The sequence below is a fragment of the Castor canadensis genome, chromosome 7, assembly GCF_047511655.1.
Source record: "Castor canadensis chromosome 7, mCasCan1.hap1v2, whole genome shotgun sequence".
In the NCBI taxonomy this organism is placed as follows: Eukaryota; Metazoa; Chordata; class Mammalia; order Rodentia; family Castoridae; genus Castor; species Castor canadensis.
In genome coordinates this window covers 89,140,715-89,212,803 of record NC_133392.1, presented here as the reverse complement: position 1 = coordinate 89,212,803, position 72,089 = coordinate 89,140,715, and the positions used below count along the sequence as shown (strand labels likewise).

The following is a 72,089-nucleotide window of genomic DNA, read 5'->3' as shown; positions in this document are numbered from 1 at the left end:
GATACCAGATACCAGAAAAGGCAGCCGCAGGCCTGGTTAGGTTGACACATGGCATCACTCAGTTGGGCAAAACTCCCTACAAGGACTGTTACAAAAATACCTGGTTATTCCCCAAGTGACAACTCTAACTCAGTTGGCAAGTGAGGCTTGACTGAGCTGTGCCCAACACAACCCAGGACAGGAGCCCAAGCCCCCACTACTTATCCAGAAAAAAAGAGTCTACCCATTCCAACACCTGGAAACAGACTTCACTGAAATACAACCAAGCAAAACTTTTGGCACCTTCTGGTGGTCTGCACTTTTACAAGCTGGATGGAAGCATATCCCACCCACACAGAAAAGGCTACAGAGGTATTAAGAGCACTAGCCAAAAAATCATTCACCAGTTCGGGGTACCTAGCAGCATCGGGTCAGACAATGGGCCTGCTTTTGTCAGTCAGGTGACCAAAGAGATATCTCATCACCTCCAGAGACTTTAAAATATGAAATCCTGAGACCTTGTCAATCTGCCTTGAACATTCCCTTACTGACAGTTCAGAAGCCAGACACCGATGATTACCACCCAGTGCAGGATCTCCTGGCAGTCAATCAAACAACAGTGGTTCTGCACCCTGTGGATCCTAACCCATACACCTTGCTGGCCCTGATACCAGTAGAGATAACCTGTTTCTCATGCTTAGACTCAAAAGATGCATTCTTCTGCGTCCAGTTGGCACCTGTGAGCCAACCCATCTTTGCTTTCCAATGGGAGGACCTCCCAGTCAGGGGGAACCGTCTCCCACAGGGTTTCAAGAACTCCCAACCATCTTTGGAACTGCTCTGACATCAGATTTATGAGCATACCCAGCAAAAAAAGCTGGCTACACACTCCTACCTCTTCCTTGCAGTGACTAAACTACCAAGACTATCTTAAAGGGACAGAGCTCCCACTCTGTCTCTTATAAAAAGTTGGATACAAAATATCTTTAAAAAGGCTTAGATCTGTCAAGACCAAGTCAAGTATTTGGGGTTTCACATCTCCCAAGGCCAGCAGAACCTTAACACAAAAAGAAGACAAGCTGTCTATTTAATCCCAACTCCAACTTCAAAAAGACAAATCCGTGAGTTCTTAAAAATGGCTGGGTTCTGCCAAATTTAGATACCTAATTTCTCACTGCTAACAAAGTCTTTATATAAAGCCACAAAGGGGGGGGGGACAAAAGGGAGCCCCTAATCTAAAAATCTAAACAATAGGCTTTTCATGCCATCACAAAGACATTAGTTAGTGCCCCTGCTCTGGGACTCCCAGATGTAAAAAGCCTTTCTTCCTCTATGTACATGAGGGAAACGACATGACAATTGGAGTCCTGACCCAATTCCTAGGCTTATGACATCAGCCAATGGCTTATCTGTCCAAACAGTTGGGTTCAATGACAAAGGGATGGCCTCCCTCCTTGTGAGCTCTTGCAGCCACAGCCTTTCTCATATCTGAGATAAAAAGTTAACACTGGGGGAGAAAATAACTGTTAGGGTCCCACATTCTGTAATGACTCTAATAAAATACAAGAGACAATATTGGCTAACAAATGCCAGGATAGTCAGATACCAAAATATGCTCTGTAAAAAATCCACAAGTAAAGCTAAAAGCTATCTGGACTTTAAACCCAGAGACTCTCCTCCTGTCGGCTATGGGGCCTCCAGACCATGATTATGTGGAGGTGATTAATAAGGTCTTCATAAGCCACCCCTGATCTTGGTAATCAGGTGCCTCACCAGACTAGCCAGCAATATTTGTAAACAATGTAAAACATGTGCCAAAAATAACCCCAAACATGGACTCCTCCCCAAACCAGGACTCCAGTGTCCACTCAAACTGACCCTGAGGAGGGGGCCTTCAGCCTTACCCTAGTCACAAACCGGAAGCTGACTAGTCTACCCATGGCAGAAGCTTGAGGAGTCAACTGGACAGTTAATGCACTGTCGTTTCTCCTGGGCAGTGTTCTGTGGTGATGTCTGAGTTCTGCCATCCTTTGCCTATCTCTCTTTTGGTATCAAAACCTTGTTTTGGTCAGTAACAGTAACTGCCCCAGCAGGACAGAGCCTAAATCAAGAGGCACTTTCTGACAATCTTTCTCTCCTACTAACAGGATGTGATATTGTTTTTGGATGTTTCTATCCTAAGTTCCCTTTTCAAATGGTAATGCCTCATGCCAGCTTTCCCAAAGTAACCTGGGTGACACGTATTTGCCAGAAGAGGAGGAAAAACTCCTCCACTCCTGTGAGGAGATTCTAGACAAAGTCTTTTACAGGATAAAACTGGGCCCCATGGGTAGTCCCTTGGCAGGCCCACTCACTGTGTTACTCTTACTACTGCTCCTAGGGCCTTATGAGATAAACCTCCTCCCCAGGTTCATTCACAACTGGATAAACACTGTTAAATTACTGTTAGTAAAACTGTACCAAAGACTGTCCCTAAATAACTTCCCAGAAATAGTCATAAGGGATTATGATGGAGAAGAGGAGGGAATGATAAGGAAACCCGGAGAAAGATCAAAGCTGGGAAAAGAACCAAAGATGAATAAAGCCTGTCCCCTTAGCTGGGGCCCTGCATCCAGCTATCTCGTTAGAAACTGCAGATGGCCTCCACAGCTGTGCTGACATGATATATTGTAACCTTGAGCAGCTAACTGCCAAGTCTGCTTCTGCACTCCCTGCTTGCTTGCTGCTGCTTTTCTCAGTATAAAAACCTCAATCACCCTGAGCTCAGGGACTGCCCATTTTGGAGATATCCAGGTGCTGGCCTGCTAGCATAATAAACTTCCTTTCCTCCAACCAGCTGGGTTTAAGTCTTATTCTCGCTGGTCAGTCATACTTTCTGTAACGTTTTCTGTAACAATTCTAAGTTTTTACTCTTTTAAAATAATGTTCTCTATAATTAAGATTCTTGAACCAAAATTTAATTATTATCTTACTAGTTAATAAGAATTTCTAAAAGTGAATTTTCAGGTAAAAAAATTTTTTCAAGTGTTAAAATTCACATTGTCAGTTTATTTGCAATTATTAGCAACTCATTTTATTATTCAATGTACATGATAGTATTTTCCTTTTCAAATTTTTACAAAATGTGGATATTACCATATTTTTAAATTTTTGTCTCTTGATTATTTAAAATACAGTTTTTTCATGTTATTTTTATTTTAAATTCTTAACTTGCTAATGAATTTATGGTTCTCCATATGCTTATTGGCTGTTTTTATTTATCTTATAAATGATCATTTATGTCTGATTGATTTTTCAAAAGGAGTGCTCATCTTCTTCTTGATTAGTTGAGCAAAAGTTAATCCTTGGTCTATTCAGGTTTTCTATGACTAGTTCTATTTTTGATAGTTTGCATTTGCCTAGAAAATTATCTGTTTCACAGAGATATTTTTAATGAATGCTTAGTGATATCTCAGAATTTTAATTTGCATTTTCCTGATGACTAATTCATTTACATTTTATAAAATGTATTAGCAACACTTTAAAATTCTATTCTCAATTTGACATTAGTTCTTGAGATTGGATTGTATCTTGCATATATAATTAGAAAGGTTCCAAGTGTTTGCATACACATGGAATAAATTTTGTGATCAAATTTACTTTTCATTTTATTTAATTTGGAAGATTAAATGTGAATTAGAGAGCAATCTGGCTGCAAATGAGTCACTCTGATTATCCTTTTTGATTCAACTCATCTGAAGGATCATGAAGTATTTTTGTGCTCACACCTTCCAAAACTGAGCTTCACTGCAAAGGAAGACTTTCTCCCTGAGTACTGTGAAAAGGAAGGCCTCTAATAAAGCCGCCAAAGGCCACTGAATGTCAGTAATGGGGCTGACTGGGAGAATAAATAAAAATGAGGAAAACTTTAAAGCTTGGGACCAGGAAGTGGAAGAGTGTAGAATTTCAAAGAGTTAAATTCTTAGAAATTTTACCTAAGACCATGAAATGGAAAAAATATGTTATAATTAGGACTGATGGTATTAAAATTAGACTTTAAAGGTTCAGTATTATTTATAAAATCACACTGTGTATAAAGGATGCACACTGTGTATTTTGTAAATATCTTACTGTTAATGTGCCAGTGTGAAATGTTGCAGGCCAGTGACCAGGGTCCTTGCCTTCACAGGCCAGAGAACTGGCTCCTGAGGCAGCTGACTGACTTGTGAGAAAAGGCAGGTACATAAAGTAGGACTTATTGGAGAGAAAGGAAAGGCTACACCTAGAGCAGTGCAGTGGAGCCCAGAAACCAGTGGCTCCCTGCTAAAGTGAAGGCTGGGGCTTTTTATGGATGCTTTAACTCAGGGTTAGGGTAAGGTTAGATAGGTTTTTTCTGTTGGCCATGGATTCGTGTGCATGGGCTCTCTTCGATGAGCTGGTCTGTTTGCCCCTTATTGGGGGAATACAATCTTGAGAGCATTTTGTTTATCAGCCTTGTGGCAGATTTATGAGACCCTGTATCTCCTCCTCAGGGTGAGGAGTGCAGATTTATGAACTCCTCACGGTGCAGGGCTCTAGTGCTCTCCAGGGGGATGGGATACTGACTCACTCAACTGTCCTTTAGGTCCCCAAACCCAACATTACAAAATAAAGACTTGTTAAATATGTTATCATTTCACTCTTTCTCCATTAAAAAAGGAGAGAAAATGGGTATCAGTGAGGATATATTTTCTAAAAATGATGCTTCTTAAATGCTGGATTGTGTTATTTATGGAATGTATCTTATGAAGAATTTTCTTAGATTATGATTAAAACCTTAGAGTTATGATAAAAAGTATTCTTGAATAGTGATTGAAAAATTATGTCTGAGATTATTTAAATGTCATATGTTATATGTAGAGGCTGAAAGTTTTAGAAGAAATTTTTCAAGTATAAACTTTGATTTTTTTAGGTTAAAATTTTAGTTATTTTGTTTAAGATAAGTGCTAATGGTAAAGTTGTTTTATTTAAGTTTTGTGGACAAATATCTGTGAATCAATAAATGAATTAATAAGAACTAATGATCCATAAATTCATTCATAGAAAATTTAATTATTTGCACTCAATTTGGAATCAAAAGATATGGATATAAATCTAGAGGTAAAATTTATCAACCATATGCAAGCTTTTTCTTTAAATTTGTAAAGTAAGGAGAAAATCATTCATTTCATAGTATTTTGAGGATTTACATATAGATGATATATATAAATTTCCTAGCATAAGATTCAACAAATAGTAAATACTCAGCAACATAAATTGTCCTTCACAGTTTTCTGAATTGTAAAATTACAATAATAATACATTTCTTCCAGAATTGTTACAGGGAGTAAAAGTGAGGTAGCTACTGTACTATAAGCATTTATCAAAACACCTGCATCTAGTAGGAGCTCAATAATTCTTCCATTCCTCCCTGACTTCCTAACATTTCATCTCCATATCAGCAGTATTTGCTGAGCATTTACAATGCTCATTAAGTCCTGACCAATGAGGGTAGAATTTATACTCACAGAATTTATAATCTCTGATTGAGGGAAAGAGATTAAATTAATTACAATTTAATTTTAAGATGAAATGAAGGAAAAGCCTTTATTATCAAGCAGCTGGCTTTTAGCTTTGCCAATACAAAAGCTAGGCACCAGAGATATAAAAGTTCTATATAGTTTCTTTAATTTGCTTTCAGAACTTAATTATTTCATTTTCAGCATGTTCACAGATATCTCAGGGAGGTCTTAACCATGCCTGAGTCCCACTTGCCATTTGTGCTCTATTGTTCCGATGTAGGTTTTATCTTCCTTGGTTTTCAAAAAGAGGTAAATATCTGTCAATGATTATTTACTGGAAAACATTCAAACTTCCAAACATTCATTCTGAATGATATGCAGTTCTTTACTATAGATCAAGTAGAGGTCAGCAACAGCATTCTTAGCAAACAGAGTATGAACCAGTGAAGGGAAATGTTAATACACCCTTCATCTGGTTACTGTCCTAGACTATATCTCACAGGTTCATCAAGGTTTAAAACAGCTGTTTATTTGCAGTAATTTTTTGAACACTGTTTTCACATGTAGCTGCCTGTTTTAAAGTTCCCTATGTCTTACCTTGGACTCCTTCTTCCACTCCTTCCTTATCTCCCTCCCATGAGTAAAGTCATTTTCAGGCAGACTAAGACAGGAAAAGTTCAAGACTCATAAAGCATATATTACTTAATGTTGCACTTCAGATTGCACATTCTTCTCTTTTTCTGAGCCTTCTTTTCAATTGCAAATATGTGCAGATTGTTCACACCTTGGCCTGGGGACAACTCAAACCACCACCACCTTAGCCCAAGGACCACCCATGCCCCTCCCCACTCATTGATTATTGGTGATCAAAAATCACCCAGGTTTTTCTCCTCCCATAGGTTAGTTGTAGATTCTTCCTGGAAACAGGAAGGCCCTCTCTCTGCTTCTGTCTCATATCTGGCCCATCAGGGATGTTTTTAACTTTTTCCCTAACCTTTAATAAACTCCATTACCTCCCTTACTACATTCACATGTCCTGCCTGGATGCTTCAGTGTGAGACACAAAGAATTTGAGAATCTTCTGATTAGAGACTACATGAGTATACAACAATTTCCTCAGGTTTAATTCAATATGACAAATATTTATTGAGTGCCTACTATATACATATCCTCAGAAATAAAATGTTTCAAATGTTCTTTGCATGGAAGCAAAGTTCTTAGCTTTCTCACATTAGTGTCTGAAAACAGATTGAATATATTTTGTCAGAGAATTCTCTGGATGAGCTGTCTCTGACTGGAAAGCTTTAATGATGTGATGTGTGGGGTCAGAAGCAAAGACAGGCAAAATGAAGGAAGGGGTTTCTCTGGGAAGAGCAAACTGTTAGGCCCCGGTTGAAAAATAACAGGGACTTCGTCATTTCAGGCTCAGGCTCTTTCTTTCTTAAAACTGACCTGAGCACGACCTCATCCCTGAAATGCACCATAACCTGAGTATGAACCCTCCTCTGGAATGCACCATCTCAGCCCTGATCCAATCATAATTGAGCAGAGCAGGCCTTTGCTCAAGGTGACCAAATAAGGGATAACTTTGGCCACATTCCTCATGGCCAGGACACAGTTGGAGTAAACCAATCCCGATATGCCAAGACCCCCTTGCCTGAATGACATCCAATCGGTTCCCCCCCCAGGATTGGAAGTCCTGCCTCTTGCCCTTCCCCAATAAAAACCCTGCCAGGGTGAGGCTCGGGGCTCTCTGTGCAGATCCGCTGTGTCGGTGAGGTCGGAGAGCCCGAGCTTAAGCCCAAATAAAGGCTCTTTGTTTTTACATGCGACTTCAGATTCCTGAGTGGTCTTTTGGGGTCTCACGATCTGGGTACAACATTTGGCAGCTCGTCCAGGATCCCCAAGACCCCCAGGAGCCTGACACCGGCTGGTAAGTGTTCTATTTCTGTGAAGTGTCGGTTTTGAGTGTTGGGCTCTATTAAAATAGCCTGCGGGTGGTCTAGACCCAGGCTGTGGGACTCGGGAGACATCCCGAGCCCACCGGACCAGGATTGGATCCCATTGGTTAAGCTGAAGGGATGAAATGGGTCGCGCCCGCAGAACGGCAAGAGGCCATTGTCTCATTTTCATCTTTGCCTTAAGGCGGCAGGGAATATTGTTGTTTCTGTGTATATAGTCTCAGTGTTCGTTGTTGTGTGTGTGACTTATATGACTTTAGAAATGGGACAGGTGCAAGTGTCACCTCTCAGTTTATTTTTAGACCACTTTTCAGATGTCAGAGCTCAAGCTAGGGAACAAGGGCTAGAAATTAAGAAAAGCAGACTTTCTATTCTTTGCAGGAATGAATGGCTGACACTCAGCTTCGGATGGCCACCAGAGGGCACTCTAGACCTTCCTACCATTTGCAGGGCCAAGGGTGTACTCTTTGGAAAGCCGGGACACCCAGACCAAGTCCCTTATATCGTGACCTGGCAAGTCTTAGTGAAGGACTCTCCTAACTGGCTCAAGTCCCTCTTGCCACCATGGTCACCAAAACTAACCGTCTTAACTTTGCAGGAAAATGAGCGATGGAAAAATGAAACTAAGCCCTCTGCCCCTGGGTCTGCTGCCCAGAACTCTACTGCCCCACTCTACCCTATCTTACAGAGTGGCACTGAGGAGCACCTCTTGTCTCTACCACCACCCTATCAGTCCCCACCACTGAGGGTGGAGACACCTGAGCCACAGGGCCCTGGGGAAGCTGAGGCAGGCCCAACTCCTGGAGCTGGAAGTCCCCCTCATACCAGGACAAGGACTCAACAGGACCAGCTAAAGCCATTGGCTAATTCCACAGTTCTCCTGTTACGGGCAATAGGGCCACACAATGAGACGGGAGACCAACAAATGCAATATTGGCCCTTTGCTACTAGTGATCTCTATAATTGGAAATTACAAACACCAAAGTTTTCTAAAAAACCTCAGGGTCTTATTGATCTTTTAGACTCTGTCCTATTCACCCACCAGCCTACCTGGGACGACTGTCAGCAGTTATTACAGATTCTGTTTACAACCAAGGAATGAGAGAAAATCCAGGCGGAAGCCCACAAGTTGGTTCCAGGGGATGATGGCAATCCAACCACCAATCAAGCCAGGATTGATGAGGGCTTCCCCTTGACCAGACCCAATTGGGACTATGACAGGGCAAAAGGTAAGGAGAGGCTCCAGGTCTACCGCCAGGCTCTAATGGGGGGTCTCTGAGCAGCCACTAGGTGGCCCTCTAATTTGGCCAAGGTAAGCGATGTACAACAAGACAAGGCCAAATCTCCAGCGGCCTTCTTGAAACAGGTGCTAGAGGCATACTGTACTTATACTCCCATGGACCTGGAAGCACCTGAGAATAAAAATGCAATTATTCTAACTTTTGTAAATCAGTCAGCCCCCAACATAAGGTGTAAATTGCAGGAGTTGGACAGGTTAGCTGACAGGTCCTTACAGGAGCTCCTGGCAGTGGCTGAAAAAGTTTATAACCATCGGGAAACTCCAGAGGAGAGACAAGCTTGAGCTACCATGGAAGTGGGGGCAAAGCAGACTCATCAACTTGCCAAGATTCTCTTGGCCTCCACTATAAAATTACCAGGAGACTGGGCACATCAACTATGCCGGTTGACAGCTGACCCAGGTAAGAGAGGGCCCACAGGGGGATGCCCTAGGCTACAGAAAAACCAGTGTGCTTACTGTAAGAAGCTAGGCCACTGGATCAAAGAGTGTCCTAAGAAGCTGCCTACAAAGCAAGATGATGGTAGGGGCCAAACCCAAGTCCTGGAATTAGAGGAACTAGACAACTAGTGGGGACAGGGTTCAGACCCCCTCCCTGAACCTAGGGTAACTCTTAAAGTGGAGGGGACACCTGTAAGTTTTCTCATGGATACGGGCACTCAACACTCGGTCTTGACGTGGCCACAAGGAAAGCTATCACAAAAAAAGTCTTGGGTGCAGGGGGCAACCAGTATGAACCAATACCCATGGACTACCCGAAGAATGGTGGAACTGGGCACAGGCCAGGTATCCCACTCATTTATGGTCATACCAGAATGCCCCTCTCCACTCTTAGGAAGGGACTTGCTTACTAAAATAGGAGCCTATATCTACTTTGACTCAGGAGAAACTCAAGTAACTAATAGGGAGGGACGACCCATCCATGTGTTGACCCTCCACTTAGAAGATGAATACAGGTTACATCCAAGATCTACTCCCCTGTCAGGAGTAGAAATGTCTGAATGGCTGCAGAAGCATCCAACTGTGTGGGCTGAAACTGGAGGCATGGGGTTTGCAGCCCATCACACTCCCATATGGGTAGAATTAAAGCCTGGGGCTTCACCGGCTAGGGTCAAACAGTACCCAATGTCCCTTGAAGCCCAGAAAGGGATCACCCCTCACATCCAATGCCTCCGAAAACAAGGTATTCTAATACCTTGCCATTCCGCATGGAACACTCCCTTAATTACCTGTAAAAAAGCCCAACTCCAATGACTACCGGCCAGTTCAAGACTTAAGAGAAGTCAACAAGTGGGTCATGGACATACACCCCACAGTGCCTAACCCTTATACGCTCCTGAGCTCTTTGTCCCCCTCCAGAACTTGGTATGCAGTCTTAGATTTAAAAAATGCCTTCTTCAGCCTCCCCTTAGCGGAACTGAGCCAGCCACTCTTTGCTTTTGAGTGGCAAGACCAGGAAAAAGGATTCAACGGACAACTCACCTGGACCAGATTGCCCCAAGTGTTCAAAAACTCACCAACCATCTTTGATAAAGCCTTTCATGAAGACTTGAGTGAGTATCGGGTAGAACACCCCCAACTCACCTTGTTACAATATGTTGATGATATCCTGATAGCTACAGACAGCCTCTCGGAATGCAGACAAGGGACAGAGAACTTATTGACCATCCTAGGAGACCTCGGCTACCAAGTCTCCAGAAGAAAAGCCCAGATATGTGAAAAGGAGGTAATCTACTTGGGCTACATTCTTAAAGATGGACAGAGATGGCTCACAGAGGCCAGGAAAGAGACAGTGCTTAAGATACCCACCCCTACTCCTAGAAGGGCAATCTGAGAGTTTCTAGGAATAGCTGGCTTCTGCCGCCTCTGGGTGCCCAATTTTGCAGAGCTGGCCCAACCTCTATATGAGGTTACCAGAGAAAGTGAGCTTTTCACATGGACCGAAGACCAAGAGAAGGCCTTCGCCAAAATAAAGCAGGCCCTGCTGTCGGCCCCCACCCTAGGACTTCTTAATATCACCAAACCGTTTCATCTCTTCGTGGATGAAAGAAAAGGCATAGAGGGTACTAACTCAGACTTTAGGGCCCTGGAGTAGACCAGTGGCATACTTCTCCAAGAAATTGGATCCGGTGGCTACTGGCTGGCCTCCTTGCCTGCGAATTATTGCGATGACTGCCCTATTAGTCAAGGATGCGGATAAATTAACATGGGGACAAATTATTTGTCACCACCCCTCATACTATAGAGGGGATCTTAAGACAGCCACCCGACAGATGGATAAGTAATGCCCGAATGACCCATTATGAAAGCTTGCTTCTCAATCCTCCATGTGTCCGCTTCCTCCTGAGTATGACTCTCAATCCGGCCACCTTGCTGCCCGACCCAGACCTGGAAGCTCCCTTACATGATTGTGCGGGGATCCTGAGTCAACCTCACGGGCTCAGAAAAGACCTGACTGACCAACCGCTCTCGGACGCTGAGATCACTTGGTTCACAGATGGCAGCAGCTTCATTCGGGATGGACAAAGGTATGCAGGGGCAGCAGTGGTGACAGAGTCTGAAATAATTTGGGCAGCCACTCTCACTGCGGGAACGTCAGCCCAAAGGGCAGAACTGCTAGCCCTAACCAAGGCCATAAAACTGGGTAAAGACAGAAAGCTCAATGTATACACTGATAGCCGATATGCTTTTGCCATGGCACATGCTCATGGGGCCATATACCAAGAGAGAGGGTTACTCACGGCAGAAGGAAAAACCATTAAAAATAAACAGGAGATCCTGGATCTGCTGGCCGCCTTACGACTGCCAAAAAAATTGGCCATTATTCATTGCCCTGGGCACCAAAAAGCAGAAATGCCCATAACCCGTGGCAACCAGAAGGCAGTCCAGGCAGCTAGAGAGGTGGCTTTACAAGCCATCACCGTCCTGACCATTCAGCTACCCGACCCAGGAACACCAACACTGCCAGATCGGCCCCACTATTCACAAGAGGATTTGAGGTCAATACAGGTGCTACCTGAGACCAAAAAAATTGACAATTGGTGGTATACAGGAGACCACAAGATAATTTTGTCTGGTGACCTAGCTGAAAACCTCCTCCACCACATCCATCAAACCACACATTTGGGGACTCGGAAGACAGAAGACCTCCTAGGGAACGCCCACCTAAAAGTGTTCAACCTTAGGCCACTCAATAATTCGATTGTTGCCAAATGCCTTAGTTGCAGGCTAACTAACGTGAAAAATGCACCTAAGGGACAGGGGACTCAGCTAAGAGGCTCCAAACCAGGAGCCCATTGGGAAATGGATTTCACGGAAATAAAACCTGACAAATATGGCTATAAATACCTCCTAGTTTTGGTAGATACTTTTTCAGGATGCATGGAGGCATTCCCCACCAAACATGAGATTGCACAAACAGTCATCAAAAAGCTGCTGGAGGACATCCTACCAAGATATGGTATGCCAGCACTCCTGAGCTCTGACAATGGACCAGCCTTTGCTTCTCAGGTAACTCAAGAGTTTGACAGGATATTGGGGGCAAAATGAAAATTACACTGTACATATAGACCCCAGAGTTCTGGGCAAGTAAAAAAAATAAATAAGACCCTAAAAGAGACCCTTACCAAATTAACCATGGAGACTGGCAGGGACTGGGTGGCTCTCCTCCCCTTTGCCTTATATCGGGTGTGGAATTCACCCTATCAGTTAGGATTAACCCCTTATGAAATCATGTTTGAGAGACCTCCTCCCATCTTACCTAATCTAAAGGCCGAGATGATTGCTGAATTTGATAACGGACAATTGCTTGATTCCCTAGAAGCCGTAGCACATGCTCACAAGGACGTTTGGCCTCGTTTAAAGGCCATCTACAAGGCTGCGCCTCCTCTTACCCTGCATAACTACCAACCGGGAGATTGGGTCTACGTGTGCAGACACCACCAAAAAAATCTTGAACCATGCTGGAAAGAACCATACATCATACTCCTGACCATGCCGACGGCTGTTAAAGTTGACGGGATCACCACCTGGATTCATCACACCCACATCCAGCTCGCAGATCCCCACAATTGACTGGAGGACTACGCTTCACAATGGAGAATCGACAAAGATACAAACAATCCCCTCAAACTGAAGCTGCGCCGTTCTTGATAGTCATCTTAACACTCATTACAACTGTATGTACTGCCCCCATCAATCCTCATCAACCCCTTAACCTTACCTGGCTGGTCACAGAAACTTCCATGGGAAAAATCCTGGTCCGAGCTTCAAAAACAACACCCCTCAATAACTGGTTCCCGGAATTGGGTTTTGACCTACATGCCTTACTCCCTGACCACAGTCATTGGGAGCTGCATCATAATTACTTTTATGTTTGACCCCAGAAGAGGGGATGACAAGGGTTGGAGGAAACAATGTGGGGAACCCAATGATTATTTTTGTTATTCCTGGGGTTGTGTGAGCACAGGAGACATTTACTGGACACCTCCAGTAAAGGGGGATCTCATTAGTGTTGTCCGGAATAACACACCCAAGGCCCTTTTTCGGGGCCAAAGAGTTAAAACATGTCCCACCAAAAATAGCTGTAACCCTATCAAGATAGTCTTTACCAGCCAGGGTATGCAGGATACAACCTGGGAAACAGGAAAGACTTGGGGGCTAAGACTCTATAACCATAACCATCCAGGGGGGTTTTTCACCATCGTCTTGCAAAAAAAAGTTCCCAACTCCCCAAAACCCAGCCATGTCTTAATTCCACTGGTGATACCTAAACCGTCTACAGCTCCCCCGATGGCACCTGAGTCTGCAACAACAGTTCAGGAACGACACTCCCCAGGCACATACTCCCCGACCGAGAACCTTCCCTTCTCCAGATAGCCTATCTGGGAATTAATGACCAAAACTTTTGAAGTACTTAATACCTCCCAACCTAACCTAACAAAAGAATGTTGGCTTTGTCTGAATGCCCAGCCCCCATTTTATATTGGAGTAGCCATAATAAGAAATCACACTCGAGTCAACCTGACTCAATGCTTCTGGGGACTAAGTGGTAAGCTTTCTCTCCAACAAGTGACAGGAACAGGGACTTGTGTTCGGTCTCCCAAAGCCCAGCTCCCTATAGGGATTTGTAATCAAACTATTAATATTTCAAATAACACTTACTATTCAGCTACCTCTGGATGGTGGGCCTGTCCACGGGACGGTCCTCAACAAAGGTAACGGCTACTGCATTATGGTACAGCTGTTCCCCAGGATAACTTACTATGAAAAAACCCAGATGGAGCTGGCCTTTTCCCCCATTCCCTCTTCCAGAACCAAGAGAGCCATAGGGACGTCAGCAATCTTACTGTCCTCGTTGGTTGGCCTAGAAATACCTGGGGCGACTGGGGTCGGTACTTCTGCCTTGATTTTACAGGACAAAAATTATAGGGCTCTCCAAGTAGCCATCGATTCTGATCTCAAAAATTTAGAACAGTCCATCACTAAGTTAGAGGAGTCCCTAAACTCTTTAACAGAAGTTACTTTACAAAACAGAAGAGGCCTAGACCTCCTCTTCAAGCAACAAGGAGGCCTATGTACAGCTCTAGGGAAAGAATGCTGTTTCTATGTTAACCACTCAGGTGTTATTAGAGATTCTATGGCGCTGCTTAGGAAAAGGATTAAGGACAGAGAGCCTAAGGACACAGGATGGTATAAACAATTGTTCAATTGGTCCCCATGGCTCACCACCTTACTCTCAGCCCTGGCCGGGCCTGTAATCCTCCTCCTATTAATGTTGACTATAGGGCCATACATAATTAACCGGCTGCTAACTTTTGTCAGAGAACAGGTAAATACAGTTCAACTTATGGTGTTAAGATCTCAATATCAACTGCTATATACTATAACCTCTACCCCCTTCTCAGACCCATGATTGGGCCTAAAGAATTTACTATAAGAAGGGGGGAGATGTTAGGCCCCAGTTGAAAAATAACAGGGACTTCGTCATTTCAGGCTCAGGCTCTTTGTTTCTTAAAACTGACCTGAGCACGACCTCATCCCTGAAATGCACCATAACCTGAGTATGAACCCTCCTCTGGAATGCACCATCTCAGCCCTGATCCAATCATAATTGAGCAGAGCAGGCCTTTGCTCAAGGTGACCAAATAAGGGATAACTTTGGCCACGTTCCTCATGGCCAGGACACAGTTGGAGTAAACCAATCCCAATATGCCAAGACCCCCTTGCCTGAATGACGTCCAATCGGTTCCCCCCCAGGATGGGAAGTCCTGCCTCTTGCCCTTCCCCAATAAAAACCCTGCCAGGGTGAGGCTCGGGGCTCTCTGTGCAGATCCGCTGTGTCGGTGAGGTCGGAGAGCCCAAGCTTAAGCCCGAATAAAGGCTCTTTGTTTTTACATGCGACTTCGGACTCCTGAGTGGTCTTTTGGGGTCTCACGATCTGGGTACAACAAAACCTATACAAGATTCTGAAAGAGGAAGCCTCAGCTGATGGTAAGCATGGTCTGTGCACTAGGCCAAGGAAGGTAGGTTAAGGAGATAAGAAAGGCCCAGCAAGAGTTAGCATGGCTGTGCCCCAAGGAATATGACAGTGCCCAGCAGGATAATGCCTCTCTTGACCTTTACTTTCATATTTCAGGAATGAGAAGTAGCAAAATATCATGCAAGAGCTGATGAATATGAGGTCACCAATCCTTGAACTAGGCTGGGAACCTATAACTTTTCATGTGAGTATAGAACTGTAGAAGACATAAACCAGCGAATACCTGAGTTTCCAGTGATTTACCCCAGAATCATGTAGATACCACCCAGTTTCCTTATGAGTCTCTACTTCTTCACTTCTCTCATTCCCTACTCTAATGTGTAACCTTAATAGGTGCTTCAGGACCTAGACTTCCTTGCTGTAGTGCATACCTAACGCTGGGCATTCCAGTCACAAAACTCTAACAACTTGGCCACAGAAACAGATACAAAGGGTGACCACATGACCTAAGTAAATGTAACCAAAGTCCCTGACTGTCTTTGTTTTCAGATGACACAATTATCTTTGTAAAAAATGTCCAACTGATTTTACAAAACAGCTACTAAAACTAATGTGTGAACTTAGGAAGGATGCAGTGTACAAGAGTGATCTGTAAAAAATATCAATTTTATTTCTATATACATGCAAACAATTAGAAATTAAATTTTTAAAATACTATTTATAATGGTATCAAAAAAGGGACTGCCGGCTGCTGGTGATTCATGCTTATAATCCCAGCTACTCAGGAGGCAGAGATCAGGAGGATTTCATCTGCAAAGTTCTTCTCTAAAATTGAAGGAGAAATAAAGACATTCTATGATAAGCATATATAAAAGAAATTTATGATCACTAAGCCAGCACTGCAGAAGATACTTAAAGGATTATTACATAAAAAAGAGGAAGAAGGATATACACAAGCATGTGAGTTCAGTAAAAAAAAATAAACCTCACTAGAAGAATTATGAAAGAAACAAATCCTATTAAGTCAGTAAACCACTGAACCTCCAAGATGAATAACTGAGAAATTAACACCTACCTATTGATAATAATCCTAAATATAAATGGTTTTACCTCTCTAATTAAAAGAGACAAACTGGCTAAATGGATTTTTAAAACATCCATCTGATAACTGTCTGCACAAAACTCACCATACTGCAAAGACCCACACAGTCTGAAAGTGAAAGGAAGGAAAATGATATGCCAAGTAAATGGAATCTGAAAGCAAACAGGAGTAGCTATATTCAGTTCTGAAAAAGCAGACATCAAGCCAAAATTAGACAGAAGGGATAAAGAATGTCACTAAATATTGATACACAGAATGCTCCATCAAGAAGATGTAATAATCATAAATACACATACATCAAGCATTGGCATACCCAATTTCATAAAAGAAACACTACTAGACATAAAAGGATAGGTCCACATACAATAATACTGGGTGACTTCAATATCCACTCTTATCTATACACAGATCATCCAGACCAAACAAAAGAAAAAAAATTCAGAGTTAAACTATAGTATAGATCAAATGGCCTTGACAAACATCTACAGAATATTACATCCAAAAAGCTACAAATACACATTCTTCTCAGCAGACAATGGAACTTTCTCTAACATACGTCACATTTTAGGCCATAAAGCAAGTCTTAACATATATAAAATTGAAATAATTTCTTGTATCTTATCAGATCATAATAGAATAAAATTAAAAATGAATATCCAGAGATATTGGATATTTTGGATGTGAGAGGCACTTTAGAAAGAGATATGCAAAAAGGGCATGAGAAACAGTAAGTTTCTCACAAAAATAACAAGCCTCTAAACCAAAATAAAATGCAGCCACAAGATGTGGGCCCCAAGGCCAGGGCGAGTTGACCAGACCTTGTTGGAATGCTCAGTTCAATAAAGAGAGACAGACAGGTGAATGAGTTCAGCGAGAAGTTGACTCAGTGACAACCAATCACAAATATAGTTTCAAGGTACAACAGTTAGACCTAAGTCAGTTAATGCCCTATTTCATCTCCTAGACTTCAGTCAGTGTTTGGCTTAGTTCTTTTACTAAGTCCCAGCCGTCAGGGTGTTTTGCTATCCTTTCAATAAATTTTAGCAAATTTTAGCTTGCTTTACTCGTAACTCCTGGTCTCAGTGTGAACTTGCTTTAACTCCTAACTACTTGTCCAGCACCTTCATTCATCAACTGCACCAGGACACGAACCCAGGGAACAACAATCCAGTCTGGTGGTATTCTTATCCAAACTAGGGTAGGTAAACAGCTACACAGTATCAGTAAAGATGGTAAACTAACTTTCATACAGACTTACACTTAACAGTCTAAGTATTACTACATGGTTTTCGGCATTTACCAAGTTGCCAAAGTCCAAACAAATCTATGACTAGGAAAGTTACATAAATCCTCCTGGACAACAATAATTAACAGTCAACTTCTGGATTTTATGGCGAGTTTTTTTATTATTCCAGTTATCATTGTATGTCGGATATGAACAATTAGAGATGGATATAATACTGGAAAGTTTTCTATTTTTTGGCAGTACTGTGTTTGAACTTAGAGTCTAACTGTTGCTACACAGGCGCTCTACCATTTGAGCCATACCCAAGTCCTTTTTTGCTTTATTTTTCACGCAAACTCTGCCATTTTTGCCATCTGGCCTCCTAACCTATAGCTTCTGACATATGTGAATATATATATGAAGCACAAACCACCACACTCAGCTTATTGGTTGAGAGGGGTCCCACTTTTTGCCAAGGCTAGCCTTAAACCCCAATCCTCCTGATCTCCACATATAGAAAACTAAACCCAGATCCCTGTCTTTCACCAAGTACTAATAACAATTCAAAGTGAATCAAAGATCTTAATGTACAACACGAAACTCTGAGCCTACTACAGGAAAGACTAGGGAAAACACTAGAACACACAGATAGGCAATAACTTCCTGAATAGAACTCCAATAGCTCAGCAAGTAAGAGAAAGGATTGACAAACAGGACTGCAACAAACTAAAAAGCTTCTTCGCAGCAAAGGAAACTGTCACTAGACTAAAGAGAACCAACAGAATGGGAGACAATCTGCCAGTTATACATCTGACAAGGGATTAATAATCAGAGCATACAAGGAGCTCAAAAAACTAAACTCCCAAAGAATCAGCAAGCCAATTAATAAATGGGCAAAGTAACTGAACAGACAAGTCTCAAAAGAACAAGTACAAACGGCCAATAAATACATAAAGAAATGTTCAGCATCCCTGGCCATAAAGGAAATGCAGATCAAAGCAACATTGGGACTTTACCTCACTCCAGTCAGAATGGCTATCATCAAGAACAAAAACACAAATACCAAATGTTTGCCAGGATGCCAGGGGAGGAGGACAGGAAAGAACTCATACACACTGTTGGCAGAAATGTAAATTAGTATACCACTATGGAAAGCAGTATGGAGGTTCCTCAAAGAACGAAAACTAGAACTACAATATGATACAGCAATACCACTCCTGGGCACACATCTGAAGGAACGTAAGTCAGGATACAATAGAGACAGCTGCGCACCCATGTTTATTGCAGCACTATTCACAATAGCCAAGCTATGAAAACAGCCCAGATGCCCTACAACTGAAGAAAAGATTTTTTGTCTCTTTTTTTTTATTTCCTTTATTCATATGTGCATACAATGATTGGGTCATTTCTTCCCCCTTCCCCCCACCCCCTCCCTTTCCCCCTACTCTCTTACTCTCCCCCTCAACCCCTGGCTTCCAAGCAGATACTGTTTTGCCCTTATCTCTAATTTTGTTGAAGAGGGAGTATAAACATTAATAAGGAGGACCAGGGGTTTTTGCTAGTTGAGGTAAGGATAGCTATACAGGGAGATTCCTAGTTTTGCTTCCATGTACATATGTGTTACTTTCTAAATTGATTCTTCTCCAACTAACCTAAGAAAAGATTTTTAAAATGTAGTATATCTACACAATGGAGTATTATTCAGCCATAAAGAAGAATGGAAATATGTCATTTGCATATAAATGGATGGAACTGGAGATCACATTAAGCAAAGTAAGTCAGGTTCAGAAAGACAAGGGTCCCATGTTTTCTTTCATATGTGGAAGCTAGATCTAAAAGATAAATGTATACATAAATACATTATCTCATTTATATATATATACATATTTTAAATATGTATTTTTAAATATGTATATATATAAAATGTTTGCAATAGTGAGACTGTTTGAGAGGATTAGAGGGAGATGGGAGAGGAAAAAAGAATGTTAAAGAGTGAATAAATGAAAAATACATTACATCTATGTATAAAGGTGGTATAGCTGTTGAAAAATAGGAGAGGAGGTAGGAAAGGGAAAAAATAGTTATAGAGAGGGTTAATATGATTAAAGTAAAATGTATTCATGTGTGAAATACCACTGTGAATCCTCTTTGAACATTTTTTTTAAAAATGGAGGACAGGAATATAAAACAGGTCTCGTTTGGCAGGTTGCTAGTGCAAGGAGAGGGGGAATGGAGACAGCAAAGGAGGGTGAATATGGTTGTTGTTCTTAATATACTTGTATGAAAATAAGACCTGGGCTGGTGGAGTGACTCAGGTGGTAGAGTGCCTGCCTAGCAAGTGTGAGGTCCTGAGTTCAAGCCCCAGTAACACCAACAAAAAAAAAAAGAAGAAGAAGGGAGGGGAGTGAGGGAGAATGATGGAGGGTGGTGAATCTAATTTAGGTACATTATAAGCATATATGGAAATGTCACAACAAAATCCCCCTGTACAACTAATACATGCTAATAAAATGTTTTTAAAATAAGTAAGGGCTGGTGGAATGGCTCAAGTGGTAGAACACCTACCTAGCAAGGTGAGATGGGTGAGTTCAAGCCTCAGTACCACCAATAAATAAATATACTACACTACTACACACATATGTACATATTAGAATAATGTGTATACCCATATATATAGGTATTATATACAGGTATTAGGTGTACATATATATGTATATATAGGTATTATATTATGTATATATACAAAAGTCTACAAATATTCAGAGCTGTAACTGCAAAGAAATATAAAGAAACTAAATGCCAGTGAAGGATGGACTACAGGAGGTCCCAAAAGATGATAATTGGCCAAGGAGTCACTTCTCCTTCCCAGGAATGTCTGTCTGCACCTGAGAGGCATCTCTGCCCTTGGGCAATACACAAAAAGGATATAAAAACCCAATTTCCAACCTGACCACCAGTTTCCAGGTCCCCCTGCATGCCCCCAACCTCTGCATGACTCCAACCTCTGCTGCTGGAGTCCACCTGTGCTTTCATTCTCAGAGTGAACCCAAGAACCCTGAACTCCTGAAAATTCCTGTGTGTCATCTGTGCATCTCCAAGAAAAGAAAAACTCCTCTTAGAAACACAGGCACACAAGACAGCCTGGTTTAGGCAGAGAGACTCTGTTGAGATAAGGATAGCCAGGAGAACTTTTGTCAACTCTGTGTGCTGCTGTGATAAACTTAACCTATGCTGTCATAAACTTAGCCTTAGAACTTAGGCTACTTAGAGCCTAAGTGCAGAAGTAATTCTCCCCACTCCTCAATTATCTTTGTGGGACTTTGGGTATGCAGCAGTACAAAAGGCCATGGCTAGGCTGGAAAGAAAAACAACCTCCTGGTATTTAGACCTCAAAATAATTTTAGAGGGAGAGGCTTATAATTTACATAGAGCAGATGTCACTCACAAGATATTTGAAACTAGAGGTGAATTGAAACTGCCTAAAGCTTTAACTCATCCCTGACTCCACTCCACCTATTGGCAAAGGAAAAGGTCATGCCTTTTATAGGCGAAAACAATACTTCTTTCAATCTCCACAGTTTTTTAAGCACATTTAAATTTAAGCATATAATTTCTGAATGTAAAATTTACAATTTCAGAATTATAAAAACAATTCTGAAACAATCAGGAACATATGAAGCATAATTTAGAGGAAAAAACAATATAAAAATGTTAAAGAATGAGCTAGGCTGAGGCAAGAGGATCACAGCTTGAGGCTAGTCTGGACTACATAGTGAGTTCCTGCCAGCCTGGGCTACATAGCAAGATGCTATCTTAAAAATAATAATAATAATAATTTTAAAGAATGGATGAAGAAATGGGGGATTTCAACATAGATGTGGAATATCTAAAAATCTCTTAAGGCACAACTGACTTTTCAAAAGGTGGATGAGAGTACAGGAAAGACAAAAGTACGACCTGAGGCTTCACCCACTCCTGTCACCTCAAGAGACAATCCCTTGACAAGGACAAAAACATTGTATAAGTGGCTCACCTCTAGGGACACTGAGGACAAAATAAATCAAGGAGAGGGAAGACTGAAATAATTCCATCTCTGAGATTCTCCTGCAAAACCACCCAGAATCTGCAAAAACACCCAGAATCTTTCAGGGAAATCTGGTGAGACTTTAAGAAAGTTTGGGTGAGTTGAGAAGAAAGCAATTTCAATTTGAGTCATTATCATTAATGCAATTTCACTTATATATGGGCCTAAAGAAACTTGTGATTATATATGTCTGTCTATCTATCTATATGCTACCCAGCTCTCTTTCCTTTTATAATTAGTAGGCTTTTGGTTGGGAAACATCATCTTATACTTCAGCATCATCTCAAATTTATGCATAAATCCCAGTAAAGAAGTCACCATTGAGAACCTCTTGAATATATATTCTGGTGGACATCAGACAAAATTGTGACAGCAAGTATCATAAGAAGCAGACCTGAAAAGAGGAAGAATAAGTTATCACCTCATGTCAGAGTAGAATACTTCTGGATATCTTCCTCTTGGTGATGAAATAGGTACATCACTTCCCACTGTCACAAGCCACCTGGCTGGGGTCTTTCTGCTCTACCTGGATAGATTTGGTGGGTAAGCAAGAAGCTTCTCTAGTTATTCTGAGACCTTGGTGGGTTTTTGTAATCCTAGCAACAGGATGGTAGGTAACAGTGGGTGGTGGCAGGTAGCGCCCTCTAGCACTGCAGCTCCCACACCTCAGGGGTCCCACTTAGGCACCTTGACAGGTGGAGTGGCAACATGGACTTTCACACTTCAGGGCTCAGGGCTCAGCGTAATCAACAGTTCAAACAGGCATAAGTGTTACAGCTCTTGGTGCCAGGTGTCAGGTCCTGGAGTGTTTAACAGCCTGTGATGGGTGTAAGTGTGATAATTCTGGTGGTAATTCCACTGATAAATTAGTTTCATTACCAGGGCAGCTGACCTGGGAGGCCCCATCACTGCCAATGTTCCCACCCACATGACCCCAATCTGGCCAGTGATATTCCCACCACCCAAGGCTGCAGATGGCACGTCTGCTTTTGCTGCCCACTCTCAGTATCACCACACAGATCATTTCACTTTTGTCATCTCATTCTTACCAGTTTCACTTTCTGCACTGCTGCTGTCTCCACCACCATGTCTCTTCTTTTCTTCATATTACCTGCACAGCCACTATACTAATCAAAAATAGGCTAGAAAAGCTGGGCACCAGGACTCATTCCTGCAATCCCAGCTTCTAGGAGACAAAGATTGGAAGGATCATGGTTCAAAGCCAGCCCCAGGCAAATAGCTCATGAGATTCTATCTCTAAAATACCCAACACAAAAAGGGCTGGTGGAGTGGTTCATGAGGTAGAACACCTGCCTAGCAAGTGTGAGACCCTGAGTTCAAACCCTAGTACCACCAAAAAAAAAAATTGGCTAGAAAGACCATTAGAGGTCTTTATTGGAACTACTGCTGTTATACTAGGGGGTTGGACAGGAGATTGTCTCCCAGTTGCTCACCCAATGAGGTAAACAGCCTACATATATAACCAGAAAGAGGATGTGACAAAGAAGTCTGCATCAAACATGGTCCCCTCATGTAAATAAAGGATTGTGTTGGCACATATCATGGCATAATCCCTATCACCAGTCATGGTAGTCCCTTATGCAAGTGAAAGACTGTGTTTGGACTAGTCACAGGTCTTCTGCTGGGCCACCAGGAACTTCTCCCTGTCTGGCCTGGGTGGAAATGGCTGCAGGGTCATCTAGAGTTCACCAAAGCTCATGGTGGCAAAAAGTCCAGTGCAAACCATTTGCTGGGGCAGTGCCTTCAGGAGCCAAAGTCAAGCTTTGGGTTCAAAGTGACTGGTGCTATCATGAAAGCAATCTGGCTGCCTCGATGGCAGTCCTTCACTCAAAGCAGTCTGGAAAACAGGGAAGGGTCTAATAGCTGTGAAGTAGGGAGTTATATCTTCCCAGCCTCCATCTCAGCACATTTATAGGAAAACTAAACTTTTAAAAGGGTTTTTACAACAAAGGATTATCAGTAACAGTGCTTTAACAGTTTAACAGTACTCTAACAATGCTTAATCCTGACCCACTGCCCCAAAGAGAGGTGGATCCCTATCATCTGTGTCACCACCATGAATTTCTCAAGCTACCTCCATAAATAAAATATGTTCTGCCTTCTCAGTAATTATAAATTTTACAAATTAGTTCCCATAATGGCCTTCATTTGCCGTAAATCATCAAATTTTCTCTTTCCACTGGTCTCTCACATAACTATGGTTGCTTTAATAGCTCCCATATTATACTACCTCTCTCAGCTACTGCCCATTTCTGGTCCCACTCCTTAAAAAGGGTCTCTGTGTACTATGCCACTTCCTCCCCATCCTTTCTCTCCTGGATCTCTTCCTATCGAACTTGTTCTTATCAAGTTTGTTAATTAGCTACATCTCGGCAATACATTAGTCATTATTTGATTTCTCGGCAGGACGAACTGCTCCCCAAGCATTCTCCTCCAAGCCTGCCTCAACTCAGCAACTGTTACCGTTATATATATGGTGAAAAAAATCTAGGAATTATCCTTTAGTTATACATTTTTCTCACACCTCACACCAAATCCAGTCCTATTAGCACTACCTCTAACATACATTCAATAATCTATTTCAGAGGGTAAATTCAACTATGATATATTGGAAGAACTTTTGTTAATGCCACAATATACCCCCAGTACAATAACAATGTAATGAAAAATAAAGAATCTGTTTCTCACCTCTTACACTGTATAACTGTAGTTCAAACCACTATTTCTTCTCATGTGGAAAGCATTTTCTAACTGATTTTCCTGCCTGGAAACAAATTATCTCAGTCTCCCTTCAAAGACTTCTCATCACACTTAAAGTAAAATCCAGCTCTTTCGATGACTTTCAAAGCCCTATGTGATCTAGCCTTTGCCTCTTTTGGTTCTCACCTCCCTCCATGCTATTCCTCTTACATTGTGTTCCATCCACACTGGCCATTACTCTTTCACTCAAATATCAAAGGTTTTTTTTTCTCAGAGACCTTGTACTTGCTGCTCTTCTGCTTGGAATATTCTTTCACACTGCTAAGTCCTTTTCATCATTCAAGCCTCAATTCAGACCTTCTGTGTTTATTACATCCACTAAAATATAAGTACTTTAAGGGTAGGGACTATATCCAATTTGCAATTTACTGTACTTCCAAAGCCTAGAAGATTCCAAGTGGTACTGTCTAAATACTTATTCATGCACTTCAACTACTTTTGGATGTTTAGAGCATTCCTTCAATTACTTATAATTATGAAGGCTATCAACATATATCTATTAAATTTTGAGGCCCAAATGCTGTGCTTTATAAAAAGGGTGAAAAGATCCCTAAGATTCTTTTTAGAGAGTGACATCAGCAAGATGGATCAGTAGCATAGTAGGTCCCAGCTCTCAAGTCCCCCGACAGAAACACCAATTTTAACAAACACTCATGGATGAGAATACTACATAGGAACTTAGGAGTCCAACTGAGAGGTTCTAGGATCACTGTGGAGCAAAACATCCAAGAATAGATGCTTTACAAAGGATAAGAACAGTTTGACTTTCTCATGTCACCCTTCTTCCAAAGCCTCACAGCTCAGTACCAATAAAGTATCCCTTGACTAGTGATTTCTCCCACAAGAGAAAGTGAGAGTGAGAAGTAAGCACTCACTTTTACAAAGAATGTGAGACAATGCCCAAGAGACCCAGAATTTATCTTGCCCAATCCAGAACACTGAAGGAGGAAGCAAAATGAATTATTTGAAGGAGGCTAGAAATAGGAAAATGGGGCCAGGGCTCACAGCAGCTTGCAAACATATCTTGACAACTGCCTATAGATTCTACTATCTGGCCTGTAGACTTTACCAGGAGCCCCACCCACAAACCCTGTGGGGTGTGTTCACCACAGATGACCCTCCAACTAGTTGACATACATCCCAGCACCACAGGCACCCCCACCATCACCAACAGTGCACACATACTCCTCCACAGGTGTAATCCCAGACTCTTTTAAGTGGACATTTCCACCAGATAGAAGGAATGAACATCCACAGACAGCATACAAGTCTCAGCAGGTGGTTCAACATGGCTAGCCTGGAAGAAGGTACACAACCTTGATCAGCTCAGGGCACTGCTCTCAGGAAATAAATTGAATGCTACAGGTACCTAGCCTGGTTTTGAAAGAATCAAGAAAATTCACAAGCCTAAACCTTATCTTCAATGGGGAAAAGATTAGAGTGGATGCATCAATAAAAAAGTTGTAATAGACTTCAAGATCTTTAACCAGGCTGACAAGTAAACTCTCTTTCATAGCCTCTCAGTAAAGACTAGAGGGAATGACTGCTTCTTCAAATGAGAAGACAGCAATGCAAGGCTTCAAGGAACATGAAAAATCAAAGAAATATAACACCACCAGAGAGACAAAATAAAACTCCAGTAGCTGACCCTAAAGAAAGAGATATACAAATTATCTAAAAAAAATTCACAATACTCTTAATTTCAATAAGCTACAAGAGAATACAAACAGACAAGTAGAAGAAACCAGAAAAACAATGTGTGAACAAAATGGGAAGATCAAAACAGATATAGAAACTAAAAAACAACCAAATAGAGTCCTGGAGCTGAAATAGTCAATGAAGTGAAAATTCCATAGCTCCTCCATAGCAGAACCAATCAAGTAGAATAAAGATTCAGGGAACTCAAAGTCAATTTCACTTGAAATTTCCCAGTCAGATGAACAAAAAAAAAATAATAATGTTTACAAGATTTATAAGATACCATCAAGTAAACCAACATAGGCATTATAAATGTTCCAGAATGTTGGGCACTGGTGGCTCATGCCTGTAATCCTCGCTACTCAGGAGGCAGAGATCAGGAGGATCATGGTTCAAAGCCAGCCTGGGCAAATAGTTCATGAGACCTGATCTCAAAAATACCTAACACCAAAAAGGGATGGTGGAAGAGCTCAAGTGGCAGAGTATCTACCTAGCAAGAGTGAGGCCTAAAAAAAAAAAAAAGTTACAGAATGATAAATGAAAGAAAAAGGGCAAAAAGTTTTTATTTTTAAAGAAATAATGGCAGCATGGTGGTACACACCTGTAATCCCAGCACTTGGGAGACAGAGGCAGGAGTATTGAGAGTTTGAAGGCAGCCTGGGCTTCATACAAGTTCAGGGCTAGCTAGGATTACATAGGAGACCCTGTCTGGAAGGAAGGAAAGAAGGAATAACAATGACAGAAAGCTTCCCCAACTGGGGAAGGAAATGAATACCCAAGCTCAGGAATCCCAAAGAATTCCTAATAGCCTGTATATAAAGAAGTCCTTATCAAAACACATTATTATAATCGAATTGTCAAAAGTCAATGATAAAGACAATTTTGAAAGCTGCAAGAGATAAGTAACTTCACATGTTAGGGAACTTTCATAATACTATCAGTGGATTTTTCAGAAAAAAAATCTTGCAGACCATGAGAGTGGGATGATATATTCAAAATACTAAAAGAAAAAACTGTCAACCAAGAATGCTTTACAATGAAACTGTTGCAGAAATGAAGTAGCAATGGAGACTTTTCCAAACAAATACATACTAAGGCCATTCATTACTACTAGAGTTGCCTTTACAACTCCATTTATTAAAAAAATAATAATAATAATAAAGTTAAAATGAAAGAACACTACTTAGCAGAAAAACATATGAAAATATATAAGACTCACTAGTAAACCCAGAGTAGTGGCTCACGCCTATACTCCTGGTTACTCAGGAGGCAGAGATCAGGAGGATTACAGTTCAAGGCCAGCCTGGGGAAAAAGTTAACAAGACCCCATCTCAACAAATGGTGCATACCTGTAATCCCAGTTATATGAGAGGATTAAGTAGGATGATTATGGTCTAAGGCTGGCCCTGAGCAAAAAATGTGAAACCCTATTCAAAAAAATAACTAAAAGCCAAAATTTTTTTCAAATAAAAATAAAACTTACTAGTAAAGGGAAGTATACAGTCAAGTTCAGAATATTCTAGTACTATGATAAATCACTTTTAACTCCAGTATAAAAGTTAAAACATGTATCAAAAATATAGTTACAATAATTCTTAATGTATATACAATATAAAAAGATGTAAGTTACAGCATTAATAACATGAAATTTGGGAGAGGGAAGAAGTAAAAGGGTTTAAGTTTTTGTATGTAGCTGAAGTCATTTTCAGCTTAAAACAGACTATTCTAACTCTCAAGATTTTTAACATATTCTCATGGTAATCACAAAAGGGAAAAAGCTATAGTATGTACACAAATTGTTTTAATACCACTACAAAAAATGATCATTAAATCATAAAGGAAGAAACAAGAGAGGGAAAAAGAAACAGAGGAACTAGAAAACAGTTAAAAAAATTAACAAAATGTCAGTAATAACTATCTATCAATAACTACTTTAAATCAAATGGGTTACATTATTTAATCAGAAGACATAGAGTGGCTGAATGGCTAAGAAACCATGCTGCCTACAAGAAACTCCCTTTACCTTTAAGCACATACATAGGCTTAAAGTTAAAGAGTGAAACAAGGTATTATAGGAAATAGTCTCAAAAGAGAGTTGAAGTGGTCATAATTGTATCCGGCAAATAGATTTCAAGTCAAAAACTTTAAAAAAAAAAAGGAAAGAAAACAACAAAAGAAGGTCATTATAGTTCAATTCATTAAGAAGATACAGTAATTGTAAAAATATATATGCACCCAACATCAGCATACCTAACAGGTAAAGCAAGTATTAACATAACTGGAGGAAGAAATCATCAAGAGCAACACAACAATAATAGAAGCCTTCAATATCCCAAATTCAACATTGGACAGACATCTAGACAGAAAATCAGCAAAGTAAAATTAGATTTGATCACCACTTAAAACCAAATGAACCAACAGATTTATATAGACCATTCCATCCAATGACAGGGTGATATATGGAGTATTTTTGTATTCAGGAACACAAGGAGTATTTTCCAAGATAGATTATATATTAGACTACAAAGCAAGCCTTAACAAATTTATGAAGATTAAAATTATATAGAATATAATCTCTGACCACAATGGTATGAAACTAGAAATCTATAACCAGAGGAAAATTGGAAAATTTGCAAATATGAGAATTAGACAACACATTACTGAGCAATCAATGAGTCAAAGAAGAAATCAAAAAGTAAATGATTTTGTATCCTACAAGTTTGCTAAATTCACTATTAGTGCTAACAGGTTTTTCAGTACAGAGGTGTTTTGGGATTTTCTACATATAAGACTGTGTCATCCACAAACAATTTGACTTCCAATTTAGAAGCCCTTTCTTTCTATTGCTTAATTTCTCTTCCTAAAGCTTCCAGAACTATGTTGAATAAACTATGTTGCTTTGTTCCAGATCTTAGAGCAAGAGCTTTTAGCTTTCCCCCATTTTGTGTAAAGTTAACTATTTGCTTATCATAAATGGACTTTATTATATTGAGCCAACATAAATTTTTTTAATTATTTTAATGTCAATTTATCACATATCTACATATAAAAACTTTTATAATATTAATGTAAATTTAATTAATTCTTAAAGCCATAGCTAACGTTTTTCTTTTGTTACTATATAAATAAAACCTAATATTTTAAAAGTATAAGGAATATTTCAAGGGAAAAAATTAATGTACAGTCAATATAATTAAAGAACTGATATATCACTCATATTCTACCTAATATATGTCTTGCACATAGCAGGAATTCACAAAAGTCTACTAAATAAATGCATGGCTTTAGAATGAGTTCTTATTCGGCAATTAATAAAAATATAACTCCTGAAATAACAATGCTTTCATGCTGGGACCTTAGAGACATGGTTCTAATTCTTTCAATACCAAAATGCTGATGAAGAAGACCAGAGAAACTTAGTAAGGGTAAGTCCTTATTAGCCAAATACTGCAAATGTTGGACATTTTAGGGAAGAGACCATATGTAGCAAGAATCTTTGTTCACCCATCATTCTATTCATTCTGTTCCCATGTGCAAAATGGAGAACTTGGAAAGCTGGTGATATAATCAGTTTCCATTTGAAGGCCTGACAATGGTGAAACTCTCAGTCTAGTGGAAAAATCTTTTCTCCCTGCATTTTTGTTCTTTCTGGCTCCTCAAGAGACTGTATGATACCCAGCCACATTGGTGAAATCAAATCTTCTTTACTCAAATGTTAATAGCTTCCTGGAACATCCTTACATTCATCCCCAGAAACAATGTTGTATCAGGTATCTAGTCACCCATTAGCCCAGTTAAAATTATCACGAAAGGAGTCTTGAAATATATAAGCAAAAGCAATCTGACTTTACAAAGAACCAAAGAGAGGGCCAAAAACGAAAACTTAAAACTTTTTTTAAATTGTTTATTAGCATATGCTAATTGTACAAAGGGGTTTCATTGTGGTATTTCCATACATGCACATATATTGTAATTTCATCAAACTAATTCCCTCTAGTGCTTTCTTTTATCTTCATTCCCCTTCCTCCTCCTTATGTTCTTACAGATTTAGTGCTTTTCATTATGCTATAAAAATTAAAGCTTTTCACTGAAATAAGATTTCAAACCCTCAATGAATGGATTAAATTGTAAATTTAAACAAAAAGAAAACTTCATGACCTCAAAAACAAAAGAAAATATCTGGGCAACCAGCTTAGGAAGGCGAAGAGATGCAAAATTGAGAGATTAAAAGACACAGAAGATAGGATGAGCAGTATTAATATGCATTTAAACCATTTCAGAAGAACAGGAGGGGGAGCCTGAAGTAGAAACCATGACAGGAAAAAATAAAAGATCCTAATTTGAAGATCTGATGAAAGAAATAATCTAAAGATTAAAGATCTCCTCCCCCTCACCCCGAAATTTCTGGCAAAGTAAATAAAAAGAAGACTTCTAATTGCCTCACAGTCACAGGACAAAATACTAAAAAGAGAAAGATAACAGGAAGCTCTCAGAAGTAACAGACTACAGGTGACTTCTCAGCAACATCAGTAGCAGCCAGAGGATTGAATTGTATAAATTCAAGTTTTCAAAGACTCCTGTTTAATTTTCAAATAATGATAATTTCATTAACATTAAGACCTTTTCAAGACAAATATGATATTAAAATTTCTAGGGTAAAAACTAAAAGAATATGTTAGAGGAGAAAAATGACAAGAGAAGTGACTGCCACTGTGAGTCCAGCTGCTTAGTTCAGCTGGCTAAGTGAGCTACAGGAGAGACTACTTCTATAGACTTTATTCGTTTATAGGCCAATTAGGTGTTCACACAGAGAACATTCTGTTTGTGGTTGGACACTTTGAACCCCAACGCAGGTAAAAATGTCTGTTAAGCATATGTAATTAAATCTTAACTAGAACAGATATTTTTTAAAAACATGGCATTTCCAAGCACAATTTTTTTTTCTGCTTCTACTGAGGTTTGAACTCAGAGCTTTGTGCCTGCAAAGCCGGTGCTCTACCACTTGAGCCACACCTCCAGTCCACTTTGCTCTGGTTATTTTGGAGATGGGGTCTTGTGAACTATTTGCCCAGGCTGGCCTGGAACCTCCATCCTCCTGATCTCAGCCTCCCAAGTAGCTAGGATCGCAGGCATGAGCCATTGTTGCCCAGCTCCAGCACAAATTTTAAAAATTATTTCCACCACGAGTTCAAAACCTACTCCCAGCATGCAGCTTATCAGCAATGAGTTCTCTTCACAGACCAAAGTCTGTACTTGACTTCTTTCTTAGGTTTCACTGTCTGGCAGGCTAATGGTCATGGGGACACTGCTTAGTATACTACATAATTACACTTCCTAATTTTTTGATGGTATTGGGGTTGGAACAACATTTCCTATTTAAATAAAATTTTGTATATACAAAGGAGTTCTTGCATGACCTCATATAATTTCCACTGAAATCCTTAAAGGCAAATATTTTATGTTATTAATGAGGAAATAGAGCCTATGCCAATCGAAATGGTTTGTACAAACTAAGCTTGTAGTACATATAGACCTCAAACACTGGTCTGCTGGCTACCTGCAGAACACTCTAAACTACTTCTAAACTGCCACTTCTAATTTTGTTACCTTCAAAAAAAAGTTTAACTATATGCATTGTAAATGCTTAATTTCCAAAATGTTTCTTTTCCTATACAATAAATTGTCTTCCTAATTAATCATAACAATATTATCGTGCATATGGCTATATGTATGTGTGTGTTTGTGTGTTTGTAGGCTTTTGCCTATATGCATTGTACATATCATGGAGGTAATAAAAAAGTTAGAGAACATTTTCATCTATAATTGAAACTCCAAACAAAGTTGGCTTTAGATTATGTTAACTACAAAAATCTCAGTAATGACGCAGTGTCTCACATCTGTAATCCCAGCTACTCAGGAGGCAGAGATTGCTAGGACAATGGTCCAAGGCTGTCGTGGGCAAAAGCATGAGACCCTATCCGAAAAATAAACCAAAGCAAAAAGGGCTTGAGGTGTGGCTCAATTGATAGAGCACTTTCTTCCAAGCTCAAGACCCTGAGTTCATATCCTAGTACTGCAAAAAAAAATTCAATAATCATTTGTCCAACAATCAAACAGAACACTCTCTGAATTTAAATAATGCTCAATATTATATAAAAAGCATGGAAAATCAATCAAAATCATTACTGGTATTTAGGATCACAACAGATCACAGGACCTCAAAGAAAGCAGGTACAATAACTTAATCAATGTTATATATCCCCATACAGCAAACCATGTGACACACTGCAGGTGTTTGTTAAGTTTGATGAGTGAGCAGATTAATAAGCGAGAAAGGTGAAGAAAATATTCTCAAATTCAGGGCATGATCTTTGGCAGCAAATAGAATGAACTTCCAAAGGTGATGGTATAAAAGAAACAGCGAAGACAGAAGAGTTAATAAAAAGAATTCTGAAGGAGTATCTACATGAAAATTAATATTGCCAATCCACTACATTCTTCAGTTGCATGTTTGTGTAACATGACTCCAGCATGATCGCTACAGTAATTAACATGACAGCTAAGAACGACTGTATTGGAGCATGAATGGCTGTTTGGAAATGTGCTGTCTCATAAATCTCTGAATCAGTGTACCATATTCATGGGTGAGTTACTAATATTTCCTTATTTTGATCTCAAAAAGAAGGTCATTTACTTTTAGTGCATTTTTATTTGACTCTTTGAAAGACAGCTATGTAAAAATCAATTTGCTGTTACCTCAACACTTGGAACCCATCGAATCTTACATCTTTCCACCCAGAAAAATATCTTTCAGAGAGAAGAGACAACAGGAAAAGAATACAGATATCATTTTAATAAAAATTACTTACAGAAATTTAAAGAGATTAAGTTTCTAGTGTTTTGTGACAATAGGATTTTAATGTTGTCCACTTCAATTTCATATCCAATTTTAAATGCCTTATTGAAAGTTCTCTGTCCTCAAAATTATCAAAAATGAATAATTAAATTCTGAAAGATTTGTACTGTATTAACTTAAAGTTTTCAAGGCAAACCAGCCAAACAAAATTCTATTATTCAACCTAAAATTGAGACAAGATAGAAATTCTTTTGACTCAGACAAAAATCAATCATAGCAATCACAGTCTCTTGAATCTTCTACTGACTACTATTCATACAGAAACAAGCAAACAAAAAACTACTTTCAAAATAACTTTCAAGACTAATACTCTCTGAGCAACCTTTTGTAAAGTATCATATGTGACATGGGCTCTGGGGTTGAATGGCCTGAGTTTAAATACCAAAGCTGTCCCTTTCTGAAAGTATAATCTAGAGCAAATTAATCAAATTCTCTGTTTTCTAAAGAATGGCCCACTCCCAAGAGCTTTTCTGATTCTCCTCATCATATAGGAATCATTCTCCAATTTTTGGCTCTCTGGAGCTTTACTTGCAATTTTCACAGAACTTTTCTTGCTCGATCCCATGTTTTCATTTTTTTAATTCTAATCTATACAACTACTCTTCAAGTCCTTTGGAGGCAATGCCTATGTTTTCTCATGCCTGTACTTGCTAAAGAACAGAGGATTGAGCCTAGCACATAGAAGCATTCACATTTCATATGAATTAAAAGGAATCAGGAAAAGCCAGGAATAAACATGCTCCAGTTTAACACCCGGAGACTATATTTGCACTTTTACAAAATAAACCAATGAAGACAGAGAATTTAATTAGCAAAAATGTATTACATATAATGCTTGATGATAATGTATAATATTAAGTACTTATTAGAAATTTTGTATGAAGACCCTGCAGAACCTTTCCATTTAGTTCTTCCAACATCCCAAATTATTCTAGTATCACAGAAAAGTCTATGCCTAAAAAAGAACCGCACAGTTCCTACAAAGAATCGCATGACTATTAAGTGACCAAGGCAAGAGTCAGGTTTACATTCTTCTAACTCCAAAGCCAGCTTATAATGTTATTGTACAACTAGTTCAAACTAAAGACCATTTGTGTTCAATCCAAAAAGAAATCTTAACTAAAGCACATTAAGTTCTCAAGTTACTTAAGGACTTACAATGATACTTGAAAACTGAAATATGTAGTTATCACAGAAGGTAATAAAAAAAGCTTTCTCCTTGACCCACATCTGTTTTGAACCATTGTACTTATAACACTCCCATCTAAAGAAAAACATAAACGCTTAATTCACAGCCACTGCCACTCCCACTTCAGGCCCTTTCTGGTTTTTGTTTTTTAATACATGACTTTTTCACCTGCTCTTTCCTGGTGCTTTGGATTCCAGTTCCTCACTTCTCTATAGAGGTCATTTCTGTAAGCAGATCCTGAGGATTTTAATCTCTAATACTATTTGGTGGTGGTGATGGTGATGATGATGATAACCACCCACCACTATGAGGATGACAATCTACACAAACAATCTAAAAGAATGGCTCGATTCAATGAATACCTAATGACTTAGCTGTCTTAGAAAGTATGACGAATGTGTTTGGCATAATCCCTGTTGCCACTTTACAACTATACCTTTAGAATAAATGAAATAAGGAAGTTCATCAAGAAATTTTAGTATTTTACTACCTCAAATTTATGCAAATATTTTGGTCTTGATTCAAATTCCTCCATTAAGCAGACACATAAATACCCTCCTCACATTTCTATAAGGTCAATTGTTAATGTGTGAAAATGGGGTTCGTTCTGAAAGTTATTCTATGCTTAGCCCTGCATCTCCTCACTGAGGTGAAAAGTTCAATGGTAAAGTTGAGTGACAATGGATATGATGGCATTGTCATTGCAATTAACCCCAGTGTACCAGAAGATGAAAAACTCATTGAAAACATAAAGGTAAGAGAAAATTTCATAATCCATATGTTTTTATTTCAGTAACTATTTCTACCTCAGCATATGTACACACTCTGGAAAGTAGTTGCTTTGACATTATTCATCATTTATGTAACTGCTAGGATTAATATCTATTTAGTTTTATCATTTATTATACATTAATCTTAGTAGTTTATTAAAACTACTAATATTTCTTTCAACTAGTTAAGATAACAGAAAGGCTTTAGGGCAAGTGGAGAACTGTTCTCATTTTATTTTAATGAAGTTACTTTTACAAAGTTTAAATATTTAATCCGCATGTAAGACCTAGAGGTTCATTATCTTACACATTTTTCCAGTTGGTCATACTGCTCATCCCTGGAAAACTTTCAAAATTTTATGTATCTTATCTTAAAGAAAATATTACATACTTTTGAGGTTGAGTTAGCTCCCTAATCATATTTATATTGACATAATAAAAACATTTTCTATATAACACTTTAGTATATATTATGTTCTTTGATCTTCTTAATATCCCTGTGAGTGGTCAAGAGCAAGGGTTTTTACTCTTGTCATATAAATAAGAGAAATTACAGCCATTCAGCAAGTGGCAAAACTGGGACCTAAAGCCAATCAGACCTTTTATATTTTTATTATTATGACTTGATAAAACTTTGTCTTTTATGAATATACCCTATATGAGGAAATAACTCAAAATAAATCCAACAAAATGTTTTTAATTAATATCAAGTTTAATAATCTACCAAATTTTTAAACCTCCAATTTATTTAAACAACCCAATTATAAGAACTTCTATTTGTTTAAATAAGCAACTTGCCAGTAGGCTCCCAGTCTTCATAACTTTTGTAGCTCACCTAGCATCCTTGTTTCCATCTCTAATTCATACTGTTGATTGCAGGTGTGGACAGGTAGAAAACAAAGTGGATTTGGGGCATATGAATTTACAGATTGGAAAGGAGCAATAATATTCCATTTTTTTCGTTAATCTTTGCAAAAATATTTGGAGGAAAAGGAGCTCTGGTTCACTTCTACTAGTTTGTAGATATACGTTTATGCTCATTTCATTGTGAAATTGTTACCACAAAGTACCTTTCATTTAATCAGGACATGGTAACTGAAGCTTCTACTTATCTATTTCATGCCACCAAACGAAGACTTTACTTCAGGAATGTAAGCATTTTAATTCCAGTGACCTGGAAGTCAAAGTCTGAGTATTTAATGCCAAAACAAGAATCATATGAACAGGTAGCTATTTTTTATTAATACTTATAACCTTTGGTAACTACTAACCACTAATTTAGTCATAAAGTAAGTAATATAACTCTTCTTAATGTCTACAAAAAAGTTCTTGTTTTTAAAATCTCGTTTCTATTGCGCTTAGAATTTATTTTTGTTTGTCCTGTGTTTTAGGCAGATGTCATAGTTGCTGATCCTTACCTAAAATATGGAGATGATCCCTACACACTTCAATACGGACAATGTGGAGAGAAAGGACAATATATACATTTTACTCCAAACTTCCTGTTGGCTAACAACCTGATGATCTATGGGCCCCGAGGTAGGGATACAAATTTTATATTCTTATTCCCAATAGAAAAAAATAAAACACTGTGATTAATGACATTTTAAAGGATTTTAAGAAGAGAAAAATAGGTGTTTAATAATGCCTTTGAAAATATGTTTATATTCAACTTTCTTTGTGCATATGGGTTTAACAAAATGAGTCATTTATTACCAATAACCCATTTCAACTTTTTTTACCAATAACCCATTTCAACTTTTTTTACCTAATGAAAAGTGTCAATTTCTAGAGTTCCTTGATTCAGTTAGGTTGGGAGATGGGCAGAAAGTTTTAAAATATAAAGAAACTGTATTAAAATATTGTAACTATAATTCATAAATGGCAATATTCTCTCATAGGCAGAGTATTTGTCCACGAGTGGGCCCATCTTCGGTGGGGGATATTTGATGAGTATAATGTGGACCGTCCATTCTATATTTCCAGAAAGAACACTGTTGAAGCAACAAGGTATCACTGTATTGAACAAATCTGTTTTCCAATCTTTTCACTTATGACTCTTCAATTCTCTATATTAGGCAAAATCTATTTTAAATAGTTGGATGTTCATCAGTTAATTGCAACATGTTCCATTATGTATGTATCCAGGTAATTCTGGGGATTCCACTTTAGAATGAAGATAATCAGGAATTGGGAATCATTTCAATTTTCACAGGAATTCTGCTAACATGTTATAGGCAGAAGAGAAAGGAAAAAGCTAAGTCCCGAGATATGAGAGAATTGGAGTTCAACTCTATCCACTTTTTTGTTCTGCTTAATCTGTAACTTTTAAGGTGAATCTACTCAAATCTAAGTAAATATATTTTACTTTTCAATTGAAGTACAAAGTATTTCTCATAAGGTAAGAGAATAGTTGATTTTTTTAAGAAATACAATTCTGGGAGTAGATATAGACAGGCCTTATTTATTTACAAACAGATGAGGTTTAAGCCTTTAAAGCTATCAAGCACATTGAGTATTCAAAAAGTACTGAAAAACAATAGGTATCAATGTAATCAGGAAATAAGTCTTTGAGAGAAAAACGTATTAGATGAAAGAGGAGTGCTAGGAAAAAGACTCTCCTGTCTGTTTCTGTTGTATACTTGGTCTCCAGAGTGACCTCACTCTTTCATTCAGACTGAGCTCTTGGCCCAGGGCACTCATTTCTCCCACCTTCATCCCATGAAACTCCTCCCTTGCCCAAACAATCCCTGTTCATCCTTTAAATATTTCTTCTGTAAATGTCTTTCCTTAAATTTAAGGTTAGATGCCCTTGGAACAGCTCCTATAGTAATATATGTGGGTTTTTCTCATGCAGTATTGTCATGTAATTTTTTTTTCTGGCTAGACTTTAAGATCCTTGAGGACTGTGATTTTTTTTTTCCATACTGAGGTTTGAACTCAGGGCCTACACTTTCAGTCACTCCACCAGTCCTTTTCGATGAAGGGTGTTTTGGAGATAGGGTCTCTCGAACTATTTGTCCAGGCTGGCCTCAAACTGCAATCCTCCTTATCTCCGCCTCCTGAGTAGCTAGGATTATATGTGTGAATTTTGTTTTAATCCCCTGGCGTTGAGCCTGGCATAAAGTCTAAGCTAAATAAAGAATTATCAAAAAAATACTTGATAAGTTAATTTTTCTTATAAAAAGAGATATATTGGTCAAAAAAAAACAAACAAACATGGACTAAAACAACAGTCATTGCACTCCTATTTATGTGTCAGACATTTTAAATTGATGAAGTCTCATCACATGTAAATTCAACTTTCAGGCTAACTCCAGAGCTGACTCTCTTGGAAGCTATTGTTTACCATCTTCCTTAATCTTTACAATACAAATGTACTTATTAAAATGGACTAGCACTAGTAGAGCGGCTCAAGTGGTAAAGTGCCTGCTTTGCAAAGGCAAAGCTCTGAGTTCAAACCTCAGTCCCACCAAGACAAAGAAGGAAAGAGATATTGATCTAAGACGGACTAATATCGTGAGGTTTAATAATAACCAAGAATGGGAGGAAATTCTGCATATACACAGAAACTCTTTAGAATCACTTACCCGTTCTCCATCCCCCACTCCCCACCCTCATTCCATGCCAGACATTTGACAATTATCTTTATCATGAAGACCAACGGTTTGAATACATACATGGATTTCCGTGCGTGGTTTATTTTTATTTCTTCCTTCAGTCTAGCTCATAGGTTCTCAAAATGTAAATTACAAAGTACTATAAAAATAAAACTTTGCATGTCACACATGGAAACTTAAAAAGGATTTTAAGCATGGTGTTGACTCTCTTCCTCATGACTCTTAAGTCATTTAATCTTTACAACATCACTATAAATTAGGAATTGTCTTCTTTAGTCCAAAGCCACAAAGACAATATATTTAACAATCACATTAATAAACAATGAATGTTTAATGTTCTTATTAAAATATATGGCAAGTAGGGGTAAAATATTGTGCCTACTTTTGTCAAAAAAGGCACAACAGGAGGATAGGTAAGACACCTAAAAAATTAGCTAGCATTTGTTGCCCTTAATGCAGAGAGACTAAAGCAGATACCTTAAAAGCAACTGAGGCCAATAGGAAAAGGGGACCAGGAACTAGAGAAAAGGTGAGATCAAAAAGAATTAACCTAGAAGGTAACACACACGCACTGGAAATTAATGTGAGTCAACTCACTGTATAGCTATCCTTACCTCAACCAGCAAAAACACTTGTTCCTTCCTATTATTGCTTGTACTCTCTCTACAACAAAATTAGAGATAAGGGCAAAATAGTTTCTGCTGGGTATTGAGGGGGTGGGGGGGAGAGGGAGGGGGTGGAGTGGGTGGTAAGGGAGGGGGTGGGGGCAGGAGGGAGAAATGACCCAAGCCTTATATGCACATATGAATAATAAAAGAATAAATAAATAAATAAATAAATAAGGCACAACAGAACATGCCTGGAACTGAGGGGGGGAGGGGGGAAAAATGACCCAAATAATGTATGCACATGTGAATAAAAAAATAATAATAATAAATGGAATGTTTGGTGCATAACCTACAGCAGTAGTCACTGAAATAAAGATTTTAGGATGTTAGTCTGTGTTCCTCATTTACCTAGTCTTCATATATATAATATGATCTAACTCTTTTACCACAGATGTTCCACTCATATTACTGGTATGAATGTGGTTTTCAACCAGTGTCAGGGAGGCAGCTGTATAACAAGGTCATGCAGACGTAACTCACAGACAGGGCTGTATGAAGCAAAATGTACATTTATCCCAGACAAATCCCAGACTGCAAAGGACTCCATAATGTTCATGCAAAGTTTTGATTCTGTAAGTACCTTCTATTTCCTGTCTTGCAAAGGAACCCCTAGGAAAAAAATTAATTAGTGAAATTGGATTTTCTACTGCAATATTATATGTACTGAAAGAGAGGAAGGAAATTACTCATATAATTAATTAGAGGTCATTTTCTCCAGCCCCTGTCAGGGTGTACCTGGAAATCATGCCACTTTTCTTATTAACCCCTTTCTTTTCAGATGCAGCACTGTACTCTTCTCAGTGGAGTCACAGAATTCTTAGAACATCTCTTCCTCATTGATTTCTGTTGGACTTATGTCTACAGCAACTACCTTTCTTTTGATTCTTCTCCCAAGCATTAGTCATAGTACTTTGCTAAAGTAATCTACAATGGAACTTTAGAAGGGACTAATATTCTAGATTTTCCATTATCTTCTCACTAAAGCACAACAATCTATTGTTAATGTAGTATGAAAATGTACAGGCCCGTCTCCTAGAGTACATATAAGAGGACAAGTTCACAAAGTTAATGCTCAACCTGAAATAGCTGCTTTAAATATATAAAGTTTAATTTATAACAACAGGCATGCAGGAGTCGGGATTATTTTATTTATTATCATTTTTGCATTTATTTATATGTGTATACATTATTTGGGCCTCCTCTCCTCCCCCACCTTGGGGCAAAATCTGTTCTTCCCTCTTGTTCTCTGACTTTGTAGAAGAAAAAAAATAAAAGATAGTAAGAAAACACATGGCATTTTTGCTAGTGTGAGATAAAGATAGCTATACGGAGAGATTCCTTGTGTTATTTCCATGCATATACATATTACGACCCAAACTGGCTCATCTCCACCAGACCTCTTCACTACCTTGGGGTAGTTAAGGTGGTGAAGAGACCATCTTCCCATAACAGTCTCTGCCAGTTTAAGATTTCTATATTTGTTCCTATACAGTGAGCACATCAACCACATTCACGTTTTTGGTTTCCTTCCCTTGCCCTATCCCTCTCATGTGTGGTCTCTCTTTAGTGTGTGGCCCATGCCCAATAATATTACTGCATTTGTTTTAAGTCTATAATCCGCATATAAGGGAGAACATGTGTCAGATTTAATATGGAAACCTAACCTATTGTTTTCAAGCTGTGTCACTGTGGAAAACCTGTTAAAACTGAGTTTTAGTTCACTCATTTCTTTAATGGAAATCAAACTACATACTTCATAATATTATTGTTGTTAGGTTTTCAAGCACTAATAAAAATAAAGTATTAACATTGACCTTAGCACAAGGTGAGTGTAAAATAAGCTTTAAATTTTTAATTTCTAAACGTATAAAATATTTGGAAAATAACCAGTTGCCTCTTTCCCTGAATAAGCTCAATCTCTCTGATTTTTTGTTTTTAATTGACATATAACTTATTTTAATTGACACATAATAATTTTATAGGACACAGTGATATTTTGATAGGTATACATAATGAATAATGATCAAGTTGGAGTACTTAGCATGTCTATCACTTCAAACATTTATCCTTTTTGTATTGAGAATATCCAAAATCCTTTCACCTAGCTATTTTGAAACATGCCATAGTGTTATAAAACACTATAACTTATTGCTCCTATCTAACTTTAATTTTGTACTTATTAGCCAACCTTCCATATATCCCCTTTCCCATATCTTTCCTAGTCACTGTTAACTATTATATTATTTTTACTTTACTTCTATGAAATTGACTTTTTTTTAGTTTTGACTTGTGAGTGAGATCATGCAGCATCTGTCTTTCTGTGCCTAGCTTATTTTACACAATATACCACGTATCTGTAAATGACAGGACTTCATTTTTATGACAGAATAATATTCCATTGTGCATATATACCACATTTTATTAATCCATTCACCTACTGATGAACACTTAGATTGCGTCTATATTTTGCCTATTGTAAATAGTGCCACAAGAAATAACAGGAGTGCACATATCTATTTACATACTGAGTTCCTTTCCTTTGAGTACATACCCAGGAGTGGAACTGCAGATCATCTGCTACAATAATGAAATGGTACTATTAAAATTTCTACAAATTGAAGGTTACTGTAAGATCATTGTCTTCCTGAATCATCTAGTCTATGAGAATATTTTTCCAAGTTACTAAGCTTTCAAACTTGAAGAATTTTCACAGATTTTATAGTAATGAGACACTCATTAGTGTCAAAATTATTGGCTATAATTCACCATTTGCCACTACATGAGAAATAATTACATTTCCTCATTTTCTCCTTATCCTTTCATTACTTTTGCCAATTATGTCAAAATTCACCAGAGACTGTAACAATCCAGATTGTTAGAATACCTGTTCTCAAGTTTTTCAATCAACTGTGAAGATACAGAACATAAACAAAGAAAGCCATTTTCTCTACTTCACTTTTAGGAGACATATATAATTTCCATAAACTCTCTCTTTTTTCCTTAAACTTAATTGAAGACTTGAGTTCCCCCAAAAGTCTAGAAGGTAAAATAAGAAGCTAATTTAAGCAGGTAACATAAACTGCCACCATCCTCCACTAACATGATCTACCTATACTTAAAAGAGCCACCAAAAATATCAGCAGTACATAATGATAGCTTTACTTTGATTCTACTTCAAGTATGCAAAATGGATGTCAGATTTTTTTTTCTTTTGGTGTGACTGGAGTTTAAACTCAGGGCTTCACAATTGTAAGCAGGCACTCTACTGCTTGAGCCACACTTCCCGCCCATTTTGCTCTGGTTACTTTAGAGATGGAGTCTTGTGAGCTATTTGCCTGGGCTGGCCTTGAACTATGATCCTCCCCATCTCAGTCTCCCAAATAGCTAGGATTACGGGTGTGAGCCACCAATATCCAGCAGATGTTGGAATTTTTGATAAGTAAATTTTAACTGTTAGAAGATAAAAATCTGTGGAGGGTATATGATAGCTAACCACATACTTGGTTGGAAAAGAAAATAATGCCTCACAAGCTATTGCATTACCATATTGTGATTTATTTCTTTCCAGGTAACTGAATTTTGCACAGAAAAAACACACAATACAGAAGCTCCAAACCTACAAAACAAAATGTGCAACCACAGAAGCACATGGGATGTAATCAAAGACTCTGCTGACTTTCAGAATGTATCTCCCATGACAGAAACAAAAGTACCACCTCATCCTATGTTTTCATTGCTCAAGTCCAAACAACGAGTAGTCTGTTTGGTACTTGATAAATCTGGAAGCATGAGTGCAGTAAGACAGTTTTTTTTTTTTTTGCTAACTCTCTGAAATTAAGTATGTAAGTTAATAGAAATTTAATCTTAGGGTTAGTTCTAATAAGCTAACTAGCATATATAATTATGCTGTAACAAATTTTAGCACAATGATTTTATATAAGTAAGTACTAGAAGACAACCTGCTAAAATAAAAATAATTATTCTGTAAGGTTATTAGATTATTGGGAATTTTTATTCCTTAAGTTTTAATTCGAACAAGAAAAAATATAATTGAACAAGATGAAAATCATTCATAATTCTACCATTCAACATGTCATTCAAGTCTTATTTTTGTTAATGTATTTGTTTTTCCCTCTTCAAAAATGTGATTATATTTTGTATGTTTGTGATATTATTTTTATCCATCAAAGCTTGACTGATTAACGAAAGACAAATCTTAGTCGTTAGATTGTATGTACATAATATAATTTAGTCAAACAATCCCACTGGACATTTTGGAGATTTTCAAATTGTTACTACTAAAACATACATTGTAATGAACATCTTTGTATGCCTTTTTAAGTTATTTCACTAGGAAAAACTCCTGAATATATAATTGTTAAATAAAAAGGTATAGATTTTTAAGGCTTTTATAAGAATAGTAACTGATTTTTTTCAAAGATTTTTCGTGAATTTTTTAGTAAAACAAAGAAATTAAATTTTTTAATATATCAGTCATTACCATGATCTATGGCCCATGGATGACGTTGTCTTTCATTAATCCATCAAGCTTTGAAGAGACTCAGGGATTGTTCAAATATCTTTTTCTTACAGGATGCCCGTCTTGTTCGAATGAATCAAGCGGCAGAACTGTTCTTAGTTCAAATTATTGAAAAGGAATCTATGGTTGGGATGGTCACATTCGATAGTGTTGCTAAAATCCAAAATAATTTAATAAAAATAACTGATGATAGTGCTTACCTAAAGATCACTGAAAACCTGCCTCAAAATGCTGGCGGTGGAACTTCAATCTGTAGTGGACTAAAAGCAGGATTCCAGGTAAAAAAATTTTTTTAATTTAACATTTTTTACCATTTCTTTTCATGTTTTCTATTTACCTTCAACAAGGGTCGTGAGTTCATTGGTTCCTCATTTAATAATATCCTGACCGCATCAAAATAAATTGTTTACGGGGGGGAAAAAAAGCAGCCCGTCCTATCGATGCTTGCAGCACAAGCCTCTTTGCACCCCTTGTGCCACTGATGTGCTCCTCAGGTCTAAGTGGCACTGGACAGTAGACTTGCAAGGGGAGGAAAATCCAGGAGGCACACAGTTATCACGGAGCTCCCCATTTGTCTGGCATTCTCATAGTCTGAATTTCCATGAGTAGAGAACAATGCCATTGAAGAGTTCGTGGAAGAGGAAAATTACTAACATTTGTACACTATGGCTAAAGAAAGCCCCGGTTCATCAATTTAAACTGACACTTAAGTATCACAGAGATAAAGGAAGCTCCCTCCTCAAGCAGTGTAGGACCATACCCAATAACATGAATAGAAGTTTAATGAAATCAAAATTGTGACCTCAACACACAAGAAGCACCTTTTAAGCACTGTACCCAACTGCCTCCGATATTCATTTGGGTTTCTATAACACAAGTTAGCCTCCACTTAAGCCCACCTATCATCATGTTTAAGCTACTAAAATAGAAAATTACTTCCTTCACTGATCCTCTGCTTGCCTCAGTTCAAGTGGTCACTGCTGCTCTTACCCATTGATATCATCTCTTAACTTTCTTTGTGGTATCTATTTGTCATAAAGAATATTGGCTTTAAAAGCCTGGGATTCTGCCTCTATTATTATTGTCTAAGTAACTCAACTCAGAAAGCCTGTTTACTTACCCAGGTAATATGGGTATCAACAGTACCTATAAGATCAGTAAATGCTTAAGAAAGGTGGACTACTATGATAATAATTATCCTAATTCTTACTATGTAGTAGTATACAGACATACATATTCACTTCCAAAATATGATAAGGACTATATAAGGAGTGTCTAAATGTTATTACATATATTAGTTCACATATAGTTTTTCTTAATATATTTTGGTATATATCTTATAATATCTTGACCACAAAAATCTATTGCTTTCTTGATTCTAAATCACATTCAAATTTATAAATAGGTGGTATTAATTACATAACAAAACTGTATCAATATGTAAGCATTTTACTTATAAAATCATAACAATAATAGCTTACATGTATTGGCTATATGCTACATAATTGCATGCATGATCTTATATCCTTACTATTACTTTGTGAGCTGGGTAATATTATTATGTGCATGCTATAAAAAAGGAAACTGAGGTTTAGAGCAATTAAATCTTTCTCAAGGACGTATAACCAATAATTGCCAGATCTGAGATTTAAAATCTGGTCTTTCTGTCTCTAGAGTCTATAAACTTAATCTACACTAAGTAATCTATAAAATTGTATTTCTGAGTGTGTGGGTACAATGACAGTCTGCAATTAATAACCCAGCTTTTCACTATCAGGCAATTACCTCCAGCAGCCAGAATACTTCTGGTTCAGATACTATACTATTAACAGATGGGGAAGATGGATGTGTATGTGTAGGGGGGTTGGGGGAGTGGGGGGGGGTGTGGGTGTGTGTGTAAATCTTGAGAAAGACTGTGCACTACTTACTCTATTTAGCAAATGACAGACTTGGAATTTACTCTCATAGTATCTAACACCAAAGCTCTTAATTAATACTCTTAACAGAAGTCAGGGAAAAGAGAAAAAATATTTGTATTTACTGATAAACTTATAAACTTGCTTCTTCATGGCAAGTCAAAGGTTTTATTCCCTGGGAAATGTTAAGATTCTGTAGCAGAGACTAAATAAAATGCATTAAAAAGGCACATACCATATCATTTAACCTTGCCCACACACTTTTGGTCATGACTGATCAGTCCTGGAATGTAAGGTAACTGAAGAGAAGAGTCTCAGAGGGAATAAAAGGTTAATGTGGCAGAGAAACAAAATGGAGTTTACTTGGCCAGTGCCCACTTTCAGTAATGACAGCAGCCAATATTCACTGAGTACTTACTCTGTGTCAGGAATTGTTCTAAGTGCTTTATTCTTCCTCTTTTGGGTAATAGGAATATTTGAGAGACCTAAGAAGTGTTAAGAGTCTAGCTTTGAAAATCTACACATTACACAATTGATGAATGGGTTAAGAAAATGTGGTATTTATATATAACAGAATTTTATTCAGCCACAAAGAATAAAATTTTGTCATTTTCAGGCAAATGAATGGAACTGGAAAACATCATTTTGACTGGAGTTAGACAGTTTCAGAAACCAAAGGCTGCATTTTTTTCTCATGTGTGGAATATAGGCCCAATACAAATATAAACAATATTATATATACATAGAAAGATACATGCATCCAAAAGTAGGTCTGGTAGAGGAGACCATGGGAGGAGACCAAAGAAGGAAAAAAAGATAATAAATAATAATGAAGTATATCACATCTATGTAGAAACAGGACACAAAGAAACACACTGGAAACTGTTAAGCAACACAGGATAGGGAAAAAAGGGGAAGGAAGTTCAGTGGAGGGAGGTTATATTGACTTAAGCACAATGCATGCACAGGTATAATACCAAGACAAAAGTCCCACTAAACAACAAACAGACACCTAAACAATGAAGGAGAAGAATGAAAAACAGGTCACACGTAGGGGAGGGAGCCAATGGGAAAGGGAGGGTAAAAGAAGGAAGTTAAGAAGGTGAATATGGTTGATGTACTTTCTATTCAAGAACGAATATAGAATGTTTAAACCTGTTGAAATCACCATAAGAAGACTACAAAGGTAGAAAGGAGAGAGATGGAGGGGATGAACCAATTCAGGATACAATACACACATAAACAGAAATGTCACAATGAAATTCTCTGTATAGATATCTTAAACAAACAAAAATGTCTTTCTTTCAGAAATGGACAACAGAAAGGTAAAACAGGTGCTGTCTGGGGACAAGTATCAGTGGGAGAGGGGGAGATATACGGAAAGGGTTAGGAGGGTGAATATGGTGGAAATACTATGTATAAAAATGGAAAAATGAGACCTGCTGAAACTGTTCCAGAATGGAGGTAGGGGTGTAACGGAGAATGACGGAGGATGCTAATTTAGCTAAGTTATAGTGTAAGCACTTTTGTGAACATCACAATGTTCCCCCAACAGTAATATGACAATAAAAAAATAACTATAAACACACACAGAAAAAGAAAATCTGCACATCATACTCATTTTCATATGCCACCTCAGCCTGGAATGATAATGCAAAAAGTTTCCTTTTGTTTACTCTGAGGTATAAGACTAAAGAGTTCTCAGACTAAAAAGCAAGTTTTTTCTTACTTTAAATTTATTCAGAAATGACCTTCTGTAATTAATGACCTAACTTCTCATCATCAGGCAATTATCTACAGTAACCAGACTACTTTTGGTTGTGAAATCATACTGCTAACAGATGGAGAAGATAATGGTATAAGTTCATGCTTTGAGGAGATCAAACAAAGTGGTGCAATTATCCACACTATTGCTCTGGGACCTGCAGCTGCCAAAGAGCTAGAGACCCTATCAACTATGACAGGTAAAGCTTTGGAACATAGTTTTAATAGAAAATAAATTTTTAGTCCCTCTCATAGCAGGGGTTTTCTCCAAAAGCTGTAAAGCTGCTCAAAAATTTTCTATAATAAAATTAATTTTTGTCCCTTCCTTCTTCAAATTAAGCTCTGTCCCTACTCCTCCATTTCTTCACATATCAGCTTCTCAAATCATTCGGTATATGCTGTCTTCATTCACTCGTCACCCACTTTCTGTTAATATATACTAAACAGAAACTTCTTTCTCTATGGTTACTCACCTTCAAGTCCATAATTACTATTCAATTTCAAAATACCATTCAATACCACAGTAAAGATTTAGACATCCCTATTTTCTAGATGCAAAAATGGAAACCTAGAGACTAGAAATGATTTGCCCAAGACCATAGTTAGAGCCATGAAGGCTAATTCAAACCTCTTTCCATGGTCCCACTCTGCTTCCACCAAATCTCACTAAACCTAATTTGGGATATTTCTGTATTTCCCCAGTTCTACTACCACATCCTAATCCAGTCTTCACAAATCCCTGCCTGGGCTACTTCAATCACCTTCCAGTTGGCCTTTCTGCTGTTTATTAGTTTGATTGATCTATATTGATTGTCATATTTCTGGCAGTCACTTGTGTTAATTCTTACCCACTGAAATCTATCCACACTTCTCACATTCAAGTAATCTCTTTTCCTTAACTTCTGTATTACTTATTTTCTGCACTTAATCAATTTTTACTTTATTCTAAACTTTCATTCTGATTGCCTTGGTGTGTTTTTGACCTAACTAGAAAACAGGCAGCTGATTTATAGGAACTGTTTTAAATTTCATTTTGTAACATTATTTAGTACTCACACCAGTTTTATTAATGTGACACGAACTTACATTTGATGATAGATTGATTTTTAAAAAGAAAGATAACATGACCTATTCTTTAAATTTTCATTTACTCTTACTTCTTTTCAGTTAAGGTTTTAGTTATTGTAGGATTATTGTTAGGACACTGATACTCAGAAAGTCTTTAAGGTTCTTGGAAACTTATCTTTTGTTAGAGTTTAAAAAGAAATACTAAGTAGATTTTAAAGCATATTAATGATAGCACAACAAATATGATTTTCCCATTTATAACTCTATTTTAGGAGGACATCGTTTTTATGCCAATAAAGATATAAATGGCCTCATTGATGCTTTCAGTAGAATTTCATCAAGAAGTGGCAGCATCTCTCAGCAGGCTCTTCAAGTGAGTATATTAAGAAAATGATTTGCTTTCTCACAGTGGCAATAAATTCTTATTATCCTAATGATTAGCCTTTTATCTCTAATGAATAAATCTCTTGCCTAAGAATATTTCAGTTGTGCAAAAGAAAAACATCCGTATTGAATTTGATTTTCCATGACACAGACACATTTTCTGTTGCTTCTATTCTTTATAACTATATATAATTTTTATTTGTAAAGTTCTTTAATTCTTATTTCAATTGAAATCTTAAAAACAAACTTAAAATTAATCTGAACTGACTAAATTTTGATGTTCTATTACCTACAATAACAGATGGGTTTTCTGTGTCTGTTTTTATTTATGTAACAGTTGGAGAGTAAAGTCTTGAATATTACAGGGAAGAAATGGATAAATGGTAAAGTGTCTGTGGATAGCACCATTGGAAATGACACATTCTTTGTTGTCACCTGGACAATGCAAAAGCCAGAAATTATTCTTCAAGATCCAAAAGGAAAACAATATAAAACCTCAGATTTCAAAGAGGATAAGCTAAATATTCAGTCTGCCCGTCTTCGAATACCAGGCATTGCAGAGGTGGGAATATTCTTTTATTTTCACCGTGTTTTATTCATTAATTCCTGCATTAAAAATAAAGATGTCTTGTACACTGTCAATATTAAACAGTGACAAACAGATCATTTGTCATAAAGATGAGTTAAATAGACTATGTAGAAATTCACACCCATATCATTTACAAGCTGTAAAATCAGATATTAAAAATCATTATTGGGGCTGGGGGTGTGGCTCAGCAGAACACTTGTCTAACAAGTTGAGGGTTCCATCCTCAACAGCACAAAAATAATTATAACTGTTTAAACTTTCAAGAAAGTTTATATCCTAAGCAAAGAGTAAGAAAATATTAACAAAAGTTTAAAAAGAGTTATTTTTTTCAGACAGGTGCTTGGAGTTACAGCCTTTTAAACACTCACGCCAAACCTCAGTTGCTAACAGTGACAGTGACCACACGAGCGAGAAGTCTTACCACACTCCCAGTGGTTGCAGCTGCTCACATGAGACAGAACACGGCTCGGTACCCCAGCCCAGTGATTGTCTATGCACAAGTCAGCCAAGGGTTTTTGCCTGTTCTGGGAGTCAATGTAACAGCCATCATAGAAACTGAAGGCGAGCATCAAGTAGCACTGGAGCTCTGGGACAATGGTGCAGGTAAACTTCCACTGGACTTAAAAATCTTCTAGGGGGTTCCATGAGTAAGCCATGGGGTATGTAGCTTATGCACATATTTTCAAGTGAATTGATTTTAGTTGCATCTTGACAAAACGGATGTAAGGACATTAATCTTCCTTAAATTTCATGAACAATTTTACTTTTCCAGTGGAACTTGAGTTCCATTTTTTTTCCATTTTCATTAACATCAGTGTTTCACATATAATTTCCCTTCTAGTTATATTTCCCTTCTTTTGATAAATTTCTCTTGTAAAATAATAGTAACAGCAAATATCAACTGAATGCCTACTATGAATTAAACTTTTTCCAATATCACGGGATTAGCATGTGGGCAAGCCAAGGCTTGAACCAATACAGTTGAATTATTAAGTTCATGTACTTTAAACTGTGCTAAACTTCCTCCCAAATTGCTGACATCACAGCACAAATGGACAGTCATAATTGCCATTTTTTACTTACTGAATGACTAATTATTACATTTCAATATCAAGGTGCTGATACTGTCAAGGATGATGGCATCTACTCAAGATATTTTACAGATTACCATGGAAATGGTAGATATAGTTTAAAAGTACGTGCCCAGGCAAGAAAAACCACAACTAGACTAAGTTTAAGACAACAGAACAAGTCTCTATATATACCTGGCTACATTGAAAATGGTAAGTAGCATTAAAAAAGAAATAGACAGTTGCTTAGGTAAGCTGCATATGACAAACACTGAAATATATATAATGTGCCATGGACAATCTAAGTATATGATTATGTAATCATCTGTAAGTTTCAAAACATACTAGTGGATCTAGCATAAGCTACATTTTTACATGCTTTGTGAACATCTCCTTGGGTTTATTTTGTTTACAATGAAAAATTTGTACTAACCATCTCCTTTGGGGCATGTACAATGCTAGATGCTAGAGCTACAAAAATGAATAAACAGAATCTTTGTCCTCAAAGAATTTCTAGTCATGTAATAGAGAAAGATAGGGTAAAAGATGTTTTAACACAGCATAATGTCTCCTCATTCATTTCAAAATATTAAAACAAGCCTTTTTTTCACTAAAAGCTATCACTTTCAATGTCTGCTATCAATCAACATTACCCCTCTACAGATGCAAGATGAGCTGACAAGATAAATACACAGGACAATACATAAGAATAACAAAATTACTCTTTTTTTCTGGGTAGGTAAAATCACACTGAACCCACCAAGACCAGAAGGGAAAGGAAACCTGGCAGCAGCTGACCTAGAAGACTTCAGCAGACTCACCTCTGGAGGGTCATTCACTGTGTCAGGAGTGCCCCCTACTATTAACCATGCTCATGTGTTCCCACCCAATAAAATTGCAGACCTAGAGGCTGTATTTAAAGGGGATCATATTCAACTTTCATGGACTGCCCCTGGCAATGTCCTTGATAAAGGAAAAGGTAAGCTTGATATTGTTTAAATATTTTCAAATATTCTGAAAGAATCCCTTTTGTTTGCTAAGAAATTTCTAATGTCCCATTTATAATAACATTTATGGAGTGTCTTAACTATAGGCCTTTATTCATTTATTTTCAGATGTGAAAAATGAAGCTCAAAAGATATGAATTGGCCCAAGCTATTTCTATATTTAGTAACTTAGAATTCTAACCCAGTCTTGTCATATTCTGTTGTTCCAAACTGCCCCCAATCTGAACCATTCTGAAATTTCTTGAAGACTGAATAACAGCTTTCCATTGTGTCATTTTGTCACTGACAAGGGATATTTTTCTATTTCTGTACTGTCACAATTTTATTCATTTATTTTTGCGTTTTCAAACAGTATTAGTTTCTAGAAACAATCTCTACTCTTAATAAGCCCATGATGTATAGAAGACACACCAGTGGACAGATAATTTCATACAACATAGTAAGAGACAGGCTTTTGTAAACATGGAGTGAAATTGTAGCTCATAGTTGGGACACAGACTTCCTTCCAATGGAGGGGTAAAACCATGGGCTTTATATCTTTTTTTTTTTTTTGGCAGTACCGGGGCTTGCTAGGTACTATACCACTTGAGCCACTCCCCCAGCCCTGTTTTGTGTTGGATATTTTCAAGATAGGGTCTGGAGAACTATTTGCCCAGGGCTGGCTTCAAACCACGATCCTCCTGAGCTCTGCCTCCTGAGTAGCTAGGATTTCAGGTGTGAGACCCTGGGGCCTACCTAGCTTACATCTAAAAGGAATCCTGGAAGAGGCAATCTCTGACCGGGTCTTGAAGAATGAGAGTAGTTAGCCAAGCAGGAGAAGATGTCCCGCGGAGAGAGGTGCTGTTCACATGTGCAGAAACTCACTGGTTTCACAGATTTGGCCATGAACTCTGAGTAAAGCCCAAGGCTAAAACATTTCATTTATTCAAAGTTCCCAATGCTAAATTACCCTACTTCCAAAAAATTTAAATCACCTCTTCTTTGCTTTAAATTTCAATTGGCTATTTGTTTTATTATTTAAATTGAATCAGTTATTTATTGAATAATTGCCATATTTCAGTATTGTGTAGACTAGCAGATTCTTATGGGATAAAGCTGGTCTTGTTTTGCCTTTAAGGTAGGAAAATTAAAGCACTGTGTGACATTGATAAAATATTTCAAAAATTTACAGCCTGAAACACCACATTATCAAGTCTCTTTTCCTGGATTACAGTAAACCCCTGATTCTCTCAAGAAAAACGACGCCTTTTAGCCTTTCACTCGCTATATAGCAATTCCAAAGCTCTGTTTGTTTTTGCCATAATACAAGATCTCTTAGAAGCCAGAGGAAACATAGAACAGCCGCAAACAGATCTTTTATACTTCAATGTTGAAAACTCTTATGGTGACAGCTTCTGAAATACATTTTTTTCTCATGATTTTTAAACATATGGCAGAGTCAAATAAAATGCCAGCAAATACATGACCAAGACTTCATGAGAAGTTGGTTGGGCCTTGCAAAATGAGTAAAATTTGGTTATATGGGGAAAGAGAGGAATACTGCAGGGGAAAGGAACTAAGTAATATGATCCAGGTCAGGAAAGCAAAACTAGTGGGGCATGGTAACTCATGCCTGTAATCCTACCTACTAGAGATCAGAAGAATAGTGGTTTGATGCCAGCCAGAGCAAGTTACTGAGATCTCACCTCAACAAATAAACTGGGTATGGTAGTGCATGCCTGTAGTTCCAGCTACACGGAAGACAAAGACAAGAGTATCATGGTCTGAGGACAGCATAGGCAAAAGCAAGACCCTACCTGAAAGATAACCTAAAAGCAAAAAGGGCAGGTGGCATGACTCAAGTGGTAGAGAGCTTACCTAGCTCTCTACCACCCAAAGTACCACCAAAGAAAGAAAGAAAGCAAAGTTTTGCAATGGGATATTTGAATTAAAGTACGAGATAGATGATGGATAGATAGATAGATAGATAGATAGATAGATAGATAGATAGATAGATAGATTCACTAAATAGAACACAGGCGTTATGTGAATGATGATAGAAAGGACTAATAAGGATATCTATGGAGAAAATAAATATTAAGTAGGAGGCTGGACTTAGAAAAAAACTAAATCAAAGTTACTTAGCACATACTTGAAACCATAAACTACAAAGGCTTCATACCAAAAAAGGCCTTACATGTTTTGATCTCATGTTTCAGAATGTGAGGACATCACACCTGCTAGGCAGATTATGACTTGAGCCACTCCACCAGCCCTATTTGTTTTTTCAGATAGGATTTTTCAGATAGGATCTCTCACTTTTTTACTGGCTGGCAGCAGACTACAGTGCTCCTGCCTATGCCTCCCATGTAGCTGAGATTACAGTCATGAAATACCACACCTATTTATTTGTTGAGATCAGGTCTCACTAACTTTTTGCCTTGGCTGGCCTCCAACCACAATTTTGATCTCTACCTCCTGAGTAGCTGGGATTACAGATGTGGGTCATATGGCCAGCTAGAAGATATTTTTATATCTATAATCCTGGTAGATTTCTAAAATTAGTGTGGAATGAAGCATTTATGTAGGTTTCCTCTTTTCCTCTCTTGACAAAATAATAGTTACAATAGCTAACATTTCAAACATTTGTTCATTTAATACTTATTAAATTGTGCTAAGCACTTTACATGCATTATCATTTATCATTCTTACCACTAGAATTGTAGGCATTCAATAAATATTTGTTGAATGAACTGAATGATTAAATCTATTTTACAAATAAAAAACTGGAGATAAGAAATGCTAAATAAATTTTTCTAGATTCTGGGGTGGGGGGGTTGGTGCTCTATGATAATGAATTTAAATTTTCTATGATTAGATAACTACATTTTTTATTATTTCTTTTATTTATATTTGCATACAATGTTTGGGTCATTTCTCCCCCCTTCTCCCACTCCCTCCCTCACCCCCCTGCCCCTCCCTCTCCCTCCTACCCCCTCGCTACCAGGCAGAAAATATTCTGCTCTTATCTCTAGTTTTGTTGAAGAGAGAGTATAAGCAATAATAGGAAGGAACAAGGGTTTTTGCTAGTTGAGATAAGGATAGCTATATAGGGAGTTGACTCGCATTGCTTTCCTGTACATGTGTGTTACCTTCTAAATTAATTCTTCTCGCAGTAACCTTTTCTCTAGTTCCTGGTCCCCTTCTCCTATTGGCCTCTGTCATTTTAAAGTATCTGCATTAGTTTCTCTGTGTTGAGAGCAACAAATGCTATATAGTTTTTTGGGTGTCTTACCTATCCTCATACCTCCCTTGTGTGCTCTTGCTTTTATCTTGTGATCAAAGTTCAATCCCTTTGTTGTGTTTGCCCTTGATCTAATGTCCGCATATGAGGGAGAACATACGATTTTTGGTCTTTTGGGCCAGGCTAACCTCACTCAGAATGATGTCCTCCAATTCCATCCATTTACCAGCGAATGATAACTTTTTGTTCTTCTTCATGGCTGCATAAAATTCCATTGTGTATAGATACCACATTTTCTTAATCAATTCATCAGTAGTGGGGCATCTTGGTTGTTTCCATAACTTGGCTATTGTGAATAGTGTTGCAATAAACATGGATGTGCAGGTGCCTCTGGAGTAACCTGTGCCACAGTCTTTTGGGTATATCCCAAGAATGGTATTGCTGGATCATATGGTAGATCAATGTTTAGCTTTTTAAGTAGCCTCCAAATTTTTTTCCGGAGTGGTTGTACTAATTTGCATTCCCACCAGCAGTGTATAAGGGTTCCTTTTTCCCCACATCCTCACCAACACCTGTTGGTGGTGGTGTTTTTGATGATAGCTATTCTAACAGGGGTGAGGTGGAATCTTAGTGTGGTTTTGATTTGCATTTCCTTTATGGCCAGAGATGGTGAGCATTTTTTCATGTGTTTTTTGGCCTTTGAATTCTTCTTTTGAGAAAGTTCTGTTTAGTTCACTTGCCCATTTCTTTATTGGTTCATTAATTTTGGGAGAGTTTAGTTTTTTGAGTTCCCTATATATTCTGGTTATCAGTCCTTTGTCTGATGTGTAGCTAGCAACTATTTTCTCCCACTCTATGGGTGTTCTCTTCAGTTTAGAGACCATTTCTTTTGTTGAGCAGAAGCTCTTTAGTTTTATGAAGTCCCATTTGTCTATGCTATCTCTTAGTTGCTGAGCTGCTGGGGTTCCACTGAGAAAGTCCTTTCCTATACCTATTAGTTCTAAAGTATTTCCTACTCTTTCCTGTACCAACTTTAGAGTTTTGGATCTGATATTAAGATCCTTGATCCATTTTGAGTTAATATTGGTATAGGGTGATAAACATGGATCTAGTTTCAGTTTTTTGCAGACTGCTAACCTAGATAACTACATTTTTCAAAACTGTTCATACTCTGCTGTTAAAGAAGTTGGGGTAGATAGACAAAAACTCTGTTTGTGATTTCCACAACTAATCCACAGTGTGCATTTCTGATAGACTCTAAAAATAAGTCATCCTAGTGACTGACAAACACTATGCATCTCCTTGCTTTCCAGCTGACAGCTACATTATACGAATCAGTACACATTTCCTGGATCCCCACAAAGATTTTGACAATGCTACCTTAGTGAATACTTCTGGTCTGATACCTAAGGAGGCTGGCTCAAAAGAACACTTTGAATTTAAGCCAGAACATTTCAAAATTGAAAATGGCACCAAGTTCTATATTGCAATTCAAGCCAACAATGAAGGCAATCTCACCTCACAAGTTTCCAACATTGCACAAGTAACCAAGTTCACTGAGTCACCAGAACCCAGTGTCCCTGCTCTGGGTACCAAGATTTCTGCAATCAGTTTGGCAATTTGGGGATTAGTGGTGATTCTATCTACATTTTAAACTAGAAATTGTATTAGAACTGAAATTCAATGTTATGTATACTTAGTAAACACCTATTTAAAATTAACTTAAAATTAATTTACTCTACTTATTGTCTACTATGAAACTTTACAATATAAAAGTGAATACACTAAGTTATAAATTTCCTAATTATTTAACATTAACTTACTAAATGTAAATCAAAATGACTCGTTTTCTATCTTTAAACAATTCATTCAATTAATGAAACCTGTTGAAATTGTTTATGAGGAGAGGGGGAAGAAGGAGAATGGTGGAGGGGATAGATCTAATTAGAATATATTATAAACACATATGTAAATGATGTCACAATGTAATCCCCCTCTATAAATATTATATGCTAATAAAAACGTGAGGCAATCCCCAGAGGTTATGTAGTACACTATTCTATTTCTATGCTAAAAAATTCATTCATTGATTTTTTTTATTGCTGTTCTTGTTTTGTTGTCTTTTCTTATGGTGCTAAAGATTAAACTCAGGGCCTTGCACATGCTAGAGAGCTCTGCCGCTGGGCTACATTCCTGGCCACCATTCATAATAAGAAAAGTAAATAGATACTTGTATTTATGGGCCTCTTAAGAAACATTTTTAGAGTATGCCACAAATTCATTTAATGTTAACAAAATCAAAATTTATACAAATCACTTGAAAACTATCTATGTATAATCAATAATAAATAATTTTATAGTAAAATTATTTATATGCCATGATTGATTATGAATTAATATTTCAGGTTTACAACTATACTCAAAAAGGACTATCAAGATAATTTCTTAATGAAAAACAATCTAAAGTGGTAAAGAGCTGAAATTTGTTTTTGTGATTGATTAAAAGTGTTCTATGAAAGTTTCAGCCCTAGACTTGAAATGACAGCAGGAATGCTTTTTTGTATAAAGTATATAGCATCACAATACAGCTCTAGTTCTATTCTGAGACCATCACTAGGCATTAAGAGCATTACCAAGATGTTCCAGTAGGACAGGGATTTTTTTCACTGCTGTATCATTTGCATCTAGAACAGCATTTGATATGTAGTAGATATTCAATAATTATTTGTAAATAGCTAATTAATATTTATACCCTCAAAAGAAACCCAGGGCTGGTGGAATGGTTCAAGTAATAGAGCATCTGCCTAGCAAGTGTGAGACCCTGAGTTCAAATCCCAGTATTGCCAAAACACAATTTTAAAAAAGAAATCCAAATGTGACACAATTACATCAAAAATATCCATACAATATCATGTGCATATGGTATTGTAAGGACTTGATATAATAAAAACTAACCACTCAATAACATTGATTTAAACCAAAAAAGTTCCTGAAAATTAATCACCTCAATAGAATTTATAAGCTATACAAAAAATGTAAATTAAGCTAATAATTTTGCAATGGTGTGATTTTCTGAGAGAAGGAGTTATGTTGGAGGAAAGTCCTTTATAGACAAGATTTCAAAAACTTTTTTGAATATCTTAAAGGAAAAAGCTATATGAGATCATAAACATCAGCAAACTAAATCTAGATGAATACATGAAAATCAATATCATGACCAAGTTGAATTTATCCCAGGTATTCCAAGATGATTTTATATTAGAAAATCACTAATTTTTACCATATTAAAATTTTTTAAAGAAATTTATATGGTCATTTCAATATATTCAGAAAAGTGTATTATAATTCAACCACCATTCTTCATTCAAAATAAAACCTTTGAAAACTACTAAGCTTGACTCATTTAAAAATAAACAAAAAGGGACATCAAATCTTCAAGAAGAAATGAGAAGACATCCAAAAATGAGAATCCTAAATTCCTAGAAAAATAAATTACTTAGAAGTCTATAAATCATAAAAACTATTGTTAATCATGAAAGCCTTACAGAGTTAGGATGTAGTTAATTTATTCTCCTATACATGGATACCTACTGAATGATTTATAGAACTTTAGCTCTATAAAAAGTAATGTTCCTTTGAAATAAGAAAAAACAAGTAGAATAATTGGAAAGATATAGAAAATGCAGTTATTTACAGATGATAATTAAAACTCCAATAGAATTAAGAAACAAAACTAGTGAGTTCTGAAAAATCACCAGACACAAGTTCAATAGGGTTGATCAGTAGTACTAGTATGACTCATAAAGAGCTTAGAAGTCCTCACTCTCATCCTCACAACAAGAAAAAATAAGCTGAACTGAAAATCAACGATTGTTCTTAGATTCATCAGAGAATTGAAGCCACACTACAACCGATAAATTGGAAAGACAATCAAAAATGTAGAATCACAGCTTAGCAGGAGCAGAAGCCTGCCAGTGAGACCAATAGCAGCAGGAATACTTAAACAGTAAAAGATGAATTGCCAGACACTCAGTGTGAACGAGCCTGAGAATTAAGAATTTACTTCAAGAAGCCTCACCAGGTTCTCAAAATGAGAACTAGAGAAAAATCTCAGAATTTTGACAAGAGAGAGGAAGTAGTAATGAAGTCATGATTTAGAAATATGCCCATAGCATTTGATTCTCCTTAACAACAGCGTGCCCCCAAGGAGCCAAACTGATTTAGGTTAGTTAGTTCCTAAACAACCTGGGAGAAGGGAAATACGAACTCTCATCTCCCCTAGTCTTCCATGTGGGAGAAGAAAATATTCAACTTCTCACCAAAGGTAACAGGTGCTGGAAAACAGTTGTGAAAGCAACTGCCCAGAGAATTAAGCACACTAAAAGATGCTTTACACACACACACACACACACACACACACACACACACACACCCCTTTCCACAATTTCAAAAGGGTCTTGTATATGAACTGAAGATTACAGATGAAAGAATTAGAAACCTCAAACCCAGTTCAAGTTCCATTGTCTAGGGAAACTCAAAGACAGCCAAAGAATCAAGAACCAGTACACTAGAAGGAATTTTGCTGTACCTAAAGCTACAGCAAACATTAAACACAGCCTAACTTCTAACAATGTAACATAAAACCTCACACTAATAACCCATTTACCACAGTTCATTTTATCCAATATATCATGTCTGGCTTTTGACAAAAACAAAAATATATAAGGCATACTAAAACTTAAAAAAAAAAATCCAAAGAGAAAAAAAAAAAAACCATAAAGACCACACTCAGATATGCAAGAAATTTTGGAATTATCAGACAGAAAATTTAAAATAACTATGATTAATATGGTAAAATCTCTCACGGAAAAAGGGAATAGCATGCAAAATTGGAGACATGGGTATGTAAAGAGAGACATAGAAATACTTAAAGAAAAAAACAAAATGAAATGTTGGAAATAAAAAACATTGCAGGGTTGGAAGCATAGCTTAAGTGGTAGAGCACATACCTAGCAAACATGAAGCCCTTAGTTCAAACCCCAGTACCACCTAATAAATTAAAAAACATTGTAAAAGAAATGAAGAATACCTTTGATAGGCCATCATTAGAGTAGATGCACCTGAGGGAAAAAAAATCCATAAGCTTAAAGATACATACACAGAAACTTCTAAAACAGAAAGAAATGAAAAGATGAAATAGGCTACTCAAGAACTGTGAGACAATTACAAAAGGAATAATATACAAGAAATAACAGCAATAGGAGGAGATGAAAAAGAAACAGAATAAATATTTTTTGAAATAATACCTGAGAATTTTCCAAATTAGTGATAAACATCAAAAGATAAACATCCAAGAAACTCAACACCAAACATAATAAACACCTAAAAGCCTAAACCTAGGCCTATCATAGTCAAACTTGTAAAATCTTGGAAAATAAATAAATAATAGAGAAGTGAGAACAAGAATTATATCAGACTTCTCTTCAGATCATGCAAGCAAGAAGAGAGTAAAACGGATATTGAAAGTGTTGAAAGAGAGCTGGCTGGGGTGATGCACACAAATATCCCACAAGATGGGAGGCTGAGACAGGAGGATTGTAAATTTGAGGTCAGCCTGGACTACATAGCAAGACCCTATCTCAAAAAACAAAGAAAAAAAATGGTGAAAGAAGAACCACCAATATGGAATTCTGCATGGAGCAAAGTTATTCTTTTAAAAGTGAAGGAAAATTAAAATTTTCTCAGACAAACAAATTTTGAAGAAATTTATATCTTTGGTAGACCTGCCTTGGAAGAAACATTGTGTAGGGCATCCCTCAAGATGGTCTCCAGTGGGAAAAAAATGTGGCTAAGGTAGGAAATCAGCTCTGCTAAGCTCAGTGACCTCCTTGAGACACTGGAGCCATACTTGGGTAATTCTAATTGTTCCTAGCTAAAATAATAACCACCATCACATTAGGTGCAGATAAAATTCAAAGACTGACCCTTAAATCAGCCTTTAATTGCACCTAAAAGGTGCAAAAAACCCAGCTGACACAGACAGCAAGGCACGTCCAGCTCTGGCCCTGGGGAAAAAAATCCCCGGCAGCTTCTCTTTTCTTTTTTTTTTTTTTTTCTTTTCATTCTTCTCCCAACAAGCAAGAGATAGAGCATCAATCAGGAACTATGAGGAAAGAGTGATAGAAGAGGAGATCTCCCCAAGAGCAGGCCAGAGGCCAGGTAAAATATCACTCTAGGGGCTGGCCAAATATGCCCCAAACAATAACTTTGTCATTGGACTGGGAACTGAAAGAGAAAGGTAAGATAGAGAAATGGGCTCCACTGTCTAGTAGGAAAATGACCTTTCACTTTTCTGCCATTATGGCTACCCCAAAGCTCCTCAACATTGATCCCAAGAAGTGGAGCATGGACAGGAGGCCAGGACCCATCAATCCATAGGAGGTGCAACCTCGCCTTCCATCTGGAAACAGGGGGCATTAGACCTCCAGTGGTTACCTTTGCAGAGAGGGCAGGGTCCTGGTTGGAGGCAGGGCTGTCTCCTGGGCTGTCCCCGCTTTTGAGAATTCTCTGCAGAAGTGCTCCTCCTGTCCACAGATATAAGAGCTAGGGATGCAGACCCCAGTCAGGTGGGGCCTTCTCTGAGAGCTGCGATGACATCATGGTGTCTCTTATCTTTTTCTCTCCTGGTATAGTATACAGACATGGCTAGCTGTATTAGTTGGTCCAATGATTTTTCTCCTTCAGCCATAGACTGTTGGAGTTTTCTATGAATATCTGGGGCTGACTGTGTTAGAAATTTATCTTTGAGGAGAACTTCTCCCATCTGTGACTCTGGGTCCTCTGTGGTATGCTTTCTGATGGGTCCTTAAAATGCTGCAAAAAGTTAAGGAGGTTTTCTTCAAGGCCTTGTTGTATTACAATCACCTGGAAATAGTTTAGAGGTTTGACTTTGGTCCTTTTTAGCCCTTCTACTATGAGATGGATTAAGTGGCATTGACGACATTTATTCTCCTCACCATTTCTTTTTTTGATTTAGCAATTCTGGGGAATTGAACCCAAGGCCTTGCACATGCTGGGCAGACAGTTTCCCACTGAGCTACGTCCTCAGCCCCAAATATCATTTTTTCCTTTGGCTGTACTGAGACTCTAACTCAGGGCTTTATGCCTGCAAAGCAGCACTCTACTGCTTGAGCCACACTGCCAGCCCCCTCACCACTCTGATTTTCAGTGTGGAGGTGTCAGTGGGACTGTCTATGCCCCTGGAGGTACAGTCACATTTATTCTCTCATTTTTAGGTGCCATGGGTATTGGGGCTCATTGTAAATGGTAAACATTTCCAACCTGGGTGGCCTGGGCCAGAACCCATTGCTTTTCTAATGAGGAAAGAGTCTGGTCTAGTAGAAGCATGATATCCTTTCATGTCAATTCAAAGGTTTGGATCACAGAGATAAAGGCTGGAATGTATTGGCCTGGGGCATCAGTATAGCTGCCCAGATCTTTTTTTAATTGTCCTTAGATCTGATAACTGGAAGGGGACATAGACTCTCCCTCTTCCTACCATTGCCTGCTTGAAGGGAGAAGCACCCATTAGGAGGTTCTGAATATTAGGGTGGCTTAGAAGGTAGGGCAGAGGGTGGAGCAGTAGGGGTGAGCCTTGTCATTGATAAGGGGCTTTTTTGGTCCTCCTTTCCCATGTTTATCCTGTGGCTTACAAAGAATAGACAGTGTTTGAGTATCTAAATAGCAATTATGGAGCCAATTTGGGTGGTCTCAGAGAGGAAAGAAAATTTATATAAGGGACCTCAATCCACTTTTTCCTCCCTTATACAGAAAAGGTCTAATTGGAATATGGTATTGTAATTTTAGGAACCCTGTGAAGTCCATTTCTCTTGGTCACCCAAAGTATATTGAGGCCAAGCCTCAGTACAAAGCTTCCAACATTTCCTTTCAATGTTTCAACAGACAGGCCAGCGGAGACCACTTGGATACAGAGGCCAAAAGACCGGAAGGAGCAGGTCCCATGTAGAAAGACAACAACAACAATAAACTGGGTCAGTTCCCTTCTTGTCAGCATCCTGACTGGGAATGACCTTACTAACAAGACCAGGCATCCCTGTCTTGTGACTTCCCCCACCCCAGCCATCTGTGGTCAGGACTGGGGAAAGTGACCTGGTCAGGTTAGACCACCTGACCAATGCAGTGAGAAGAGAAAAAAAATATCTAAACACTAGGATCCTGCCTTTTAGCTAAAAGCAGGCAGCCTCTTTAATAAAGGCTTCCTTTTTAATAAAGGGGCCAGCATCCCTGTGCACAAGTGCACCTGTTTCCCTCCTCCCCTTGTGGGGGTAGAGTTAGGGCATGAGTGTGGTGGCTGTAGTTTTTTTTTTTTTTTTTTTTTTGCAAGTGCTTCTGCCCCTGGTGCCTAGCACTTGCTGGTGCCTAGCAAATGATTTAAAACTGCTTTGGACTGAGGGGCCTGACAAACTAATTGTGGGAATAACTTTAAAAAGTCATAAGGTACCATGCTACAAGCTTTTTCATGGGAGGCCAACGTCCCAGTAAGCCCAGGGAGGGGAGGGCAGACAGAGATAAAGGAGACGCAGTAAGACCAGGGAGGGAGCAGAAAAGGTGTTCTGATATCTTAGTTAAGGGAGGGGAAGGCAGAGCCTGGAGGCATGACACACGCCTATGTGATTAGCCATCACCTGTGTTCTAGGTTACTCTGAATGACTGTTACTGGAACACTTTCAGCAACATGAAACTTCCACTCTTGGGTCACTGTCTTAGGCAGAAGGGAGAGTAGATGAGGGGAAAAGAGAAGCAATCATCAGGTGCCATAACCAATCAAGACTCCCCCAATGTAGCATGAGACATACCCAAATAAACCCTGGGCTTGGTCTTGGCCCACAGGAAGGGAGCATGAGCTCCCCCAGAATCAGAATCACCTTGAGGCCAGCGTTGGCAAGGAGCAGCTGGCTTGACACCATGACGGGAACATCCCTCAGGAAGATAGGAAGAGACAGGCAGGGTGAGCAGCACAAGTAAGTCTGCTTTTGACTAGTCCTCAGCAGAGGTTTTCCCCCAACAGGAGCATCCAGCAGGGCACCAGACGCTCAACGGTTGCACCTTCGGCATGCCCCTGTTGGTTTGGCACTCAAGTCATACCAACCTTGGTCCAGAAGAAAGGAAGTTCCTTTGTGTATCGCCAAAATGTTACATGCTGGTGTTGAAGTGTTGCGAGCTGATGTCAAGAGTCCTCATCTACAAGGAGCAGGGAACTGGCTGGTGAGGCAGCTGAATGATGAGCCAAAGCTTGTATATAAAGTAGGATTTTTAGAGAGAAAGGAAATTCTACAGCTAGAGAAGTGCAGCAGAGCCTGGAAGCTGGAAACTCGCTGCTGGAAACCCCTGTGAAGGTTGGGGATTTTACGGACATTTTAACTCTGGGTTGGGGGAGTTTCTCATTGACTGTGCTTTTCAAGGGCTTTCTTAAGTAAACTGGTTTGGTTTGCACCTTTATTGGGGGAAGGGAACAATCTTTTTTTTTATTATTCATATTTGCATACAATATTTGGGTCATTTCTCCCCCCTTCCCTCCCTTACCCTCCCTAACCCCTTGCTACCAGGCAAAAACTATTTTGCCCTTATCTCTGATTTTGTTGAGAAAGTATAAGCAATAATAGGAAGGACCAAGGGTTTTTGCTAGTTGAGATAAAAAGGATAGCTATACAGGGAGATGACTCGCATTGATTTCCTGTGCATGTGTGTTACCTTCTAGGTTAATTCTTCTTGATCTAACCTTTTCTCTAGTTCCTGCTCCCCTTCTCCTATTGGCCTCAGTTGCTTTAAAGTATCTGCTTTAGTTTCTCTGCGTTGAGGGCAGCAAATGCTATCTAGTTTTTTAGGTGTCTTACCTACCTTCATATCTCCCTTGTGTGCTCTCGCTTTTATCTTGTGATCAAAGTCCAATCCAAGGGTTCCTACTTTCAATCCCAGCTGTGCTATTGACTAGCTGTAGTACTTCCACCTTTTTAATTTCCTCTTTTATTTCATCAATGACCCATTGTTCATTAAGCAATGAGTTATTCAGTTTCCAGCTGTTTGCGTGTTTTTTGTCTTTACTCTTGTTGTTGAGTTCTAGTTTTATTGCATTGTGATCAGATAGAATGCATGGTATAATTTCTATTTTCTTATATTTGCTGAGGCTTCCTTTGTGCCCCAGGATATGATCTATTTTGGAGAAGTTCCATGGGCTGTGAGAAGAATGTATATTGTGTAAAAGTTGGATGAAATGATCTGTAGACATCAAGTAGTTCCATTTGATCTATTGTATATTTTAGATCTAGGATTTCTTTATTAATTTTTTGTTTGGAGGACCTATCTATTGATGATAGTGGGGTGTTAAAGTGTCCTACAACCACTGTGTTGGAGTTAATATATGCTTTAGGTCCTTCAGGGTATGTTTGATGAAATTGGGTGTGTTGACATTGGGTGCATATAGGTTGATAATTGTTATTTCCTTTTGGTCTATTTCCCCTTTTATTAGTATGGGATGTCCTTCTTTATCTTGTTTGATCAATGTAGGTTTGAAGTCTATTTTGTCAGAGATAAGTATTGCTACTCCTGCCTGTTTTCGGGGTCATGGACTTCGTAAATCTTCTTCCAGCCTTTCATCCTAAGCCTATGCTTATTTCTGTCAGTGAGATGAGTCTCCTATAAGCAACAAATTGTTGGGTCTTCCTTTTTAATCCATTTCGTCAAATGGTACCTTTTGATGGGGGAATTAAGTCCATTAACATTAAGTGTTAGTACTGGTAGGTATGTGGTGATTCCTGTCATTTAGTTGTCTTAGTTGTTTGAAGTTTGATTGTGTATACCTAAGTTGAGGTTACGCTCTACTTTCTTGCTTTTTCTTTTCCTGTAGTTTGGTGCTGCCTGTCTTTTCATGGTTATGTTGGATTTCACTTTCTGTGTGCAGAATCCCTTGAAGAATCTTTTGTAGTGGTGGCTTTGTGGTCACATATTGTTTTAGTTTCTGCTTATCATGGAAAACTTTTATTGCGCCATCTATTTCAAATGATAGTTTTGCTGGGTACAGTATCTTGGGGTTGAAGTTATTTTCATTCAGTGCCTGGAAGATCTCACTCCAAGCTCTTGCTTTTAATGTTTCTGTTGAGAAGTCTGCTGTGATTTTGATGGGTTTACCTTTATATGTTGTTTGTTTTTTCTCTCTTACAGCCTTCAATATTCTTTCTCTAGTTTCTGTACTTGCTGTTTTAATGATAATATGCTGTGGGGTAGTTCTATTTTAATCTGGTCTGTTTGATGTTCTGGAGGCCTCTTGCATCTGTATAGGAATAGATTTCTCTAGATTTGGGAAATTTTCTGTTATTATTTTGTTGAATATACTATGCATTCCCTTTGCTTGCACCTCTTCTCCTTCTTCAATGCCCATGATTCTCGGGTTTGGTCTTTTGATGGAATCAGGGAGTTCTTGCATTTTCTTTTCACAGGTCTTGAGTTGTTTAACTAGTAGTTCTTTGGTTTTTCCTTTAATTACCATTTCATCTTCAAATTCTGAGATTCTGTCATCTGTTTGTTCTATTTTGCTGGATTGGCATTCCGTTTTGTTTTGCAGTTCTGTTTTGTTCTTTCTTCTGAGGTTTTCCATATCCTGAGTCCTTCCTCTTTAATGTTGTCTATTTTTGTCCTGAGTTCATTAATCTCTTTTTTAATCGTGTTCTTTGTTTACTTTGGTGTTTATACAGTGGTTCTATGGTTTCTTTTATTTCTTCTTGTGCTTTTTCAAATTCTCTATTTTTGTTGTCTTGGAATTTCTTGAGTGTCTCCTGTACATTTTGGTTGACCATATCCAGTATCATCTCTATAAAATTCTCATTGATTACCTGTAGTATTTCTTCTTTTAGATTGTTCTTGTGGGCTTCATTGGGTCCTTTGGCACAGTTTATCTTCAATTTGTTGTAGTCTGGATCTGAGTATCTGTTTTCTTCATTTCTCTCTGGTTCCTGTACTAATTTTTTGCTGTGGGGAAACTGGTTTCCCTGTTTTATCTGTCTTCCTGTCATTGCCCTTGGTGTTGTTATTGTCCCTGTACTGTGTGCAATTAAATATTTTCTAGCTTGTAATAATAACCATGGTGATATTTAGAATGGAAGGTGGTTGAGAGGAGATGGAAACCAAAGAAGTTAAAGAAAAAGGGAAAAACAACTAAACAGACAAATAGAAAAAACAAAACAAAAAAGTTTCAAAGATATAAACAGAGAGAGATAGTGTACTAATCAACAGTAAGCTGAACAGGAATTAGAGAGACAGAAAGAGGATTGAAAAAAAAAATAAAGAAATCAAAAATAAAAATCTCTAAGTTCAAATGCAATAAAGTTTCAGTCTTAATAATTTTGGTGTTAGCCCCTCACCTCCAATCCTGGAGATGGTGTCTCAGAAGTAGTTCTGTCATTGTCTCATCAAAGGGGAATAAAACCAAACAAAACAAAACAAAACAAAAAGAACACCACAAAGTGTCCCAAGTTCAAATGCAATACAGTTTCAGTAAGTTTTTCAACATGCAGGTGTAGTTCGGTTGTTGGCTCATCAAAGGAAGAGAGAAACAAAAAGAGTGTGGACATTGTTCTGTGAATGGCTACCTGAGGCTGTGGCTCACCTGCCTGCTGCTGTCAGCCTGCTGTTGCTGGAGGCTTTATTTATGCAGATCTCAGGAGTGAGCTGAACACTCACCTAGCCCCTCAGGCTTTGCTTACTTAAGAGTTCTGCTGGGCACCACCACCACTGCTACAAGCTTTCCTCTTTCCAAGCACACTGGGGTTGTGACTAGCTTTCTCAGGCCTGCGTGTTTATTTATTGTTCACATGGGAAGTGGGTCTTGCCCCCTCTCCTGTTGAGTTTTCCTCCCACCACCACTTTTACAAGCTTTCCTGCTCCTGGTTGCTGGGCGTGTGCTGCTGCTCCTGCCTTCTCCAGCCAGCTTGTTGTAAGGGATTTCCCCTCCCCCCTTCAGTGCTCAGGGCACCCCGCCCTCTTTGCGACATGTCTTTTTTGTTGTTATTGCTTATTATTCAGGTTTTTTTTCTTTTTTCCCTGGGTGGGGGTTGGTCTGTCCAGGGGGCTATGCTGATCTGGCCCAGGGTTGTCTGTGGGAGTACCACATACCACTTAGCTCACCTTATGGTCTGCTTCATCCCAAGCCATCTGGGCACTGCCATCTGGAGGTGGCATGGGAGCCCTCCTGGTTTCTCCATTTAACGTGAAGTGGAAATGCTATGCACAGGCTGGAGGTGTGGAGGAGTCAAAGTTTTGCCTCTTCTCAGTGGTTTTTCTTGTAAGGTGTATCTCCAGTGTCTCTCCAAGATTTTACTTTAGGAGGCACACTTTCTGCTTCTTCCCTTAGCCACCATCTTGGAATCTCCAGAAGGGAACAATCTTGAGAGCATTTTGCTCATCAACCCTGTGGCAGGTCTATCAGACTCTGTATCTTTCTTTAGGATGCAGAAACGCAGTTTACAACTCCCTCTCAGGATGCAGGAATGCAGGCTTCTAACTCTTCAGGATGCAGGAATGATATTAAGCCCCATGGGGAATGGGTTACTTATTCATCTGCCTTAGGTCTCCAGACCCAAAACTAGCCTGTGGAAAGCTTCCCTATGCTGTGGGGAACTAAGCAATTTCTCCCCAGCTGGCTCCAAAGCTGCTTGCGTGAAACTGCAGAAGATACAGGTGAGCATCATGCACCACACGCAGCTCCCCAACCCCCCCCACACACACACACCATGGAAAATAATCCAGCGCAGCCCCTGAGTGGATTGAATCCCCCATGCCTAGCAAGACTGAAAGCCATATACAGCAAACTGTAATCTAATACCAACATCAGAGGAGGGGATGTAATGCTGAACCACCCTGGAGAATGGGGGAGGGGCAAAGAGCCGATATCTCACTGCTGAACTGTCAGGGGGGTGTCAAGGAACTGAGCTCTAAACCCAAACTCTCTCTTAGTAATGTGCCATAAGGCAGCAAAGACTTACAGCAGAGGCAGGCTGACAAACCAACTGCCTAAAGGAGCAGCGGCACCCAGCAGAGATCAGGAGAGGCATAAAGGCCACGAGAGGGTGCTGGGTGACAAACTGACCTCCCAAAGCAGTACAGAAGGTGGATCCCAAAGCCAATCTCCAGGAAAGAGGGTAGCATTCAAAACTGAATTGCCCCACCTTGCTGGGGAGGAGCTGACCAAACAGAGCTGAGGCTGAAGAACAGCATAGCTGCAGCCTGTTGAAAATAGCTCACACCACCCTGCATGAGCTGGCAATCTTACCTCACCTCACAACTCCAACTAATCTTGTGGACAGAAGGTCCAAATACCACTCACAAGCCAGTCACCTGGTGAGACCACATCAGAGCTTCTGCTTGACACCAATACCAGGATTGGACACCTAAGGAATAACTCCAGAACTTTTATTAATAGACTTTACTGAACCAGGTTCCTGTACCTGGTGGGTTTTTTTTTTATTATTGTTATTGTATTTCTTTTTCTTTTTTTATCCCTATATTATTAATTCCATCATCACTATTCTCATCCTCTTCACACTCCCTCCTTCTCCTGTACTACAATCCATTGTTCTCCCTCCCAACTACTCTTTCTGCCCTCTTTTCTACTCTTTCCCCTGTCTTCACCTCTTCCTCCCACCCTCCCCCAACCTGTCACCAAACTACCCCACACACACACTCACCACCTCACACTCACCACCTGCTGACTAGCCTACTCTACCAACTGCACACAACCCCAGCACCCTGCAATCCCTGACACAAACACCAGAAATATACCCAAACACACACAAGGGCCACAAAATCCAATAACCCCCATTAACTCTTAACTCACCCACCCACTCCTTTTTCCACCCCCCTTTTTTCAGTGCCACCTTTACCAATTCCTCATAATCTATAACTAGCCTAATAACCATTACCTGCCCCAACTCCAACTGTTTATAGATATTATCATCAAGGGGTTTCTATAGAATACATTAACAACTGGTCTGGCATTGAATCTGTGAACTTGCTAATGCTAAATTACACCCCCAGACCAAGGTTTGAAAGAGCATGTCAAACTAACTAACAACCAAGTCAGTCAGAACACACAAATCCACCAACTAGCCTACCAAAAATAGAGTGGCACAGAACCAAGTGGAGCGATGGGAAGAAGAAGAATGGATGGAAACCACTCTTCTCAAAAAAATAATTCAATACACTATTCAGTGGGAAATTAAGAAAATGTATACTCAGTTCCTGACCTCATCAAAATGGCAAATGTAACTAAGGAACTCAGCAATGCCCACAAAAAGACACTCAAAGAAGAAATCTGGGAAGAACTCCAAGAAATTCATGGAGAAGATATTAGACATGGTCAACCAGAGTGTACAAGATACAGTCAAGAAATTTCAAGACACCAAAAACAAAGAACATAATATGACACAGAAACAAATAAAAGAACTCAGAGAAGACCTCAACAAACACCAAAGTGAAACAAAAGACAGTATGCAAAGAGAGATATATGAACTGAAGAGGACACGAAAAATTATAAAAGAAGAGTTGAACAAAGATTTGGAAAACCTCAGAAAAAAGAATCAAACAGAAATCCTGGAAATAAAAAGTCCCCATAGTCAAACAAAAAAACACAGTGGAAGGCCACTCCAGCAGACTAAAACAAGTGGAAGAGAGAATTTCAGAACTCAAAGATAAAATAGAAATTAAAGAAAAAAATAGAAGAAATCTTAGTCAAACAATATAAGAACTGTGAAAGAAATATGCAAGAACTCAGCAACCCAATCAAAAAACCAAATCTAAGAATCATGGGCATTAAAGAAGGAGAAGAGGTGCAAACCAAAGGGATACATAACATATTCGATAAAATAATAACACAAAATTTCCCAAATCTGGAGAAAGTTTTGTCCATTTAAGTACAGGAAGCTTCCAGGACACCAAACAGACTTGACCAAAATAGAACCTCCCCACAGCATATCACCATCAAAACAACAAGCACAGAGAACAGAGAAAGAATATTGAAGGCTGTAAGAGAGAAGAAAAAATAACATATAAAGGAAAACCCATCAAAATAACAGCAGATTTCTCAATGGACACCTAAAAAGCAAGAAGGGCACAGAGTGAGGTATTTCAGGCACTGAATGAAAATAAGTTCAACCATAGGATACTCTACTCAGCAAAACTATCATTCAAAATTGACAGAGCAATAAAAATCTTTCATGATAAACAGAAACTAAAACAGTATATGACCACCAAGTCACCTCAACAGAAGATTCTACAAGGAATTCTTCACTCAGAAGATGAAAACAAAAAAAATCACAAGAGGATAGGAAGCCTCAAACCACAGGGGAGAAGAAAAGACAGCCATCGGAGAGTAGCATTGATTTGACTGCACACAATCAAACCCTTAAACCACAAAAACAACTAAATGGCAGGAATCGCCACATACCTACCAATATTAACACTGAATGTTAACAAACTCAACTCCCCCATCAAAAGACACAGTTTGGAAAACTAGATGAAAAAGGAAGATCCAACCATCTGTTGTTTATAAGAGACACATGTTATTGACAGAAATAAACTCTGGCTTAGGGTGAAAGGCAGGAAGAAGATGTACCAAGCCTCTCAAAAACAAGGAGGAATAGCAATACTTATATTAGACAATGTAGATTTCAAACTTACATTGGTCAAACAAGATAAAGAAGGACACTTCATACTAATAAAAGGTTAAATACATCAAAAGGAAATAACAATTATCAACCTATATGCACCCAATGTCAGTGCACCCAATTTCATCAAATATACACTAAAGGACTTAAAAGCACATATATAGACTCCAACACAGTGGTACTGAGAGACTCTATCACTAACAGATAGGTCATCCCACAAAAAATCAACAAAGAAATCCTAGAACTAAATGACACCATAAATCAAATGGACCTAATTGATGTCTACAGAATATTTCATCCAACAACACAATATATATTCTTCTCATCTGCCCATTGAACTTTCTCCAAAATAGATCATATCTTAGGACAAAAAGGCCTCAGCAAATATAAGAAAATAGAACTAACTCCCTGCATTCTATCTATCACAATGCAATAAAATTAGAACTCAACAACAAAAACAACAGCAGAAAACACAAATAATTGGAGGCTGAATAATACATTGCTC

The 72,089-nt window shown here is 38.3% G+C and overlaps 1 protein-coding gene across 1 annotated transcript; it reads left to right on the top strand.

Annotated features, from left to right (window-relative positions):
• Positions 1 to 34,827: 34,827 nt before the first annotated feature.
• On the top strand, positions 34,828 to 56,551 carry LOC109686519 (calcium-activated chloride channel regulator 1-like). Its single transcript, XM_020163867.2, has 14 exons — positions 34,828 to 34,986; positions 36,088 to 36,228; positions 36,394 to 36,541; positions 36,904 to 37,012; positions 39,682 to 39,862; positions 42,859 to 43,086; positions 43,884 to 44,108; positions 47,533 to 47,710; positions 48,851 to 48,951; positions 49,300 to 49,524; positions 49,884 to 50,154; positions 50,667 to 50,834; positions 51,361 to 51,600; positions 56,165 to 56,551. Exons 1-14 carry the CDS (start codon positions 34,828 to 34,830, stop codon positions 56,503 to 56,505), a joined length of 2,715 nt encoding a protein of 904 aa, XP_020019456.2. The 3' UTR covers positions 56,506 to 56,551.
• The last annotated feature ends 15,538 nt before the right edge of the window (positions 56,552 to 72,089 follow it).

Coding starts and splice junctions, on each gene's coding strand:
- LOC109686519 (XM_020163867.2), top strand. CDS start 34,828: ATGGGGTTCGTTCTGAAAGTTATTCTATGCTTAGCCCTGCATCTCCTC. Junction 34,987..36,087: donor AACTCATTGAAAACATAAAG/GTAAGAGAAAAT, acceptor TCATTTAATCAG/GACATGGTAACTGAAGCTTC. Junction 48,952..49,299: donor TCTCTCAGCAGGCTCTTCAA/GTGAGTATATTA, acceptor TTTATGTAACAG/TTGGAGAGTAAAGTCTTGAA.